General features: G+C 44.2%; 1 protein-coding gene across 1 annotated transcript; it reads right to left on the bottom strand.

Annotated features, from left to right (window-relative positions):
- Positions 1 to 24,315: 24,315 nt before the first annotated feature.
- On the bottom strand, positions 24,316 to 33,320 carry olfcs1 (olfactory receptor C family, s1; the record flags this gene model as incomplete). Its single annotated transcript, XM_079621394.1, has 6 exons — positions 24,316 to 25,211; positions 30,158 to 30,281; positions 31,171 to 31,401; positions 31,523 to 32,341; positions 32,476 to 32,767; positions 33,148 to 33,320. The coding sequence occupies 6 exons, from the start codon at positions 33,318 to 33,320 to the stop codon at positions 24,316 to 24,318; spliced, it is 2,535 nt and encodes an 844-aa protein (XP_079477520.1).
- Positions 33,321 to 72,089: the final 38,769 nt, after the last annotated feature.

Here is a 72,089-nt window from a genome sequence, read left to right as displayed (position 1 = left end):
GTTGTCGCAGTAATGTGGTTTTGGCAAACAGTCCTTGCACCTTATCACTGCTGCCTTTGTAACAGGTTGATTGATTGTAGCGGTGTCAATCACGCTCTCTGGACCAATCAGGACAGAACTGCATGCTATATGGGCAGAGGGTGGGCCCTCGTGACACTCTATGTTGTTAGCGTCAGAGGCACACTTCCGCTGTGGGTCCTCTCGCGTTCGTGTGCAGTCGCGGTTATCGGACAGTGTTTTTCCTGCCGTGTTCTCCTGCCGTCATAAATCCGATCGTCCCTGTAACGGAACCGGGTTGCGTTGTGCTGCTGGTAGGTTGACTGTTTCCTCTTTAGTTTGGCGTGGCTGAGTGTAAAGTAATGGGTCATTTTATTGTAGGCTTCATGTAGCTGTATTCACGACACGATGGGTTTATAGATGATAGATGTGCAGCTCTCTGACGGGTATGTAAGTATGCCAGTTGGCATTGCGTGTATGTTTTAATCTTGCATTGTTGTTGAATATGATTTTATTTATGTACGTCAGGACTGTGAAGCACTTGCTGGCGCCGTTATCTGCACGAGACTCGCCCTTCCCGCCATGCTGCTGTTTTGTTTCTATTTGTCTCTACTGATTTCTGTTTAACGACAGACTGGTAACTGGGGAAAGCTAGGAGCTCACTCTGGGTTCTGGACGCCTTTACGCACTTTACAGCGCGGGATTCGTCGCGCAATTGGGAGTTTGACCAGGCTGTATCTCAGTGATTGGGACATAGACGATAACTTTGCCTTTCTGTGGCCTGTCTGTTTATGTGTGTGTGTGTGTGTGGTTTTGGTTGTTTGATTATGATTAAGTGACTTTTGATTCATCCACAGGTGCTACAGAGAGCTGTTTGGCCAGTATGGGTTGGCCTTGTTCAACTTACCCTCGGTATCTGGGGCTCCTGAGCCTGTGGTGAAGGCATTGCAGCGGTGTCACCAGGCTAGCGAGCAGCCTCCCCGGGATGTTCCAGGTAGGGTGAAGGTTCGAGGTAGTAAGTCCTGCCGCATCCCTGGTGGCACGATGAAGATCATCGCTGCAACCTGTTCAGAGCAGTACTCTGGTCGTCCGGTACTGTTCGAGCCCCTGGACCTTGGTTTACCGGCTGGACTGTTGGCCTCCCCAGCCCTGGTTTACGTGGCTGGAGGTACTGCCTACATCCCTATTGTGAATGTTGGGGCCATCGATGTGATGCTGTACCCACGTACTGTGGTGGGTACCCTGGATAAGGTTCGTGTGGTCAGCTTGCCTACAGGGGTCACCGAGGTGCCATCTGTGTTTGCCACGGTGAGGTCCCAAGCTGTTTCTTCCGGGGTGCAAGACCAGATCGAGATCATGGACTTGTCCTCATTACCTGCGGAAGAGGCCACACCTTTTGCGACGGATTTTTGATATCTCGAACGGTTTGGCCGTGGCGAGGAAACGAAATTATGGTGAGAAAAGAGAAACACGATGTGTTATAACGTCTTCATACATTAATTGATCTTGATGAAACTTCAGTAGCGTGTTTGTTGTAAGAGGACGATCACATGGATATAACTAATGTGAGTCAAAGTTATAGCGCCACCAACTGGCAGCAGGAAGTGTGTTACTTTTGACAAAAGTGGGGGGTTGGTTTTACCTACAGTCACAAAACTTGGTATGTATATTGTGCACATCAAGCCGGACAACTTTCTAATTTACAGTCATTAGCTCCGACCAACAGGAAGTCAGATATTTTGGTTTGAATGTGGTTTTGTCTCTCTCTGCCAGAGTTCCTCCTGCCATTCTGTGTGTGTGTGTGTGTCTCTGTGTGGGGAGGGGAGGCAGGGCACACACACAGACAGCTCCCCCTGTCTGTGTGTGTGGGGAGGAGGGCATAAAGAATCTATTAAAAATAGGTATATTGTGCCATCTAGTGTTTTATACTATGTATACATGTGTTTTTTTCTTTTAAACAAGTGTTTTAAAGTACAGTAATTTCAATGAATATATATACCACACGTCATAGGAATTTTCGGTGTTGTGTACTTACAATGGCTGCTGATTTCATGTGTCCGTTAAGTCCATGAGACTGTAGGTTTCAGAAGGGTGCTCACGCATACTTTGTGGTTGATATATGCCCTCGATGCGCACTTTTGCAGAACCCACACTGATGCAAGCTCTAAAGCAGACTTCTTCTCGACAGTCAAAGCGGAGTTACGTTATTGCTCGTCGTGCACAGGAACCCTAAAGGCACCGGGGTGGCGGTTTATATATATATATAAATAAATATAGCTGCAAGCAGCGATGGAAACGGGCGTGGTAAGGGGCTCAGTAGCGCCACCTTTAGTCAAAAATGGGGTATTAGTTTTACCTACAGTAACAAAAATCAGTTTCTACCAGAAAGACTCGGGAGATAAATTGATATAACAGCGTATATTTATTAACAGCCCAGCAAGCATGAATTTATAAAGTTCTTTGGCGTAGGCCCCGTCCTTAGAGAGCAATGCGAGGGTAGCGGAATCTGCATATCCTGCCTAAACACGAAGGCAGGGGCGCAGCCAACCCCCCTGGAGGTTAAGGAAGGGACCATCCTGGTGGTGGTGGGGAGGATGAAGGTACTTGGCAGCGTCAGCATCTGCGAACTCAGACGAATGTAAGTACCGATCTTTTATACTGTGAGTGTTAGTACATGTTTGGTTAGAAGAGAAGTAATACGTGGCACGCTGATTGAGTCTTCCTGGCAGAACCTACGCTAAAGCTGTCATTTCTACCAGAAAGACTCGGGAGATAAATTGATATAACAGCGTATATTTATTAACAGCCCAGCAAGCATGAATTTATAAAGTTCTTTGGCGTAGGCCCCGTCCTTAGAGAGCAATGCGAGGGTAGCGGAATCTGCATATCCTGCCTGAAGACGAAGGCAGGGGCGCAGCCGACCCCCAAAGATAGGTGGAGGAATAATTCCACCGGGACGGAGCCCACCCCCAAAGAACTGAGAGTAAGTATACCCACCGGTTGAGCATCCTGCAGTTCCTGAAACGAGAAAGAAAAGTTAGAAAAATAACGTGATAAAAGCAATATAGTGGGTATATACGATATATATACATTTTATGCTTTATTATTTTATTTTTTTATTAATAATGCATGGTTATGATGCCTATAGACACGGCCGCGATGGACCATTAGACCGTGATGGCTGTACATGAACATGGTAAAACAGACAACATAGAGACGAGGTCCGATGGACCACACACAGAAGCCATAATAGCGCAAGGTCGAGATGACCACATAAAGACGAGGCCACGATGGACCACTTGACCACGATGGGCCGCACATAAAAGCCGATGAGGCGCCAGGATATGATAGACCACATAAACACAAGGTCATGCTTGACCACAGGCCATGATAGACCACATAAACACGAGGTCATGCTTGACCACAGGCCATGATAGACCACATAAACACAAGGTCATGCTTGACCACAGGCCGGCTTCGACCACACGTAGTAAGGCCGCGATGGACCAACATACCTCGAGGGCACACACAGACAAGCCGCAATGGCCACATATAAGCAGGGCCACGATGGCCACGAGACCACGATGGGCCACACACAGGACAGGCCACGATAGACCACACGGCCATTGGACCACATAAAACCAGGCCGCGATGGACCACAAGGCCATGATGGCCGCATATGGGACAAGGCCACGGTAGGCCACACGGCCATGGTAGACCACAGAGACGAGACCGCTTAGGAGCCACAACGGCCGCTAATGCCACATAAATACGAACCTATAAGACAAGGCTACTAAGCCAGGCCGCGATGGACCACAAGGCCATGATGGCCGCATATGGGACAAGGCCACGGTAGGCCACACAGCCATGGTAGACCACAGAGACGAGACCGCTTAGGAGCCACAACGGCCGCTAATGCCACATAAATACGAACCTATAAGACAAGGCTACTAAGCCACACGAAACAGCGGCCGCGATGGACCGCACATAGGACAAGGCCATTGAGGCCACACGTAGACGGCTAAACGGACACGACCATTAGGCCACATGAAACCAAGACCTCTATAGGTCACTAGACCACGATGGGCCTTGGAGGACAAGGCCACAGTAGGCCACACGGCCATGGGAGACCACAGACACGAGACCGCTTAGGAGCCACAACGGCCGCTAATGCCACACAGAGACAAAGCCTATAAGACGAGGCAACTAAGCCACATGAAACCGAGGCCACGATGGGCCACAGACCACGATGGGCCACACGTAGGACAAGGCCACAATAGGCCACACGGCCATGATAGACCACACGGAACAAAGGGCCGAATGGCCACGCACAGGACAGGGCAGCAATGAGCTACGAGCCGCTAAAGGCCACACATAGACGGGCTAAACATAGGCACGGCCATAAAGCCACATGAAACCACGACCTCTAGAGATCACTAGACCACAATGGCCTTACAGGACAAGGCCACAGTAGGCCACGCGGCCATGGGAGACCACATAGACGAGACCGCTTAGGAGCCACAATGGCCGCTAATGCCACACAAAAGACAAGTTTCACGAGACAAGGCCGCTAGGCCGCACGAACCAGGCCGCGATGGACCATGAGGACAAGGCCACGATAGGCCACACAGACCATGGCTATGGCCGCCTACTTGGGACGAGACCGAGCTCAGCCACTAGGCCGAGAAGGATCACACAAAGACGAGAGAACGGAGACACGGAACGGAGTTGCAACACATAGAAACAGACACGAAGTGGCTTATCAGATGATGTGAATTAGGCTGCTGCTCGGTAAGTGAGTGATATACAACCGAGACACCACCACCAGTATTTGCGTGAGGATTTACCTGGATTGTTACTGGAGAGCTTGCTGAGCTTCAAGGATAATTTTAGAATCGGTTCTTATATGGGATTTGAAAGCGGAGGAAGACCATCTTCCCATGATCTTAATGGCTGATGTAGAAACTCCTCGTTCAGCTGCTGTAGTGGCTGCCCCAATACTGGAGGAATGGCCAGTATAGAGAAGGGGATAGATGGCAGCTTTTGAGGATGGCAACTAAATGAGCCCTGAACCAGGCTTTAGATAGAGGTGCTTCATTAGGTTGGATAACAGGGGGAGTGATCTGAGAACTTGGGCAGATATAAGGAATTTAATCATAGATGAGAAGGAACAGAATTTATTGCTAATTTTGGAAATTGTTAATGTGATAACAGAACATGAATTCTAGAGTACATTTAGCAAAGTTACAACACTCAAGAGGTCAACCATGGAAGATTTTCATTTAACGAGATTGCTTTAAGGACTACGACAAACGCTGAACGGCATTCCTCCTGGGTTAGTGGCATCACAAACCCTTAAATTACGTAAATCCAGTCCCCAGAATGTGATTTATAGATATCAAAACAGAATGAGCAAATCAATGACTAGAAGATAACTACGCATAAGCTGCGTAATCATGAACTAACCATCCTGAAGTGAGGTCTACATGTTTACGCTTCTTGGGTCTCTCCATCTTTGACTGACTCGGATTTGAACAAACTAAAAGTTTTGAAATTTGTCTGTGAGGGGTAGGCGAAGCTGTAGTACGAGCTGTTGAAACTCCGCCCCCTGTGCTGGGAGCAGTAGCCTGACTGCATCCGAGGGATAGACAAACTGTGTGCTTCACTCACCCTCAGTGACAATTCCGGCATCAATACGAAAATATCTGTAGGGCTTTGTGAGCCAAAACCCCTCGCACGCACCCTGGGGACACCGGAGACCTACCACACATAGATTTTGTAATTGTAGACGAGGAAGGAACAACCGGCCATGATCAGGATGGGAAATAAGAGGAATCTGAAAAGATAAGTGAAACATTATAACAAATACTGCAGAGTCTGAGCTTTTAAGGTGTTGGGAGCCACGCCTTTAGTGAAATATGGTCTAGCTGGATTGACTTAAATACATGATCTCTGTTAGAGGAGGGCAGGGGGATGGATCCGGGTTGCTGAAGGGTGAAGCCATCTGAAGCCTGAAGACTAAAACTTGAAAGCACGTAGATATGGCATTGCAGTGGCCAGGAATGAGCGCGACCTTAATCATGAAATTAGAGACTACTGATTGCCAGATAAACATTCAGAAATAGAATGACCGCCTGACAAGAACTGCCTTAGTGACGCAACGGAGCTTCGTTAGCACATACAAGTTTTACCACCACTTCGACCCAAAAGGACGTTAGCAGCCGCTATAGGTTAATTCTGTGAAGCGTGGATGAACGAAGCCGGAGTAGGCTTGGCAATATGTCTGACCTTAGCTGTTCCAAATGCCCAAATCTGAGATTGGACATGCACCTTCGTCTAGCTGAATCGGGTCGCTTAATTCGCCACAGTGGCCAGCGTTAACAGACAAGATAGATGTCCTGCTTAGAATAGAGATACTCATAGTGAATTTTCGATGACCGAGCAGAAAGCATATACTAGTGGTGCCAACAATAATAGACTCGGTGATGCATCGCAATCTCTGTTTATTTTCTGGCCTTGGGTTGGATAATAAAGTTGTGAAGTTTCAATTACTTCCGGGGGCATAACAACAACAATCAAGATGGCTGAGGGAGATGACCGCGATAGACGGGTAATTAAAATCGCACCCAAAGCTTGGAAAGCGGACATCTGGGCATATTTAGATTCTACGGAGTTAATGGGAAACGAGACAAAACTTACGCAATGTTTAAAACCTGCCACACTAAAATCAAGCACGTTGGCAATACAACACCAACAAAAAAGTTGGCTGTTATTATTGCACTATTTAATTTCAAATGGTTCAGAAGCAGAGAGATGGGAAACATTTCTCGTTCAAAGCACTGAAAGCAGTGATTTAGGTTTTCTTTTTCAGGTTTGAAAATGCCTTATCCGATACCCTGTACCATTCAATTTTATTTTGTTTAATGACATTTATGTCAAAGATACAGAAGAGTGATAATACACACATAGCAGCCTATAAAATCTGTTGTTCAATATATGACTGCTTGTATTGCCTCATGACTGATGAAAAATTTGCCTTGTGTGCAGAATAATTTTGATGCATCGCAATGAGTCGTAGAATCGAATCGTTACCTGGTGAATCGTAATCGAATCGAATTGTGAGGGCAGTGCCAATTTATTTATTTTAATAGCACTAAATCTTAATCTTATTAATCTTAGTACGATACTTACCTGAAGTAAGGTAACGGTATACCGATAAGATACTACCTCGATACACTTGATATTGTGTTGTTGGCTTGAGCGTAGAATACATTTTCAGCTGCACAGCATATACCTGACACTACTCTTGAGTTGCTCTTGTAGGAATTAAGTTTTATCCACGGCCGGGAGATGCTGGCCATGACAACCAAGTGAGTCCCTTGGATAGGAAAAAATATATTAACATTTAAATCATGCAGATGAGTAAAACAATGTCACGTGAGTCTCTTGACTGTGATTTGTTTTGGTGACACATGCTATCAGTGGATTAAAGTAGTCACCAGGAAAACGTGTTACAACGATTGTACCATATCTGTTATTGTAGTTTTTTTTAACATATAAAACATATAAAACAGTATAAAACATTTGTTAGAGAATTTACAGCACTTGTAAATGTATAATATACTGTCTTTGTACTTACTACAGCATATGCATACATATAGTGACCAACTGTTCTCTTAAGCTAAGCTTTTTTTCCTTTATAGACGGTGGTCATATATTAACATGAAAAACTAAAAATAGCCGGACATCTCTGTAAATACCGAAGCTGATGAATTAAGAGAAGGCATAACGAGTTGAATTGGGTACTGCTCCTTTAAGTGGAACGCACTCTCTGGTGAGAGGGCAGCCGGTATGAGACGAGAGCGCGAGCTTTGAATATAGCATGTAAGCCGGTTAATATTTGTGTTACTCTTATGCTGGTTTATTTATATTCGGTTATCGTGAAGTATATGCGAACTGCCCATGTGTGCGTGGGATCGACGATGCTGAAAAGACATTAACACTGCGCTGCCTGTGGGATATCAGTTACGTGAATCCTGCTTACACATGCTACAACCATTCAGCGAGCTATCCAGCCATACTGTAAAGCGTTACAGTATGTTGCGTTGAATACTGCGATCTGTATCCGCAGTTAAGAAAACTGCCATGTCACCACGGTCACGAATGATCTCCACCGCTGGTGAAGGAAGCAGCGGAGTAGCCAAATAAATGAATATACTTACCTGAATGAAGTTTGATTGTGAGTAAATGTTAACGTGGCTGCTGGAAGCGCAAACGTGAGAACCGACTTGAAAGCGTTGAAAGTGAATTTGAACTTGAACTGAAAACCATGTTAGAAGATCGTCTCTCATGAGATGAGTTTCCTGCACGCGTGTCTCGCACTCGCGCGCCGTCAGAGTTGGTAAAACCGACGATATGATTTTGTGTTGGAATGATTGGAATTGAGACGCGGGTGAGTACTTGGCAGCGTCAGCATCTGCGAACTCAGACGAATGTAAGTACCGATCTTTTATACTGTGAGTGTTAGCACATGATTGGTTAGAAGAGAAGTAATACGTGGCATGCTGATTGAGTCTTCCTGGCAGAACCTACGCTAAAGCTGTCATATCTATATGTATCTCCCCGAGCCGGACAACTTTCTAATTTACAGTCATTAGCTCCGACCAACAGGAAGTCAGATATTTTGGTTTGATAAAATCTCAGAATTTTTCCAGTCTCTCTCAGTGTCTGTGTGTGTGAGAGAGAGGAGGGGGGCTTTATTTTAACCCTTTCTCTGCTGTGTGGGACTTCTCGGGCACTTTTGGGGCCCTTAACGTGCTCGAAAACTCTTGAAACTTTGCACACAGGTCAGAACCTGCGGCCATCAGGGCCGGGCTGAAGCTGGTACCCGGGCGTGGCAGGGGAGCTCAACAGCGCCCCCTTGAACGTGGTCCAAAAACTTGGTCCATATATCAAACACGCTTGCATGTAATAATATGAAACTCGGTACACATATAGATTTAATCGGGCCGAACAACTTTCATGCTCTAATTTTTACGCCAGTCCAACAGGAAGTCGGCTATTATGGGTTGTTTAAAAACGAATCCCCCTGGAATTTTATATACTCCTCCTAGACATTTTTTTCGATCGGCACCAAACTCAGTCAGCATGAAGTCAAGACATTGAGGATGCTAAATTGCGGACGGATTTTTGATATGTCGAACGGTTTGGCCGTGGCAAGGAAACAAATTTATGGCGAGAAAAGAGAAACACGATGTGTTATAACGTCTTCATACATTAACTGATCTTGATGAAACTTCAGCAGTGTGTTTTTTGTAAGAGGCCGATCACATGGATGTAACTAATGTGAGTCAAAGTTATAGCGCCACCAACTGTCAGCAGGAAGTGTGTTACTTTCAAGATGCTTTTGACTAAAGTGGGGGGGGTTATTTTTACCTACAGTCACAAAACTCGGTATGTATTTTGTGCACATCGAGCCGGACAACTTTCTCATTTACAGTCATTAGCTCCGACCAACAGGAAGTCAGATATTTTGGTTTGAATGTGGTTTTGTCTCTCTCTGACAGAGTTCCCCCTGCCATTCTGTGTGTGTGTGTGTGTGTGTGTGTGTGTGTGTGTGTGTGTGTGTGTGTGTGTGTGTGTGTGTGTCTGTCTGTCTGTCTGTCTGTCTGTCTGTCTGTGTGGGGAGGGGAGGGAGGGCACACACACAGACAGCCCCCCCCGTGTGTGTCTGTGTGGGGAGTGGAGGGAGGGCACAGTGGAGGGAGGGGGGATGTGTGTGTGTGTGTGTGTGTGTGTGTGTGTGTGTGTGTGTGATTTTGGTTGGGTGACAGTTGTAGGTTACAGTTTGACAAGAGTTTATAGTTTAACAAAAGCACGATGTTGTGTTTAATTGCGAGTGTACACAAATATAAGGAAACACTTTGCATTTTGAATGATGTTCTGTATGAACAAAATGACGGAGTATGTTTTTATGTCTCCATTGTTCGATCGAGCCTCACACACACACACACACACACACACACACACACACACACACACACACAGCATTCCAGCATTGCAATCTTGACATCGCAGCATGTTCATTATAGCCTTAATAAAATATAATAATAAAATAGTCAACCTTACATATAAAAATTACACTGCTCTGTTTAAATAGTCAGTTGTACAGTTTGTGCCGTTCATAGTAAGCACCGCTCCACTGTGATGTTTCCAAGCACATTTTTGCGCATTTGAAGAGGATTTTTCTATATTGGAACGTGACTGTACAAAGTACAAAGCCTATAAAGAACTATAAAGAATAGTTTAGCATCCAAAAATGTTAATAATATATATATTATTATTATATATATAATAATATATATGTTAAAAATAGGGGGGAAAAAGAATTTACATAATATATATATAATTAAAGCTGCAAGCAGCGATGGAGGGCCCAAGCCGGTGGCACCGCCACCCGGTGCCTTAAAGGCACCAGGGTGGCGGTGCCACCGGCTTGGGCCCGCAATCGCTGCTTGCAGCTTTAATATTGTTATTACAGTCTGACCTAAAATAAATATGAAAATAAATATGTCCAAGTGTGTGTGTGTTTTTTATATATAGTTTAATTTAATTTAATGCAATAAAAATTTAAAAGTGCTTGAAGTGTGTAATATAATTAAAACAAAGTTTTATTTTCTGAAATAAGGCATACTGGCATAGTAACCCAAGTTAGGTTATTTTTGACCCAACTCCTGGGTTAAAAAGGGACCAACTAATTTCTACAATGTTCTAGATAAAATTCTACAATTAACTACAATGTTAGGTTTTTTTAACCCAAAATTTGGGTCAGGTATTTAACCCAGAAGTTGGGTCAAAAAGAATAACCCAATTTTCTGGGTTGAAATAACCCAGAATTTATTTGGTCCCTTTTTAACCCAGGAGTTGGGTCAAAAATAACCCATTATGGGTTATTTTTGACCCAGGAGTTTTTAGAGTGTATATATTCGGCTTACAGTTAACTCATACTCGGTAGTGCAACACCAGAGACACTGTCATATACAAATTAATTGCTCGCCGGCCGTTCAATACTTTTTGCCAACAAGTTTTGTGCGGTTTGGTACGTAATTAACACGGTAATTTTCGCGCGATTGCCTGCCGTTTAATTCCAATAAAACACAGAAAACTAAAACATACAAATGCATTTTTTATAATTCATTGTTCCGTTTGCGAGGAAATACCCTACTATTTCGGTAAACACGTAGGCTACACTACTGTACCTCGGTGAAGTGCGATCCAGAATGAATTATGCTCATTGGACATCTATCCTCAGTCACGCATCCTTGGCACCTCAAAAGCGTTTAAATAATTAATTTATATTAAAACGAGTGTATACTGAGAAGTCTGACCATGATTTACTGATATTGTCGCTTTTATAACCTTTAATAAACACGCTTCTGGAACAGAGAAAAATGTATACCACTTAGTGCCTCTAGTGGACGTTTCACCCGAAAAGTGCAGGGAAACGTACCCAGAGCTACGTATTTCAGGTTTTGCAAAAACGTAGGCAGAGTAATGTATTTCCAATGAGACTGGGTTGTATATTATTGCACAATAAACAGAGCACTATTTAACTCTATGTAGATTAACATGTTGTTCGTTCTCAGTGAAAATGAACAATACATTAATCTATACTAAAATACTCCTCTCATCTAACGAGTAACGACTAAATCAGTGGTTGTAACGTAGGAGGAGAAGCTTTTCAAATCTTTTGTCTGACAGTCTGTTCCTCTTCGGAAAGAAGACAAGCTTGCCCAGAACAGTCTCTCAACAGGTGCACTAGATGAAGTAGCAGCATTTTTAACGTTGTGAAATTTACTTGATGAGAGAAAATCCACACAGAGAGTTGAAGTTTTGTGCTGAAGATCTAATATAGTCTGCCACCTGGTGTTCTGCTAAAGAGGTGTCTTCCTCATCCTCCTCAAAGGAAAATAAATCGTTCTCTTTGGCTGAATCTGAGTGAAGATATGCTGGTACCTGGCTATGGTTCTTCAAGGACAATTTTCTGGCACTCTGCCAGCAAACTTGCCTTAACCTTATCCTTTAACCCCTGTGACCGCAGCCAGCGAAGTTTAAATTTTTTTGAAGAGTTACGGCAGCAAGTACAGCCTCTTCATTTCCCAGGACATCAGCAAATCTGGTTTTGATAGCCTGAAATGATACAAATAATCACATTAAATGTATGTATCTACACAAATCGGTGTTATTAGTATAATTAGTAGTAGTAGTAGTAGTATTTACTATTATGAGTACTACAGCAATGTCCACTTAACAAATAATAAAATGTTCAATTCAAGTTCTTACTGTGACTATGGCATCAGGAAGGTCCCTCAGTATTTGCAGGCCACTTTTAAGGGATTCTGTCTTCAGCATTAATGTCTCCATCGTTGGTAGGAGTGTACCATGAAAACAGTTGTCTTCTCCCTGAAGTATATCTAAGGCAACTGTAAGGGGCTTCATTGCAGTACAGTACTCCTTTAAAAACTGGTGTTCCCTTTCTGTTATCGCTGTCAGTCCTAATTTGGAGGAGATGGTGTTAAGGTCTACCATGGATATTTCACAGATTCGAGCCAGGGCATCATAGAAGAAATTCTATCATGTTGTACAAGGTACAAGCAGCTTTTTTGACACCAACTCATCAACTGTTTCAGTAGCCAAAGCTGATCGACTAGTCTTGTTCCATAGGGCAGTACATTTGGCAGTAGCACTTCTGTAAACAGCCTTTGTTGCAGTTTTGACAGCAGCCACTTGTCAACATCTGTGCATGAAATCAGGTTTAGTGTGCGTGATGCACATCTCTTGTGATCACAACATCACCATCATTATTTTCAATTGCATGTAGAGTATCATTAATGTCTGTAAATGTCACGTCATCATCATCTTCAGAATCACTCTCCTCAAGTGGCTGGTACCTCTTAAATGCTTTAACAAAATTAGAGCCGTTTTCAGTCACTGTTGCAGTGATTTTGTGTGTTATCCCATATGTTGAGTGTATATTGTCAAGCTCAACTGCAATGGCATTATGAGTATGATGCCCCTTAAACCGTCTGCAGGCAAGAGCTGCTTTCTCTCTTTCCACGTTATTTGGATTGATCCAATGTGCTGTCACACCCATGTAACTTTTATTGTGGGCAGTCTAGATGTCTGCTGTAGTTGAAATGTACTCTAATTCCTCAAATTACTTTTTGAGGTCAATATAAATGTTTTCATATTCACTGTCTATGAATTTAGAAAAAGTGTTTCGACACGGGGCAGGCCCCCTTCCTCCTCCTCGTATTGGTATTTTAGCAAGGATAGCTCTGAATGACTCAAACTCCACAGTGGACAGGGGTAGCATGTTTTCAACAACATACCTTGCAATCAATGTGTTCAGCTCGGCCTTGGTCACCCGTTGCTGACGCGAAAAATCGAGCATTGCTTGAGTGGCTCCGTCTCCTTCGCTGAGCTCACGCTAGCTGCATTTGGGGTTGGGTTAGCAGCAGCAACAAGTGTCATGTTATTAGCATGTGTTGATGTGAGGTGCTTCATAAGATTTGAGTAGCTTGAGGCAGACGTGGATAAAGTATTTTTTCCTGGGCATAGCGTGCATGTTACATAAACATTCTTGCCTTTAATTTCAATGAGCGAGAAGTAGTGCCGGTACTTCCAGTTCGAGAATGCGACCTTTGAATTTCCCTGGATCATTTTCATTTTATTTTCATTTTATTGTCCACAATGTGGAAAATTGCCTTCGGTCTCATAAAAACAACAATCATGTCATGATCTGGGTGCTTTCTCTCACTCTATCACACACACACACACACACACACACACACACACACACACACATTCACACGCTGTCAATTAACGCCCATTCACATACTCACACTCAGACCCATTTACACACACACCTCTTCAATCTACTTTCATGTCTTTCAGCTGATGCTCTTTACCAATCTTAGCCTGTTACTCTCATCACCTGTCCCTCCTTTCTTACTGATTGCTTCCCTATATCCTGGCTCTTCTTTCTATCAGACCTCGCTTGAGTATTGCTTTTGCTAATGTGAACAGTATTGTGTCTGATTCTATTTTTGTCCTGTCTCAGTCTTGTCGCGTGGACCCGTGCATGTCGATTCCGAACTCTGTCCAGAGAATCGCTATCTGTCTCGTCTACCTCCCGGACGCTATCACTCCCGGAGAATTCAGCCACGCAGCTCCAGCCTAACAGACCTCTGTTCACCTGTTTTGCTATACGCACTTCCCTGAGTTTCTAACTACCTTGGGTAGTCTTTTGTTTCTTTTGAGGCTGCATCTGTGTGTCAAGACTTATCAACACTAATTAAAGTGACTGTTTCTCCAAACCTGCTGTGTTGTCCGCTTATCATCATGACAAATCAAACCAACAACAACAAAAACAACAAGCACAACAAGACTAGCACACAGACATCTTCAGGGCAAAATGCAGTACAGCAGTAGCAATTACGTTACAATACATCAACGGGCCGTGTTGTTCAACGTCCGAATTGCATTAGGAATAAAATAATTTTTAAAAATATTACGATTTGCCCTAGGTACTTTGTAACGTCTGGCAGAGGGAAGAAGTTCAAACTCCCTATTGAGTGGATGAGAGGGATCGTTTGCTATTTTAAAAGCTTTTTTCCTGAGAACTTCCTCGTACGTGGAACTTAATTGTTTCTGACTTGTCCCTATGATTTTTGAGGCAAGGTTTACTATTCTCTCCCTTTTACGTTTAAATTACCATTTCGTCGCCATTGTCACTGTCTTGTGTTTATAGTCAGAGCATGCAGTGCCAGTTGAACAGCGTGAGCAAGGCATCCGCCCACCCAGCCAATCATCATCGCATTTGCAACAGTGTTGTGTCATCATCCCCCACCCCTGCTCTCTCCAGGCAGCTGACACCTCGCACTTCATTCAATTAAATTGTAGTAACGTGCCACTTTACATTCTCAGTAACTATAACGGCCTTGCAACGATGGGAAAATTTATTAATTAGATTACTCCGTTACTGAAAAAATAACGGCGTTAGTAACGTTATACTTAAATGCCGTTACTCCCAACACTGACAACTGATAATAAAGAGCAATGATCAAATCAGAATCAAGAAGCATCAAAAGCAAGAGAAAACAAAAAGGTCTTTAAAGAAGATTTGAAGATGGAAACTGAAGGAGCCAGTCTGATATAAAGAGGCAGACTGTTCCAAAGTTTTGGGCCTGCAGTCGCAAAAGCACGGTCGCCTCGTTTTTTAAGTCTGGATCTAGGCACTTTGAGAAGACAGTGATCACTGGATCTCAAAGTATGAGAAGGAGTTTACAGACAGAGCAAATCGGTCAGGTACTCAGGAGCCAAATTGTTAAGAGCTTTATACACAAAGAGTAAAATTTTAAAATCAATTCTAAATTTGACAGGTAGCCAATATATGACAAATATGATTAAAAATACATTAATATTATGCAATTTGTATATGTGGTTTTTGCACCATATATGTCCCTTACAATATTATGTTGGAACATTTAAGAATCACAGGTGTTTTTAGCAAACCTTTTCCATATGGGCATTTGTTCCTGTGTAGTTATTCGTTAATGATGGAACAGTATTTTAAAGGTTTATTTTAAGGTCTCCTTGTTATAATGTAATTATACAGTACTGAGTGATATTAATTAACAACATATACTACTACTTTGGCTCCTGCCAAAGGGGTAGGGGTGTGTCCCATCCCTGTGCGTTGAGCCGACCAGATGAACCAGTTGTTTCCAGTGCTGATGGTCTTGTGCCAGCTGCTCTGAATCCTCCACAGCAACTCCATGTTGTTGGAGGTCGCCCGCAAGGACGTCAAGCATTCGGGTGCGGGGTTTACCTTGTGGTCGTCTCCAGCCTGCGGCCTTCGGATCAAACTTGAGAATAGCTCTCGTCGGATGGTCAGGAGGGAGACGGAGGACATGGCCGAACCAGCAGGTGTGACGTTGCGCAGCTAGGCAGGATGCTCTGAGCTGGCACATGCGGGCTCTAACCACTTGATTGGAAACCCGCTGGGGCCATCTGATCTTCTCGATGGTTCTGAGAGCCCTGCTATCAAAGCCATCTAATCTAGCAGCACGTGTCTTATTTAAGGGCCAAGTCTCCAAGCCCTAGAGCAGGATGGGGAGTACTGCTGAGTTGTAAATCCGGAGCTTCGTCTTGAGTGAGATGGTCTGGTGCCGCCAGAGTAGTTTCCAGAGAGACTGCAGGGCTGACGCAGCCAGGGCTCTTCTGCGAGTAATCTCTGGTTTTAGGTCCCCGTTGTTTGTCCCTATGGATCCCAGATACACAAAGTTATTGACAGGCTCTACAATGTCATTGCCAAGCAGCAGGGAAAGTGGATGCGGTCTGTCACCGACATACATGAACTAGGTTTTCGTCCAGCTCACCTGGAGGCCAAGCTTCTCAGCCTCTTCACTGTATATGCCCAAAGCGTCTCTCAGCTGGCTGTAGGATGTGCTGAGCAAGATGGTGTCGTCGGCATACTCCAGGTCAGTCAGGTGGTAACTGCCGAAGGACACTCTGGGGACCCGCTCACAAACCCTGGACATCAGATGGTCAATGGTGCAGTTGAAGAGGTCAGGAGCAGCCGTGCAGCCCTGGCGAACGCCACTGGAGATGGGAAACCAGTCTGAGTCTCTTCCGTTGATGCGGACACAGCCCTGAGCGTTGCTATAAAGAAACTTAAAGTCGGCATGAAATCAAAATTGACCCTATTTACTTTGTTAGCGGATATTACTAGTCTTGTGGTGAACAATTCATCCGTGCAAGTTAATACACGGAAAAAAATTGTTTGCCGAAGTTATCTTTAATCAAAGTCTGAAAAGTTACTTCCGGGTCTGGAATAGTTCTTTTTCTGATGACATAGGCTTGACGGAGGAAAGAAGGGTAATACCTCTGTGGTTGCCGCAGACTAGCCTGTCACCCTTACGTTTCCAGAAGGGCAAGATGACTCCTCTGGTCCAGTCGCTGGGAAGCCTCTCTGTCTCCCACACATTATTGAATATGTGGGTAAGCCACTCGACGATGCTTTCACTGCCTGATTTGAGCATCTCAGCGGTTATTGCACATATGCCGGGGGCTTTCCTGTTGTTAATTTTTTCCAGAGCGGCTCTGACTTCCTCGGGTGTGACTGGGTCAGTACTGCAGACAGCACTAGGGGCTGCAGCGTTAGCGGCCGATGAGATGGCGGGATCAGCCACGGAGGTACCTTGCTGCAGAAGGAGGCTGAAGTGCTCTTTCCAGCGTTCAAGGCAGTTTGCTTCAGTTGCTATGCAGTTGCCATCAGAATCTTTCACCAGGGCTGTCTTGATGCGTGGGCCATTATGGGCTTGGGGCAGCAGACTAAAGACACGGCTCATATTGTTGTTATTGGCCGCGGACTCTAGATGTTTAGCTTCTGCTTGCCAGAACTTCTCCCTATCCTCGGCTATAGCCACATTCCGCTGGCGGTTCAGTCTTCTTCGATATCCAAGGCTTTTTTGGGGAAGGTCGAAAGCATCCGAAGACATTGTGAGCTGACTGGATGACACTTTCAGTCACTTGTCTGCCAGTCGTCCACCTTGTCGGTAGCCAGGTTATCAAAGGTGCGGCGGATGGCACAACTGAAGTCTGTAGCGATGTTTGGATCACTGAGTAGGGAGGTGTCCAGGCGAGTCTGAGTCTTGGTGTTCTGGTTGGCTCGCAGCTTTAACATGAGCTTGGCCACCAGCAGGTGATGGTCTATGTTGCCAAGCTCTGCTCCTCGGTACACACGGCAGTTGGTGACAAACGACTTCCAGCGGCGAGAGATGAGGATATGGTCCAGCGCTTTCCTGGTTCCGCCATCTGGGCTGTACCATGTCCAGTGATGGATAAGCTTCCGGGGAAACCAGGTATCAGCAACGCAGAGGTTGCTGTGGTGGCAGAGAAGGAGTAGGTGGTTACCGTTGTCGTTTGTGGACCTGTCAGCAAAGGTTGTGCCGACAGGTGAGCCTGTGGACCGATCACTGCTAGACAGAGTGGCGTTGGCATCAGTGAGGATGATGGTGATGTCGTGTGGTGAGGCTTGGCCAACAGCCTGATGGAGTTGGTCAAAGAAGGCATCCTTCGCATCCTCATCAGCGAGTGGCAAGTGCCACGCCATAAAGGCCAATGGTCGCCTGCTGTTGTTTCGCCATTGCCATGCCATCGAACTTCACAGAGCCCTACCAAGGAGATGTTATAGCGGCAGAGCTCTCGGGACAGCAAGGTGGCAGCTCCGGGGTGAAGGAGTGTCTGGACATTCCATGTGGCGACTCGGGTCCTGTGATGAAGGTTGATCCGTACTCGTTGGTCGGGGGCGGGCTGGGGTCCGTTACCGTGTTGGGCAGTCCAGCTACAATTTTTCTGATCGGTTTCGTAACAAAAGGGTTTCTCCTGGTTGGGTTGTTAGCCCTCTGCAGGATAGTCGGTTGGTGGGGCTGCCACCTCACAGCGTACCGACATGCTGGGGTCTTTGTTTGTCTGGAACCTACCCTGGCACTTCCACATCCTGCTCAGCTACTGTTCGGACGCTCTTGCTTACTGCTCCGCGCTTTGCTCTATCGCTTTTATATTTTTATATTTTATCTTCTTTTATCAACTAATTTTAACCTCAGCAAATCAGCACAGTGCTCAAACGCTTGGATTACTACAAAAAAGCTGAATTATTTTATTCGACCAGCCTCCCACTGAAAGCTTACATTCCGGGGAAGAGAAAACACAACTGCATAAGGATAAGAGAAAATGCCTCTTCTGGAATCTACTTGATGCAGTAACTGCCACAGACTTTTACAAAGGATTGCAGTTCTTGAAACATAGTTATTTGCGGGACTACCAAACCAGACGGAACACACAACAGAGCTCCGTCATGGACGCCCTCAGCATACAGCAGGTGAGCCCCATGAATCTACTGCTCCTCCACAGGCCATACTTAGTGTAGAGAAACAAGCCGATCGACTTACAAATCGATGGCACACACAGGGAGCAAGACCCAAAGGCACTCGAGACATCAGATTGTCACGAGTATCACATATTGCCGCAATAACATCCTCTACCCCAGATACGGCTCTAACAAGGATTGCAAACACTGGTCTCCTACCAGCGCCTATACATCTTGAGAACAGATTTGAAGTATTAATGAATGTAAATGAGGAATCTCCAAACGTGATGAATGTGATCGAACACAGACTGGATAAGCCAGTAGCTAACACTGATGCTAACTGGTCGAGCAGACAGCGGCACAGAGCTCAGAGCGCAGCCGAGCCCAGGACTCTGATAGTAGGTGACTCCATTATGAAATACATTAGTAGCAGGGATACAGCAACATACTGCCTTCCACAAGCAACAACTTCTGATGTAAACAGGGAACTTGAGAACATTCTGATGAAACATAAGACTGCAAATCGACTCATCATTCATGTGGGGAAAAATGATATTCATAAAGAGCAGTCAGAACTCCTTAAGAAGGATTTCAATGAACTTTTTGAAACACTTAAAAGACTGAAAGTACAAACATTCATCAGTGGACCACTACCAGCAAGAGGAACAAAGAGGTTTTCACGTTGCTTGGGCTTAATACATGGCTCCAAAAAACCTGCAATATAAAAGGAGTGAACTTCATTGACAACTTACAATCTTTTCTGGAGTCAGAGGCAACTGTTCCAACAGGACAGACACCACCCAAACAAACTTGGTTCAAGAGTGCTAAAGGTCAATATCTACTTCTCCCTCAATCATCCTTCTGATATGTGTGCCAATCCATTCAACCTGAATGGCACACACACACCTGGACACAGTATGAATGACCACAGGACTTCACTCCAGCACCTGAATGGACATGCGGTTGACACGTCACACAAGGACAATGATAACACCACTCAGCCACAACAACTTCTGCTCACGGACACAATCTCAGCTGAGCCCTGCCCACAGAGCTCACCACAGACAGACTGTGACATACTAGAACTGCTCCAAGATTCAGCACCCAAGGACGACTTCCTGGAAAACAGCCAGGGAAACCAGGACAGCATATTACAGTCTCCGATAACACCAGAGACCCTCTCACCAGACACGCCATCTCTATCTCCAGCATCTCCACTTCTGTGCTTCTCAGAGAGAATGGAAAAACTGGTGTACGCTGGAACCAAACTATCCCACTCTTTTGCAAGCCCCCAGATATCAACCAAAAAACGGCAGGCCCCACATCCACCAAAGCCTGCTGGCCCCGCTCGCCCTCCCCCTCCTCCTGCAAGAGTTCTTCGGGCTCTGCCACAATGACAGGGCTCACACCCTCCTCCTCCGGCTCGAGGTGAACTAAAAACAACTGATACCAGCTCTCAGTGATATGTGTCGGGTCCCCGCTATGATAACAGTAACTTTCTCAAATGTTTACAGAACAAGCGGGAACCCAGTGTGCCTGTATCTTTCTCTATTGCTGTTCGATTACATGATATAAAGTCTAAGGCCTTCAAATGCCGTACAGCAAACCCATCTAATCTGGTGCCTATTACATGCCAAACTAAAACTGCTGTGGGGACAAAAAGTAAGACTGTGAAGTTAGCACTCTTAAACATCTGCTCACTTAAAAATAAATCACTTCTAGTCAATGACTTAATAACCACATGCAACCTGGATTTTATGTTTCTAAATGAAACTTGGCTAGAAGACAACTGCAGTGCAACTGTCCTCAATGAAACATCCCCTCCTAACTTTACTTTTATGAGTGTCTGCAGAGCGGGTAGGAGAGGTGGGGGAGTAGCTGCTCTTTTTAAAGATGTCTATCAATGTAAGCAAATATCATTTGGTAATTACCCGTCTTTCGAATATCTGGGTATTGTGTTAAAAGGTGCTCGACGCATTTTACTAATCATTGTTTACAGGCCTCCAAAATACTCATCAGCCTTTGCTGAGGAGTTTACAGAACTGCTATCAACGATTTACTCAGAGTTTGACTGTTTTGCTATTGCCGGAGATTTCAACATTCACATAGATAATGCAGAAAACAATATGGCAAAAGAAATCAAAACTGTTTTAAAAACTTTTGATCTGACTCAGCATGTACATGGACCGACACACAATCGTGGACACACTCTAGATTTACTTATCAGTAAGGGTCTAAACATTTCATCGATTGTTATTAAGGATGTAGCACTGTCTGATCATTTCTGTATTTTCTTTGATATATTGATCTCTCCTGCCATTGAAGCTAGATCTATGTCTGTCAAGAAGAGATGCTTAAATGAGAACACTAGTGTACTATTTATGAAGGCTATATCTTTAACACCAAGCATATCTGCTGACTCTGTTGATTTTCTCCTTGATTCTTTTAACTCAAAAGTTAAAAGTGTAATTGATGATATTGCTCCTGTGAAAGTCAGGAAGAGTGGTAGACAAAAAGCACCCTGGAGAAACTCAACAGCAGTGCAAAATATGAAAAGACAATGCAGAAAAGCAGAGCGCATGTGGCGGAAGACAAAACTTGTAGTCCATTATAACATCTACAAAGACACCATCCATGCTTTCAATATGGAATTAGGCAAAGCTAGACAGACTTTCTTCTCAAATATTATTAACAGCAACTTAAACAACACACGCACTCTTTTTGCTACTGTAGAGAGACTGACAAACCCCCGAGCCAGATTCCCAGTGAAATGCTCTCAGACAGCAAGTGCAGTGAGTTTGCTTCTTTCTTCTCTGAGAAAATCAATAATATCAGAAAGGTGATCAGCACATCCTTGAGTTTCACTGGGATCAGACAGATCAGACCACAACCTGAGAAAGTAGTTACTATGTCTGATTTCAAAGAAATTGATGGCAACATTTTGGAAGAAACCGTACAGCACCTTAAAACATCAACCTGCGCCCTTGACGCTCTTCCCACATCTTTCTTCAAAAGTGTGTTAAACAGCTTAGAAGCAGATCTCCTAGAAGTGGTAAATGCCTCACTTCTCTCTGGGAGTTTTCCAAACTCCCTGAAAACTGCAGTTGTCAAACCCCTCCTGAAAAAGAGCAATCTGGATAAGACTATATTAAGCAATTATAGACCGATCTCAAATCTTCCTTTCATTGGCAAGATCATTGAAAAAGTTGTTTTCAATCAGCTGAACAAATTCTTAAGCTCAAACGGATACTTTGACAATTTTCAATCTGGTTTCCGATCGCATCACAGCGACAGCGCTCATAAAGATAATTAACGATATTCGCTTAAATACTGATACAGGCAAATTATCAGTGCTGGTACTACTCGACCTCAGTGCTGCTTTTGACACTGTCGATCACAACATACTTCTTGACAGGCTGGAAAACTGGGTGGGGCTTTCTGGGATAGTCCTAAAATGGTTTAGGTCATACTTAGAAGCGAGAGGTTATTATGTGAGTATAGGAGACCATAAGTCTGAGTGGACATCCATGACATGCGGAGTTCCTCAAGGCTCAATTCTTGCGCCACTCCTATTCAACCTGTACATGCTCCCAATGAGCCAAATAATGAGAAAGAACCAAATTGCTTACCACAGCTATGCAGACTACACACAGATCTACTTAGCCCTATCGCCTAACGATTACAGCCCCATTGACTCCCTGTTCCAATGCATTGATGAAGTAAACAGTTGGATGTGCCAAAACTTTCTTCAGTTAAACAAAGACAAAACTGAAGTCATTGCGTTTGGAAACAAAGATGAAGTTCTCAAGGTGAACGCATACCTTCACTCTAGAGGTCAAACAACTAAAAATCAAGTCAGGAATCTTGGTGTGTCTCTAGAGTTAGACCTTAGCTTCAGTAGTCATGTCAAATCAATAACTAAATCGGCATACTATCATCTGAAAAATAATGCAAGAATTAGAGGCTTTGTTTCCAGTCAGGACTTAGAAAAACTTGTGCATGCTTTCATCACCAGCAGGGTGGATTACTGTAATGGACTCCTTACTGGCCTTCCCAAAAAGACCATAAGACAGTTGCAGCTCATACAGAACGCTGCTGCCAGGATCCTGAGCAGAACCAGAAAATATGAACATATCACACCAGTCCTCAGGTCTTTACACTGGCTCCCAGTTACATTTAGGATTGATTTTAAAGTATTATTAATGGTATATAAATCATTTAATGGCCTAGGTCCTCAATACATTGCAGATATGCTCACTGAATATAAACCCAACAGATCACTCAGATCATTAGGATCACATCAACTAGAAATACCAAGGGTTCACTCAAAGCAAGGAGAGTCCGCTTTTAGCTATTATGCCAGCCGCAGCTGGAACCAGCTTCCAGAAGAGATCAGGTGTGCTCCTACAGTAGCCACATTCAAATCCAGACTCAAAACACATCTGTTTAGCTTAGCATTTACTGAATGAGCACTGTGCCACTGTGCGTCCGACTGTTTGCACTGTATTTTATTTAATTTTTTATTCTAAACTGTTTTAATTATTCTCATTTATTTTGATTATTTTAATTTCTTCTATGTAAAGCACTTTGAATTACCATTGTGTATGAAATGTGCTATATAAATAAACTTGCCTTGCCTTGCCTTGCCTACCCTGGAGACCGGCCCGCCTAGGGTGACCCTACCAGGAGCGAGTTCCCGACGGTATCGCTCTCCAGGGTCACTGGAACACGCAAGCCCCCTCGCCACATCAAGGCCAGACCCGAGAGGGAGAACAACATATAACAACTCTTTAATTAACAACTTGTTATAAAGTTAGGATTATAGGCTTATGGTTTGCTGCTTGTAACTATTTACCGTTATTACTAGTACATGTAACATATGTAACAAGGACACTAAAATAAATTCTGTCATCATTAATCACCCTCATGGTTTCAAACATGTTTGAAAATTTCTTATTTTGCTTTCTACAGAAGAAAGGCACATACATGTTTGTAAGGACATGGGGGTGATTCAGTTATGACAGAAATTTTTATAAACTCTCCCTTTAACATTAGCACTTCACCTTGCTCTCTCGCACACATTGTCTGGGTTTTGGGTTTGGGTGAGTGTAGAGAAGGGAAACAGTTTATGAGCCCATGAAACCTTGTATCCTGCTATGTTTTTCTTAATTCTACATTGTGTTGGTGAAGCAAATGGAAAGTCTTTTTTTTCCTGTTTATTCAAATCATATTGTTTACTGAGACAATACATTGAAATACACATATACAAACCAAACACCTATAACATTTAGAGAATAATGCTTTATTAAACTAAATGCAGATTTTGTTATTGTTATTGTGATAATAAATGTTGCCTTCTCACAAAAGTCTCTAATTTGTAAAACTTATCTTGCCATCATATTCTTTTTTGTATTTTTCTCAGGTTTAAGCAGAATGATGTAACATTTTGGGGTGAATATACACAACAACAGGCCGTAACTGGAAGCCAAAATGGCAAAAATCTCCACAGCCACAGTGTACTTCCCCGGTGAGCTAACGTACGCCGGCACAAATGCAATCCACACAGCACAGAAGATCAGCATGCTGAAAGTAATGAATTTAGCCTCATTGAAATTGTCTGGAAGCTTTCGAGCAAAGAAGGCCAGCAGGAAGCAGACCACTGCTAACAGACCAATGTAGCCCAGGACCAGTACAAACCCCATAACAGATCCCACTGTGCACTGTAGGATCACTCGAGCGCCAAGCTCACCTGCACTCTCTGTGGGTAGAGGGGGAGCCAGCAGCAGCCACAGAAGACATATGACAACCTGAACCAGCGTGCAAAGGAAGATGCCTGCCCTCTGCTGGATGGGCCCAAAGTACTGCATCAGGTTAGGTCCAGGCAGAGTGGCTCGAAAAGCCACCAGCACCACCACAGTCTTACTAAGGACACAGGCAATGCAGATCACAAAGCTCACTCCAAACAGGGTGTGACGTAGCATACAGTTCCACGGCGCAGGCCGACCAATGAAAACTAGGGCGCACAGGAAGCAGAGGGTGAGCGACAACAATAGCAGGAAGCTCAGCTCAGAATTGTTGGCCCGCACAAGGGGTGTGTAACGATGACGGAAAAAGGCAGCCAGAACAGTTGTGGTCAGTGTCGCCCCAGTGACAGATAAGACTGTCAGGACAATTCCCATGGTATCTTGCAAGGACAGAAACTCCACAACCTTTGGGATGCACCTTGTTCTTTCAGTGTTTGACCAGAACTGCTCAGGGCATCTTGTACACTCTGTAGAGTCTATAGAACATTATTATACAGATGAAGACATGGCACATTACGTGGCCTTACATTTAATAAACCAGAATTTCTCAACTGGTGAATCATAACCCATAACGGCAATATTGCCATTATTTAGAAACTGAATGTTTTTACATACAGGTGAAACTCGAAAAATTTGAATATTGTGCAAAAGTTCATTTATTTCAGTAATTAAATTTAAAAGGTGAAACTAATATATTATATAGACTCATTAACCCTTTAGAACCTGAAGCTAAAATGGGTGTTTTTCACATATTTACATTTTTTGCCCAAATATTCATGTGCAAGGTGTCATCTTTTTCAGAAAAAGAGTAGCTTTCAACAAATGACAGTTTTTGACCATTATTGTGTGTGGTGAGTTTGTAAATAGAATTTAAATAGACAAAATTTAAAAATACATTTTCAGATTTTTCTTTAGAAAAAGAAAAATCACGAACGAAAGAAACTAACACTTTAAAGTTAAAAAATGAAGTATAATACAACTATACAAGTCTTTTTTGACATTAGGTTGCACAGTTTTCATTTAGGACACTTTTTTTTCATACACGCACACATACAGATGCGTCCATTCATATTAGGCACGCACACATACACAGGCATACACCACATGTAAAGATACGTGAAAAAGCAACGGCCATCCGCCTCCCAAGTTTCATTAAAACTTGTCACTTTTAATGTCACTTGCGTCACATACAGATAAGCACTAGCAGACAGAGAGCGCGCGGCCGGAGTAGCTCTCCTGCTCCAAGTCTAAGGCTGTGTGTCCACCAAAGCGTTTTTTCATGCGGGAGGCATGTTTTTTTCAATTGTTTTCAATGGGAGCACCGTGTTTTTAAAACGCCAGGAGCGTAACGCGCTCATCACTGTCACTTTTTACCCAACCGGGACTAATACCACACCGACCAACGGATATTCTGTGTCATAGCACTGAAGCGTCTCATCTGAAAAAAAAACTGCGCTGCGAAAACGCTCTCAAGAGGCACGCCGCTAGGCGTTTTCAGCAGAGCGCCTAGCGTTTTCAGCTGGCTAAAAACGCTTTGGTGGACACTAGGGCTGGGCGATATGGCGAAAAAAAAATATCACGATATTTTTTTTTATATCAGTCGATATCGATAATTATCGATAAATGTCAAATCTTTATTTATTTCAAGTTTAAAGACAGATTTGTACTCCTAAGTGAAAGCTGTAGAAACCAGAGCGTTGTGTTTTTAAACTACTCTTTATTGTCAGAACATATCATGACAAACACTTGCCAAACAGGTGAACATTTCACAAATCCGAGGTAGAACATTCAAATATTTGACATTTTTCCTTAACAAAATAAATATCTTTATTTCAGTAGTATTAGCTTGAGTTAGGATGCAGATTTACTTTATACAATTTATGTTCATTAACAAAAACAGTAACATCTGTTAAAAAAAAGTAACATTATTTTTATTTGGTAAAATGTAATATTCTTTAGTTTTATTAAAATTAACCATTGGTCATCCAGCATCATGCATTTAGATCATGATAACCACAGATACAATGTAACTTTATGGTTTCTATGGTATTTATGAAACCCAGTAGCCTAAATACATTATTAAAAACTGTAATTATATTCCATTAGTCCTTTAATACATTGTCTACATTAATTCAATTCAATATATATATATATCCCACATTTCATGGTGCAGTTAATATTAACTTACTAGGCTAACGTTACAGTAAGTCCGTGGTAAATGATGGGAATGTGTAGACGGAGAAGCTTCTGACTGTATCGTTGCGCACAGTGCTTCTCCTGTTCGTCAGCGCGGTCTCATCTGCCTTTAAACTGGTTTAAATCACGGAGACATTTGTGTACCTCGCTGAATTCAAGCGCTCTCACTGGATCTCTTGTCCGAGACCGATCAGAGTAAACGCGTCTGCTCGAGTGAGCTGAGGTCGCGCTGCCGTTTGGACTTTGAGCCGAGCGGATAAACGGTCCGTGTGGCGCGCGCGGTTCAAATGAGATTCGTTCCGCTTTTGGCGCAAAAACATTATCGAACATTTATCGAACTCTTGATATCGTTTTATCGAGAAAAATTATATCGCGATAATTATCGTTATCGTTTTATCGCCCAGCCCTAGTGGACACACGGCCTCCGTGCTGCGCATCCTGCCCCTGACAAGCATCAAAAGTCCAGTCATCACCGGATGACAGGTTTTGACCCAGCTTGGCTGTCAGAGGGGAAATACTCCCCTTGGCTGTACAAGACTGATCTTGGTAAGTAACTAAACACATACATAAATAAATGTGACCGATCACGGAAAGTAGGGACACAAGTCGGCAGCACAACTTTCGAGCAAAATGAGAAAGAAGCAGGTTTTTTTTCAAAATTGGTGATTTTCGCTTTTTTGCAGAATCTGTTAGTTGAGCAGTATTGGTATATTTAAAAGCATACATTTTGAGGTTGAAATCGGCTTGTTTTTCGGAGATTCTAGCATGCAATAGGGGCGTGTCATTGTCTGTGTGTATTTCCATACTGGATAAGCCGGCTTTTGTTTCTTTTGTTATTGCCCCCGCCCTCCAAGGGAACAGCGTGGTAGGGCTGGGCGATATATCGATATAAAAACTATATCAATATATATTTAAATGGGATATGGAATTAGACCATATCACATATATCGATATAGTTCAAATTTGCGCTGTGATCCTTGCTACAAGCAAGCTGCTGACTGCTTTTGAAGCAGTCTGCGTCTCAACAGCCAAACAACAGTACAACGCGACAAATACTCACATTAAATGTTTACGCAGAGGAACAGGACACTGCTGTTCTCAAAAGTTCATTATTTGCATGTGCTTTAAAGCCTTGCCGGTTAAACATGTCATTCGCTGCTGATGCGCTGTTCCAACATGCGCTTATCTGAGCGCAAACACCCGACGCGCAAATGAACACAAAAGAAGATATTTTGAAGAATGTGGGTAACCAGACAGTTGCTGGTCCCCATAGGAAATAAATATAGAAGTCACTGGGGTACATCAACATTCGTTTGGTTACCCACATTCTTCCAAATAACTTCAACAGAAGAAAAAAACTTATTCAGGTTTAAAATAACTTGAGAGAGTAAATGATAACAATTAAAAATTTGGGGAGAACTATCCATTTAATGTTAATAAAACAAAACACAGAAGAAATCACACACTGCTCTTGACTGAGAACTTTAATAGTAACTTTAATAAGAATCAATGTATAATTTATACAGTGAAGTCCATATTTGGCTTTGACTTTGACTGAACATTTGCTCTCACTTTGCGGAAAAAATATCGGGATATATATCGTATATCGATATTCAGCCTAAATATATCGGGATATGACTTTTGGTCCATATCGCCCAGCCCTACAGTGTGGCTACTTATTATGCAGCGCTCTAGCCGGCTCTATCTGATATCAAAAGAGTTGTCTATACAGTTTTATCGGTAGATGCTAAGATACATTTATTTATATATTACCTGTTTGCAAACTACTTTTTTTTTTTTTTTTTTGATGGCACATTTTCCTGACCTTTTTGCTCCCCCCTGTGCTTTACAGCTTTACAGCTTTACAGCTGTAAATGAGATGTAAATGAGCCCTATTGTCACTCCCAGCAGCAGAGAGAGGTGAGAACTGCACAATCTAGACCGTTTTCTCCACTTTGACCTTTTTTGAGTGCCTACATTCAAATGGCCACAACTTCTCCAAATATTATCAGATTTCCATGTGTTACACATAGTTGGACTTGTGTCCCTACTTTCCGTGATCGGTCACAAATGTGACAGCAGGGTTCTCGTCTAACACATGACGTACCAATTACTTACGGCCTAACTTATTCATAAAATACTGTGGTAATTACATGACGGGTAACTGAAACCTGTAATTTTATTACCGGTAACAATACAATTTGTATTAATTAATTACATGCCGCTTACTATTTACATATGTGTGTTTAAAATGTTTTTAGTCAGGACATTGTAAATCTGCTGATTAAATAAGACAAGAGATATTTAATACGCTATGCAGGCCGCTCTGTGTTGTATGTGAATGTCCTGTGCTTGGATGACGTTCAGAACAGCGCGTGTTCACAGCAGTGCTGCGTCTGACAGGATTATTCTCTCCAATAAAGGCATCATAGAAAAAAAAAACTTCTCACAAAAAAGCCCAATTAAAATGTGTTTATCATATAAATGTGAACAATGAATGAGCAATATATTTGTTAGTATTTATACATCTTTTTTTAGTTGTTAGTTAAAAAATAAAACTATTTAAGCTCTGGTCCATTCATATGAACAAATACTTCTATACATTTAACAAAGGTTATTTGCAAAAGTCAATTTTAAAAAGATTTAAATACGTTTATTTAACCAACCAAACTACCGAAGAAGATTGTGGCAGATCCCTCCCACCCTGGTTACTCCTTGTTCCAGCTACTTCCCTCTGGCAGAAGGCTGCGGGCTGTTAGGACCTCACGCCAGTAACTTTTAACCATGCCATATAAACTCTTAGCTCAATATTTGCACTTTTGCATATTTGCACCATTGCATTAAAAGGTATTCGATGAGTATTTTTCATGCTCTTATATCCTGTATCTTATATGTTGTATGGTATGTGTATGCACCTTCCTGCCAAAGTAAATTCCTTGTCTGTTCAAACGTTCATGGCGAATAAACCCCCCATTCTGATTCTGATCATTTTGGGCTTACAGCTTATGAAAACACCAAATTCAAAATTAGAATATTGTAAAAAGGTTTTCATAGCTGTAAGCCATAATCATCAAAATTATAACAAAAAAAGGCTTGAAATATTTCACTTTGCATGTAATGAGTCTATATAATATATTAGTTTCACCTTTCAAGTTGAATTACTGAAATAAATGAACTTTTGCACGATATTCAAATTTTTCGAGTTTCACCTGTATGTTAATAATACCTGTCTCATTGCTGATTTCCCCTGCTGCACAAGAGAGGCAGTCAAAACAGCAGATGGGTTTTCCTTTTTGTACAGCCTTTCTAGTGCCCGGAGGACAGCTCACACTGCACACTGACACAGGAACCTGAATGATAGAGGAAGAAACTTCATCAGACTCACAGCAGCCCTCTAACAATACTATATCTGTCACATTAGCACAACAAGCACATAAAGAACAGCAAAAATATTTTTTTCACACATATGCAATACACGTAATCATAGACTCATTCCCATAGCATATCTCTCCTTTCACACCAGAGGTCTGTCCATTAAAGGAATATGTCCCTTACATAAAGAATACTGGGTACATGCACAAAAACGAACACATTCATGAAATTACAGAATACAGTAATTAGGCTCATTGCTCATGATAATAAGCATATGCACCTCATACATAATACCAACACACAACACCACACACAGACTGTTTTCATTTGGGAGGAGATGTCTGCCATTGAAAATATGTTCTTTTGTTTATTAACTGCTGATTTGTTTACCCATTTTTCTCAACATTGCAAAAGAGTCATGCAAAACAAAACAATAATAACAAAGCAACAGTGGTCTTTCCTTCTAACATTTCACACACAAAAAATATCTAAAATATTAATAAACACACAGCCAACACACACTTTCTTTTCTCTATTTGTATTTGTATCTCCTAAGCCACAAACTTTATTTGCATAGATAACAGAATATCAAACCAAAATGCTAAACCTATGCTCAATTAATACATAAATAAATAATAATAAATAATTATTTGTCATAATTTTGAATATTTTGTCTATTGTTTCATATTTTACAATAACTGTCTTTTACTGCTTGACAATCTGATTGTGTAATAAAACAAATGTCACTTGACTTTTTTGTTATTCAATATACTATTTATACAGTATGGCTTAAGTGTCCAAATACTTTTTGGGGCCAGCCCACTGTATTTGAAGAAAAAGACAGAACCAAAGTCACAGGACTCTTACCTGGTCCGCCCAGCCCCCACCCCAAACCACTTTCTCCAGGTTTATGTTTAGCTCCTGGCCTGGTCCTTTGGCTGCATCAAACTGTCCAACCTGGACAAAATTCACTGCACCGCTTTCATCTACATACCAGTTCATAATGTCATAAGAGGCAGATGGCTCGCCGTTATCTTCAAAATAAACCAGCTCACCCACTGGTGTTGTGAAGTTTACTGCATTTAAGAAGTACAGAAGCTGTGAAAGGAAAATGTACAGTAATTTAAATTATTAATTAATTATTAAATATATAGCCTATATATAACAAATAATTTACAATTATTTAATGATGATTTAAATTTGTGTCTCTTGCCTGTACCTGTCTGGGCTTTATTTGAGTCACATCAGGACATTCTCCATCTTCAAACGGCCCTCTACCAGGCTGACATGCCATCATGTTGTGAATAGCATTGGCAATAGCATACACAGCTTTATACACATTGTATGTGACTCTCAGCTGTGAAACATCTGTGTAGATGTTACCACGTTTCTCTACATTCTCTGAGCCTGTGCACTTTGGTCTTTTAAATGAAGGTTGCCAGTCCTGTGCCAGCGAGCAACTAAATATTTCTTCCCATACATCTTTTACAAACGGTTCATTTGGCTGCTTCACAGGGCTCAGCTGGGCAAGATAAGCACCAAGACCCCAAATATCAGCTCGGCGCAGGGCAAAGCCAATGGTACCGGCTAGAAAAGGAATGCTTGCTGGGTCAGAGTACTGAATGGAGGTGCTCCAGGCCTCTGTGGCTATCCACTGCCTGTTTGTCACATTCTGCACCACCACTTCCTTGAACACAACTTCAAGGTCTGGGCCCATGGCAAATGTCACTACCACACGAGCCGTGGAACTCTGGATCCTCTCCACAGTCCGCCTGATCCTACTCTGGGAATGGGATTTAGGAATGACTTCCACATAGTCCACACACACGCCTGTACCTTCAAGCTCTTTCAAGAGCAGCTGCAAGCCACTTTTGCCATATTCATCATCCCCTGCGACCACCCCTACCCAGGTCCAGTCCAGCAGGCGTAGGAGACGGGCCATGGCCTTGGCCTGGAAGGCATCACTAGGAACAGTCCGCAGGAAAGAGTGAAATCTGTGACTGTCACTGAGACAAGCACAGGATGCAAAATAACTTACCTGAACAGAAAAAACACAGGACAAGAGTTGGGAGGAAAGGGAAGCATTTCACTGAATTTATGGCACAAAAATAATATAATAAGTAAAAAATTCTGCAAAATCTCAGCTGTAAAATGCAGCACATTTTATTATACCATGGGGATGTTAAACGCTCCCAGCGTGTCAGCCACCACTATTGAGGCAGAGGAACGAGCGTCACCGACAATGACAGGCACCATTGGATGTCCGTTGCACTCAGCGCTCGACACCGTCTCCTCCTGCCCTGTTACCAGAGCTAAAGCAGCACTCAGTGTTGTGCTCTCAGCTAGGCAGGTATCGGCTACCAGGTATCCCAAAGTAAAGTTTGGTAACAGAACAGGGTCCCGATTAATCTCCTCCACAGTGAAGATCATAGCTTTGAGCCAGCGGTATGAACGAAGGTCAACACTGAGGGGGGACATTTTTTTTTTAAAGTTTAATGTGATATTGCATTCAATGAGGATTTGTATAGATCTCACAGTTTGTTAATATATGATGAAATTAATATTCTTAACATTATGTTAAAATATACACTAAAAAGGTTTTGCCAAGCAACCAAATTTTTACCTCAAATTAACTGGTTTTCAAAATATAATTGAATCAACTGTACTGCATTAGATTGCACTAAAAATATACATGAATTCATTAAAAAAAAATAGTAATTGTTGCGTTGGAAATATTTTACTTTTAACAATGTATTACTGGCGAATTATAGTAAGCAAAAATGGTTAACAGTTGCTCTACAACTTTGCCTTTTAGTTAATTTTAAACACTCACATTATACTCACCCATGGCAGCGAGCACCATGCTGTATTTCAGTAAAAGCATGATCAGGCTCTGGTGATTCAACATGAACTGGAAACAGACCACCAATTATCACATCTCCCTCTCTATACAAGCTCTCTGAAACAAATTTGTCCTGCAGACTACATGACAGGCCTGCACCACAAACCCTGTCCATCTCAACTATGAATCTCACCAGCCACAACCACATAATCAATCCCATCACTTTACACAATCAACGATAGAGAGACTGCGTGCGTGCAGGTGAAGAGCAGGCTGACACGTTTTCTGCATAGGAATAAGGTTTGGATGATAACTCCCCTTTTGTAGACTTTAATTTGCCTGGGGAAAAAGACCATGCAACAGAAGAAGAAGAAAACAGGTGAGTGGGGGGTAATTGGTTGCAGAGAGTGATTTTGCTGGAGGATAAAAACTTCTAGAACTAATTTTAGAACTGATATTTTGAAGATGAGAGCATTAGAGCAAAGCAAGACATACACTTTAATATAAAAAAAGACAACAACAAAACATATGTTATGCTGATATAACATACAAACAACTATTATTTTGTGTTGTCATCCAACAGAATAATTTTGTTTGTGTGTATGTTCCACTGAGAATGCAGTTCAGCCTACAGGGAAAATTAAGGTAATTATAGCAAAATTAAGCAATCACTCATTATCATTCTGTTTTCTGGAGCTGTGTGAGAGTGATCTGCACACAAGTTTACTCAGAACGGTTGACATAATCTTTTATTTATTTTAAGATGCATTCACACATGCATGCATATTTCATGATTATTAATAGATCAGACATTTTAATAATTGCAGAAGTTGTCAAACATTTATTTATATAGCGCTTTTTTACAATACAGCTTTACAGAGATAACAGGAAAATAATGCAACAAAGTTTGTTTCCAAAAGGAAATAGTGTCACAGTCCTTGACCTAAGCGTACTTGTACTTACTATGAAACCGAAGAATGCTAGGATGAACATAGCTTCTAATGTATAGGCGGTGTTGATGGAGTGATGAGATGCATCTGGTGAATATATATCGATTGTGATTGGTTGTCTGGTATCTGGGCGCGTGGGGCGGGATCTTTGGATTGCCTTAAAGGTATAGCGGAGGATCTTTCCTAATTTTAGAAAAGACCCGCCCCCTCTCCAATTTTTTAAAAAATGCACGCGCAACACTCTATTTGCTCCCGAGAGGGAACGCTTACATTAACTTTTACTAGCAGTGATTTTAAATGGATTTCTCCAAATAGCATGCCAAACTTTACCTGTCGAGTAGAATCTTCGCAACTGCGGCATCAGTGGGAAGCCCAACCTGTGCTTCTAGCGCACGCCAGCGTGTGAAATATTCACCCAAAATCCCTCTGGTCTTGTTTCTATATTCTGCGGCCTTTCTCTTCTTATCATTATCACTGGGTTGGAGTGGGGTCTGCTTCTGGCGCCAGCATCCTGAATTTCTGTGAGGATTTGGGCTCTGATGTTGTTCGTCACTGGAGGAGGTTCTGTGGCTACTGCATTCGGAGGGGCTGGTTGAGGAGTGGCTGAGAAGAGAGAGAAAGGAGAACGCACTTCGAGAGGGTTAAAGGGAGGGAAAATCAGGGCTGTGGCCGTTTGCGGAGGCATCCTCGCGCGGAGATCGGCCCCCGGGTTAGTTGGAGGAGGAATAGGAAGAGCATAGTGTGGAAGGGGAAGGGGAAGGAAATGCGCCGGCGATTGACCGGCTAACGGAGGCATCCTCACGTTAGGGTAAGCACCTGACGCTTGGGAAGGAGGAAAACTGAAAGAAGTAGAAGGGAAGAAAAACGAGGTACCGCGATGGGAGGGGCTGAGGAGGGGAGTTGACCTGGAGCAGGTTGACGCCCTTCCGTGACTGGTTCTGGGGCGCGGCCCAGGCTAGCGGAAGGTCTGTGACGACGTGGCGCGGGGGCGGGGCCCGGCGCTGCAAGTGAGGAAGGAGATACTGCGGGACGAGCGATCGGGGCCCGGCGAGCCTTGCTCGTTCGAGCCGATGGGATTGGAGGCTGGAGGAGGAGGCTCAAAGTTGAGGATGGAGGCTCAAAGTTGTCGTTGGCTGCTGGAGAAGAAAGAGTCGCTGGATCTGTGTTTTGCGGTGGAGATGTCTCCGTGATGAAAGATTCATCGTCGGAGGGGAAGAGCTCTAACTCGGACATGACTGCACGAAGGCGGAGTCTAATGCTGAGAAATTAGTCATGAGACAGGAGGTAAGGGAAGGCTTTATTTATACTGGCTCCTTCTTGTGCTGATTGGATGATTACCTGAACATGCTCCTCCCGAACTTTGTTACATAAAACTTCATTTATCATACATCTACGTTTAAAAAGCTGAAGAAATAGCAGCACCCAATATACATTCATGTTAAAAGATCAAATTCTGTACACACCTTATTAATAGCAGATGAGCCCAGAATACGAACATTGCGTTTAATTGCACAATATAGGCTAAGCGTTTACCTCCCATAGAGAACCCTTATAATAAAGAAAAAGCTTGTCTTGGCTACTTCAGTGATAAAGATCTAATGCTGTACACACTTTATTAATAAACTATCCTACAGAAAAGCGACGAGCCCAGAATATGAACGCAATGCATTTAATTACACGTTAAGCGTTTAGAAACCCTTTATTATAAAGAAAATAAAGGTGGCTCTTAACGTGTCTTTCTATGGGAGGATTGCATTGTGGTGCAGCAAATCCTTTAAATGGTAGCCCATTGCAAAACAAAAACGAAAAATATAAGTAGCCAATAAAATAAACAAATTATTGTGGCATTAATTATCCCACAAACAATATTTATTTTAAAGCCTAAACGAATTCATTTAAAGAAAAACACCAGCGTTTATCTGTATAGGCAGTGTTTCAGCCGCCCTTTTCAAACTGGCGCAAAAAATCCAACAGAATTTGATTTTTTAAACATGAAGAGGATTTATCCGTCTGGCATGGCCGCTCGCTCTAACGTTAACCAAGTAAAATGTTTGCTATTATTAAGTGCATATCCGAGTGTTTGTGCGGAGTGTGGAGCGCGCACTGCATGACTTGGAGGCGCCGGTGCCATCACTCGCATTTTCCTATCAATAGTGGAAACAACTTAAAATACTCCATAATTTCTGGTCATACAGAAAAGAATAATACATCAGCCGTAACTACTTTTATTTGTGTAAACTCACAAGAACAAGAAAACGTTGTGCTTTTATAAAATAAAATAAAACTAACAGGGCCCGCTTTCATGATCTTTGTGAATTGGAGCACGTCTTAAAAATGAACTGAAAAACAGTGTATAGACAAGCCTCACAGACATGAGAAATATAGCTATCTATACTTAAAGCTTATAAAAAAATGTCCACCAACGAAAAAAATCCAATCGAAAGCAAATAGGCTATATGGTAGGCTACCATCTGATTATGTAATCCTGTCCGTATGAAAGGCGCATCTAGGCTAAATTACAGTGGAGATGTATGGATATATGTTTGCAGGCAGCCTACACTGATTTAGAAAAGACTAGTTCATTAATAAACAATTAAAATGCGTCGTTATTTTTTCAGACACATTTATTATCATTAGCCTACTTTTGCCGGTGCTTTGTGGCAAGTTTTATGCATGCGCTTGAGCGCGGAATATAGGCTATAGCCTACATGCACCCAGGATTGAATATAAACGTGCGATTAGTCCTAATTGCTTAAATTAATTACTACTCTAGAAAAATATTTTGTCTATCTATGGGAACTCTAATCAATAGCCTACATTTAATATTTTACATGATTTAAGTAGTCAGCTCTTTACATTAAATTAGTTGAGTAAGCATAATTAGTTAATGAACTAATAAAATAATAAAATAAAGTTTAAATTAAGATACTAACCATTATATATAGGATTGCTTATTCCATCACACAAAGGACTGTTTATAAGGTGACCGTTATTATAGCCTACATGTGAAGATTGTAGGCTGTATCTTGAAGATTATTGTATTTTATTGTATCTTCTGTTATAAAGACGAAGATTTACATTTCGTTAATTTAACAAAATAAGAACACAATGTTGTAGAAAATAAACAACTTAGGCTATGTTTTGTTAGATGTGTTTTGTTTAATTATATCTCTAGGTAATGAAGATATAGCCTATTAACAAAAATACATTTTATAATATATTATATAAAAAAACCTATAAGCCTATATAAAATATATTTTAAAAAAAAGGGCGTCATTGATTAATTTTGCCTGATTGGGGGCTGCTACTATTTGCTTTTAAAGCTTTTTGAACATAGAAGTATGATAAATGCATGATAGGCTATCAGTTTTATGTGGATAAAGGCATATTTTGTATGACTACACATGTCCTTATAAGGCCAAGAAAATATGTCGTTTTAACGACATAACATCTCGTTATTACGAGAAAAATATGTCGTTTTAACAACATAAGATCTCGTTATTACGACATAATTGAGGGGAAAAATCATATTTATGTGGCAGCAATGCGTCTCCCTAGCCTACTACACTCTAAAAAATGCTGGGTTGTTTTAACCCAAATTTGGGTCAAATATAAATTTATTAAAAAATTTAACCCAACAGCTGGATTTGTCCATATTTGACCCAATTTTGGGTTGAAACAACCCAGCATTTTTTAGAGTGTATGGTGACAAATAGGCGTCTGAATATTTTGTTATTTTTCCCAACTATACTACGTGACTGGTGATGTGTACGTGGATAGGTACGATATTAAATCACTGTAATAAACTACTGTTGCTAACATATTTCTTTCGGTCCAGGTTTATATAAGCTTATTTATTGATTGATTTTTATCTGCATATTATGACCGTTCTAAAAGCTTGGCTTTTATTTTGATAGGCTATTACTATTATTTTTGGGTCACGTGGCAAACCTATCTTTCTTTTAAGGTAGATCTTCAAACGGAGAAATGAAAAAAGGAATTTCCAAAAACCAAAATCGGACCGTTAACGGGAGAACGGCTCTTTTTTTTACCGTTTCTTTGTTTTTCGTTTGAAACGACAAACGAAAATAAGGTGGTTTCTTGTTATTTTGTTTTTTGGTTCAAACGAAAAAACAAAAACTATCAAAACGTACACGGACCGTTCACAATACTTTTGAGTAAAGGAAGTTGTTGCCTAGAGTTTTTCCTTCAAAATGATCTGAAAATCATTTGCATAATGAGCCTTTCATTCAGGTGTGTCACACAAGAAAGAATGTGAGGACAAAATAAATAAATATATATCTATATATAATCCAAATATAAATTAAAGTCAAATGCACATTTTTAGTACATAGTCATACCTGGAAACAAATCCTGTTCAAATAGGCTGTATGAGCCATTCTACAGAATTGGTTCAAAGTTAGATTTGGAAACTTTTCTTTTTTTTTCACAATTTTTTTTATACATGCAAATTGTATAATATCCAAGGTAAACATTTCTAGTACTGGTAATTGTGCAGTTAATTCTCATGCTGTATTTTCAGAAAGTTTTGGAATACATCCTCTGCCCAAAATGTGTCACTAATAAAAAACAATAATAAATTATTTAATGAGAAGGCTTATATTGACCTATAAAGATTATTTTACATCTACCTTGTAAATATACTTTTTGCTATTTTATTAAAAAGTGTTCACATGTAAATCAACAACAATTACAATTTTAACAATATTTCAAGTGTAATCTTTTTTTTAACTAATAGTGTAAATTAATGCGTTAATTACCACAATTGGTCAAAGCAATGTACTTCAACTTCCAGTTGTCTGCTTTAATTAATCATTAACTAATGATTTGCAAATGTATCATTATGTTATGACTTTACTTGTTGAGGCACATGACTAACTAATTGTTAAGTTATATGCCATTTATGGGTTTTGACAGTTGCACATGTAGTGAATGTAATGTCAGAGAATGTGTTTGAAGGATGAGTAAGTTGGGCTGCACACAAATATCAGCACACCAGAATCTGAACTCCTGACCGCTGTTACACTGTGTTTAAACTGGACGAGACCAGCTGTCTACACTGGACATGACAGATCATTGCAAGTTCATTTGTCCTTCATAACATGAAGTACGTCAGAAATAGAGTGTGGCATCAGTTTACTGTTGGGGTTTTGTCGTGGAGCGCCGTGCCGCATCCAGTGTAGTATCACTGATTATGATGGGTACTATTGTCTTTGTCCAGTCTAGACACAGTGTTATAAAATAGCAGTGCTCGGCTGCATGTTCTCAGTGTATCACGACCTCAAGCTTAACCTGACACACTCCTGTGCATGAACAAGATACTAGATGCGGCAGTTCATCAGACTCAGTGAAATCTTGGTTGTAGATGGTTGGAAATTGAAATCCATGGCTTAGTGTGGATGTCAAAACCAAAATGACATATTAAAGGCAAGGTAGGCAGGATTTGTCTAAAAATATTTTCCCCAAATTTGTTTAAAGGAGAACTCCGGTCAATTTTAACATTGAGCTCAATTTTTAGTAAATTTGGAGTGCTGTCAATACAGAGAACAACGACAAAAATCGGTGTTGCCTACACCGTGTTATCCTCTTTTTAAAATGTGCACCCTATTGACTTGAATGGGGTCTAATTTTAAACCTGCTTTTATTTCTCTTATCATCCTTGATGTGTCATACAAGTGCCCAGCCATGTTGAGTGATTCCTTCAGAGTGAACACGAGTGAATCTGACTGCAGTAGATGTGAAAGATATTAATAAAAATGATGTTATATCAGCCAGCGCACATACCTGTATTTAGTTCCTGTTTTCGGTCGAAGTCCAAAGTAGTCGATTGTCGAGTTCACACGCATAGGTTTAGTTACCAATGATCACGCGCATGAACTCGACAATCGACTACTTTATGAGGACAGCGGTAAACCTCGGGATAGACAGAGAGACTAATATTAGCGTAGACGCCATCCTTCTTATGATGTACCAAGTACATCAGGATTTATGTAAATATACATTTATGTAAATATTATGTAAATATTATGTAAATATACATTTAACACCGTATGTTATGAATCTTACACTAAATTCACCTTCATCACAGTGTAACTGATGGTAATAGGAAAACGTGTATCAATGCAACCTGTTTTTAGCTTTGCCTTATGTTACTAGCTCGTTACCGAATCAAACTCAATATATTTTAAACTTTACCAGTATCGATATGCTAGTTTGACAGCCATGTTAGTTGTTTATATTCATAATGATAAAGTTAGGTATTTTATTACATGTGATTCTGACATGATGTCACTATGCACTGCGCTCCTCTCCGCTCGGCGCTGGTAAACACGTCCTCTGTCGACATCTGACAGCTGTCGACATCGCGCGTTCATGTGTTTTGGGGGCGTGGCTTTGGAAGGAGCCCAGAAGGGAGGGGGAGGGAGTGAATGGAAATAAGTAGCTGTGTTTATTGCAGCCCTGAGAGGACTACAGACGTATTTTTATACTCTCTTTTTCAGAGTACTTAAATTTGAATTAGGTATTGGTATATAAAGACAGTTTAAACAAATTTGGTAAAAAGTCTTTTAGACAAATTCTGCCTACCCTGCCTTTAACATTTAGTTCATAGTCATGTGCCTCAACAAGTAAAGTCATAACATACAGTAGGTAGTCAACCAGAATGCCTATTACCGCCGCGCCCGCGGCCGAAGATCGCGTTGAAGCCAGAGGCCCCGAAATCATCCTAGCACTCCTAGGAAAACGACGGTGTTCAAGTCCCGTTGCGGCCGGACCTTCACCGAAGTTTTCCGCTCGTCCAGTCCCAAGAGAAGCGACTGGTCCAGTGAATATAGCAGCCATTGAGTCTCTTCAGTCTCATTGCCCGCTTGCCTGCACACAAAAGCCGTCTCCTGATATGGGCACGCAGCATCCTGCTCTCGCTGATAGCAGCGCACGTGCCGGGACTCCTGAATGTAGGACCAGACAGACTGTCCAGGAACCACGTTCCGACAGGAGAATGGTCTTTGCACCCACAGACAGTACGGCTGCTGTGGAACAAATTCGGCAGAGCGGATGTAGACCTGTTTGCGTCTCAGGAAAACGCTCACTGTCCAGAATTTTTCTCGAAAAGCAGGGACGCTCTGACCCACTCGTGGCCTCGTCGTCCTCTCTATGCTTTTCCCCCTGTCTCCTTCCTAGCCCAGGTGGTGGAACGGATCAGGGAAGAAGGATGCTCAGTGCTGCTGATAGCGCCACTCTGGACGAGCCAGCCTTGGTTCCCAGTTGTGATGCAGTTAGCAAGCACGGCCCCGTGGCCAGTGCCTCTGAGGAAGGATCTCCTTTCTCAAGTCAATGGTTCGATTTGGCATCCTCACCCAGAGCTATGGTCCCTTCACGTGTGGGCCATCAACGGGTATCCGCTGACCTCCCACAGTGAGTGTTAAACACGATCACGCAGGCCAGAGCTCCGTCTAAGCGTCTCTATGCCTCTAAATGGTCGGTATTTTCTGGTTGGTGCACAGCTTGTGGCGTGTCACCCCCGGATTGCGGAGTGACAGAGGTTATCTCCTTCCTACAAGAGCTGCTGGATAAGGGCAGGTCCCCTTCCACGCTCAAAGTATATGTGGCGGCCATAGCAGCTTTTTCTGAAACAGCGCTTGGCCAGTCTATTGGAAGGAACGATTTAGTCATCCAGTTCCTCAGAGGAGCTAGGAGACTGAATCCACAGTTCCCACATGGGACCTTTCCACGGTGCTGGAAGCCATGAAAGGTCATCCATTTGAGCCTTTACAGGAGATTGATCTCAAATACCTGTCGCTCAAGACGGTGTTTTTTCTGGCTCTCGCTTCGGTAAAGCGCATTGGGGACTTACATGCGCTCTCAGTGAGCGCTACGTGCTTGGAGTTTGGGCCTAATGACTCGAGGGTTATACTCAAACCTAAGCATGGTTACGTTCCTAAATCCCTAAACACACCATTTAGGGCACAGGTCCTTTCCCTGTCTGCCCTACCGGTCGCTGGGGAAAATGAGGACGAGAGTTTTCTCTGCCCAGTCAGGGCATTGAGAGCGTATGTGTCTCGCTCGTCTGTTTTCAGACAGACGGAGCAGCTTTTTGATTCGTTCAGTGGGCGTTCTAAGGGACTAGCCGCTTCGAAACAGAGCCTATCTAGATGGATAGTGGACGCAATAGCGCTAGCTTATGCAGCCAAGGGCATGCAATGACCTTTGGGTGTCAGAGCGCACTCCACGAGAAGCATGGCTTCATCGTGGGCCTGGTCAAGTGGGATTGCCTTGCAAGATATCTGTATGGCGGCAGGCTGGGCCTCCCCGTCTACATTTATAAGGTTTTATAACCTAGAGGTTCCCGCTCTTCAAACCAGGTTACTATCGGTCTGAATATGGCCAAAAGGGGATAGACTGAAATTCAGTCTTGTTATATATGGCTATTATAAATAGCAGGGCCGCTCTAGCCGCCTTTTTTCGGAAGATAGAGGCTGAATCCCTCTTCTTCCAGGATTCCCTGTGAGTCCCCTGGGTGATTATGCACTGTATGTACCCCGGCTGGTCGCCTTGGGTCTATGGTGTCGGATCCCAGCATGCACAGCGCTTTACATCAAGTTCCCCATAGCGTAGTATCCTACGCAGTACGAGAGTATCTCTCGTAAGAGAACGTACTCGGTTACTAACGTAACCTCGGTTCTCTCTAGAGAGAGGAACGAATACTGCGTATCCTGTCGTGCATGCACTCTGTTTTTGCTTCACTGTTAAAAATCACAGAGTTAAGCCTGCGAGCGCAATTCATAGCCCCAAGCCACGCCAGTTTCGACGGGACGTGACGTGGGAGGGCGCAAAGCGTCAATCATTGGTCAATCAGGGTCTCGCTCGATAGGCTTAAGCAGTTGCCCGCACAGCAGCCAATCTACGCCCGAGCTGTCTTGCCTAGGTATGTATGCTGCGGCAACGCGTTTTACATTTATACAAAATTAAGGATAATTTTTGGCTTCAGTATTCTCGTGGAAAATTATTTTCCCCATAGCGTAGTATACTACGCAGTACTCGTTTCTCTCTCTAGAGAGAACCGAGGTTACGTTAGTAACCGAGTACGTTTTATGTATTGTATTTGTAAGCGTGTTAGTAAGGTTTTTCACACACAATTTCAGTTGAAGTGTTCAATACATTTGTTTCAACTGGTTTTGTAGAGTTTTAAAACGTTTGAGCAGTGTGTTTTTTCAACAATCTGGCATTATCTAAACATGAACTATTGACGAAACACGTTCTTGCCAACTAAACAAATGCGAGTGAGCAGCAGATGCAGAGCTCTTTTATTCGCGATCCACCTCATTTTATTGTACGGTGAATTCAACCAGGCATTCTGTGTCTTTGAAGCAACAAAGGCTAAATTATTTGTTACAGTTTTCGTGATTTGTATGGATGACACACAGCGACATATAGCCTACAGTATTATTGTCACAGTCTTCGTCTGCACCTGTCTGTCTTAGTCTGCACTACACTTCCCAGAATCCCTTGTGTCTTCACACCTGAACTCACTCCCTCAATCATCCACCTGTTCATCGTCCTCATTATCTGTGTCACCTGTCTTCACCTTGTTAGTGTTCATTTGTGTCTGTATTTAGTTCCTTCTGTTCATTCTGTCTGTGTCGGCTGTTAATTGTATTTAGTTGTGTGTGGAGGCTATATCTGCCTGTTGATACCGTTTTGGATTATAGTTTGTAATTAAACTCTTGCATTGAAGCCTTCTGCTGTCCTCCTCTTCTTCAGCCTGCATACTCCGTGACAGAACAGCCGACCTTAAAAATATGGATCCAGCAGTAAGACTTCTGGGTCTCCGACAAGAAGACCGCAGTATAGAGGAATATGTTCTGGACTTTCTTGATCTGTCTCACTTGACAGGCATGGACGAGGTATGCCTCATGATCTTTTTTAGAGGGGGGCTATCTGAGCCACTCAGTTCAGTCATGCCATTGCACGATCCTAATTGGAGCCTTGGGTTTTACATCAAACTTGCATTGCAACTGAGTGGCTCTGCTTTTACTGTGGAAGAAGAACACGAGGGCCACGCTGTACCTACTCTTCCAGAGTCTCGTCCTGTCATGGCCTCTGCCGAGCCAATGCATCTTGTCAGTCCGCCAGAGCCCGCTGATCCTGCGCCGCCAGAGCCCGCTGATCCTGCGCCGCCAGAGCCCGCTGATCCTGCGCCGCCAGAGCCCGCTGATCCTGCGCCGCCAGAGCCCGCTGATCCTGCGCCGCCAGAGCCCGCTGATCCTGCGCCGCCGGTCCCGTCCAGCCCAGAGCTTCCTGCGCCGCCGGTCCCGTCCAGCCCAGAGCTTCCTGCGCCGCCGGTCCCGTCCAGCCCAGAGCTTCCTGCGCCGCCGGTCCCGTCCAGCCCAGAGCTTCCTGCGCCGCCGGTCCCGTCCAGCCCAGAGCTTCCTGCGCCGCCGGTCCCGTCCAGCCCAGAGCTTCCTGCGCCGCCGGTCCCGTCCAGCCCAGAGCTTCCTGCGCCGCTGGTCCCGTCCAGCCCAGAGCTTCCTGCGCCGCTGGTCCCGTCCAGCCCAGAGCTTCCTGCGCCGCTGGTCCCGTCCAGCCCAGAGCTTCCTGCGCCGCTGGTCCCGTCCAGCCCAGAGCTTCCTTCGCCGCTGGTCCCGTCCAGCCCAGAGCTTCCTGCACCGCTGGTCCCGTCCAGCACAGACACTGTTCACGCCAGGTATGCGCCGCCTGAGCCCTCAGTGACCGCGACACTGGCCATTATGGCCACAGCCATGTGGTGTGTGTGGGCTACGCACACACTGGAGCCGGTGTCTGTCCCTGAGCCGGTGACTGTCCCTGAGCCGGTGTCAAATCCTGTCACTCTCCCCAAGTATTTTTTTGGGGGGGGCTATAGGCCTCCGCCTGGACCGCCCGAAGGGTCCTCACCGCCGTGGCCGCCCGAAGGGTCCTCACCGCCGTGGCCGCCCGAAGTGACCTCACCGCCGTGGCCGCCCGAAGGGACCTCACCGCCGTGGCCGCCCGAAGGGTCCTCACCACCCTGGCCGCCTGCACGTCCTGCTCCGCTCTGGCCGCCTGCACGTCCTGCTCCGCCCTGGCCGCCTGCACGTCCTTCTCCGCCCTGGCCGCCTGCACGTCCTGCTCCACCCTGGAGGCTTCCTGCTCCAGATCCGCCAGCCCTTCATCAGCCTCCAGGGCGCCCACCCCTTTGATGTTCTACGGCGCCTTGTTGAAGGGGGGCGTTATGTCACAGTCTTTGTCTGCACTTGTCTGTCTTAGTCTGCACTACACTTCCCAGAATCCCTTGTGTCTTCACACCTGAACTCACTCCCTCAATCATCCACCTGTTCATCGTCCTCATCATCTGTGTCACCTGTCTTCACCTTGTTAGTGTTCATTTGTGTCTGTATTTAGTTCCTTCTGTTCATTCTGTCTGTGTCGGCTGTTAATTGTATTTAGTTGTATGTGGAGGCTATATCTGCCTGTTGATACCGTTTTGGATTATAGTTTGTAATTAAACTCTTGCATTGAAGCCCTCTGCTGTCCTCCTCTTCTTCAGCCTGTATACACTGTGACAATTATCAGCTGTATGATGTGTTTAATTTCGAGAGAGACCTGGCGTGCGCAGTGCAGGGAGACTAAATAAACTTAAATAAAAGAGATCCAGCGCGAGAAAGAAGCAAAGAAAAACGCATGATCTTAATTTATGTTGCTTCGAACTATTTTCGTTTTGTAGGCTACTGTTTTAATTGTTTATTTAGCTGCAATTTCTTTGGCAATACAAATGTAACCCTGGGTTAACTTCTACATGATTATTCATTATTATTATTTTTATTATTTTATTTATTTGTTTATTTTAAGTGGGTGTGCAGAAATGTGCTGCTTGGTAACGAGAGCTTATTATTGAATGAAAGTGTACCTGTTCAGAAATGTTCATGTCATAAAGTTGTGTTTTGGTTAATGTTATTGGCTAAAAAAACATCTTGATCCTGCCTCATATCAGTTTGGCAACTGTGATTGGCGAGGGCGAATGTCAGTCAAGAGGGGGTCAGAGGTAGCGGGAAAAAAGAGAAGAGGAAGAGGAAGGAAAATGTTGTCGGCTTGATAACAGAGCGCGCGCTAGATTTTTGTGGGAAAATATAGTCAGAGCTGCATTGTTTAAGTGTTAAGCTGAATAGTATTCTGTTGTGAGGCCAACACGACCACACCAGGAAGTCAACACGACGCGATTCAGAAGAACTGTTGTAGTTTAATGCTTGATCACGATTGCAGTGAATGATATATGTTACTGGTGAGAAACTTTTCTCAAGTTTACCAGTTACATCACGAATGTGAGTAACAAAGGTGATCTAAGCGATTGCCGTGAACTGTTAGTGCATTGATTGAGAGTGACAGAGCCGCTGAGGAGGAATCCAGATAGCGCTCCTAATCGCCGAGTGGTTAGGAGTTCCTCTGGCGTCGTGGGAGCTAACGCTAACTGTGCTAACTGATGACAGCTTCACGTGGAAGGATCTGACGGGTGACGGAAATCATTAACTCTTGCCACTTGCACTCAGGTACATTTTGTTTGTTTTATTTGTGCTCTTATAGAGCGAAGCGGCCATTTTACGTTTCACTCGGCCTCAACGCACACAAGCAACGTTTCAGGCCTGCAACGGGGTGTGTGGTGTGTGTGTGTGTGTGTGTGTGTGTGTGTGTGCGTGCGTGCACGTGTGAGGTGGGCCCACATTAAGTTGTTTCTCCAATTGGTGAATTATATAATGGTTTAATACTCTGTGATTCATTGAGTACAATATTACAGGAATACAGTTTGTTTGTTTTTGATTTGTTTACATTTATTTTTTCCACTTTTCATAGCATTACACTGAAATAGCTATTTGGTTTACACGAAGCGAATACAGATTTGTACTTTGTGTAACATAAGGAAGTGCTCCTTTAAAGAGTGATTCATTTGATGGAAGTTTAAAAGGTTAACCCTTTAAGTGCCTGTGTTGTTCACACAAGAGTCAATCCAACACTGTATTTGAAAATACCAGTTTATTCAGAAGTTGGTTGAACAGATTTTATTTATATTAAATTGTATTTGGTTTTAATTCTTTATTTTCTTTTGAATAAATCCATTGTATATTTCAGTTATATGGTGTGGTCACTTTATATCTACAGATAGGTTTAGTCTAAGTAGCTGTAATTAGTTAAAAGTGGTTTGGCAGATATCTGAGTTGCAATTTGTTCAAAGTAGTGTAGAACCAAGGGTCACAGATTGATTATAAGATCACGTCGAGAGACAAATAAATGAATCTGGGTTTAAGCGTCCAACATTCCAAAAGGGTAGATACACCTAGGACAGTAGGGGGCGCTACATAAAGTTAAAATGTCGCAAGAATAAGATATGCCGGACTGTGTGCTCATAGATTTCTTTTGAGGGCATTAATCAGCCGCTCAAATCCACTGACTAGTCTATGGACTATGCTTTGTTGACTGTTGGTTCATCGTTCACTGTGGGTGTCGCGGCGGAACACCACTCCGCACTCATTCAAGTAATGGCGAAAGTAATAACGCACTCACTACCAATTCTGAGTCAAGCCAAGTCACAGTTGATCGTCATGAGTCAAGCCAAGTCACAGTTGATCATCATGAGTCAAACCAAGTCACAGTTGAGTGCATGAGACAAGCCAATTTACAGTTGATTGTTATGAGTCAAGCCAAGTCACGGTTGATCGTCATGAGTCAAGCCAAGTCACAGTTGATCTTCACGAGTCAAGCCAAGTCATGGTTAATCTTCACAAGTCAAGTACACACACACACACAAACACACTGTCACGGTGTCTGGTTGTGTTTCCCCGGGTGTCCACTGGAGGTCCTCGTTCCCCACGGTGTCTGTCATTAACTACATTCCCCACAATCCTTGTCTGCGCTTATCTCTGTTCATTGTCTGAAACGCAAAGGAGGAGGTGTTGCTGTAATTTATAGTAATATTTTCAAAACCACTAAGAAATCTAGTTGTAAATATAATTCTTTTGAAGTGTTGGTGCTTAATGTAAAAATATATGGTGTAAACGATAAATCACGTTTGAAAATTCTGCTGGCTACTGTATACAGGCCACCAGGGCACCATACAGACTTCATCAAAGAATTTGCGGACTTTCTATCAGAATTAGTATTGGCTGCAGATAAAGTACTAATTGTTGGTGACTTTAATATACACATAGATAATGAAAAAGATGCATTGGGATTGGCATTTAAAGACATTATAAACTCAATTGGAGTTAGACAACACGTGTCAGGACCGACTCATTGTCGTAATCATACTCTAGATCTAATACTATCACATGGAATAGATGTTGATGCCGTTGAAATACTGCAACAGAGTGATGACATCTCAGATCACTATCTAGTCTCGTGTAAATTACATTTAGCCAAGGCTGCAAAGCCGACTCCGTGTTATAAATATGTTAGACCGATTACTTCTGCTACTAAAGATTGCTTTATCAATAATCTTCCTAATCAGTTTCATCATCTCAGCATCCCGGATAGCTTAGAAGAACTTGATATTGCAACAGAAACTTTTAACTCTCTCTTTTCCAGCACTTTAGACACAGTTGCTCCGCTGCGCTTAAAGAAGATTAAAGAACATAGTCCAACGCCGTGGCACAACGAGCACACTCAGGCCCTTAAGAGAGCAGCCAGAAAAATGGAGCGCAACTGGAAGAAAACAAAACTAGAGGTGTTTCGGATTTCATGGAAGGAGAGCTCGATTGCTTACAGAGAGGCTTTAAAAGCTGCTAGATCTGCTTATTTTTCAACCCTATTAGAAGAAAATAAACATAATCCTAGGTATTTATTTGAAACAGTGGCTAAACTAACGAAAAAGAAAGCTTCAAGCCCAGAAGCTTCCAAGAAACACAGCAGTAATGACTTTATGAACTTCTTCACTTATAAGATCGATAATATCAGGGACAAAATTATAACTATGCAACCGTCTAATACAGTATCGCATCAGGAAGTGCATTGTAGTCTCCCTGAGGGAAAATTTGATTCATTCATTGCTATAGGAGACGAAGAATTTTGCAAACTCGTCAAATCATCTAAATCCACAACGTGCATGTTAGACCCTATACCGACTAAGCTGCTGAAAGAGATGCTTCCAGATGTCATAGATCCTCTTCTTAATATCATTAATTCATCTTTGTCTCTAGGATACGTACCAAAAACCTTTAAGCTAGCTATGATTAAACCGCTTGTTAAAAAACAGCAACTTGATCCTACAAAACTAGTCAATTACAGGCCGATCTCTAATCTGCCATTTCTGTCAAAGATATTAGAAAAAGCAGTATCCTCACAACTGTGTTCCTTTCTTGAAAGAAATGATATCTGCGAGGATTTTCAGTCCGGATTTAGACCGTACCATAGTACTGAGACAGCTCTCGTTAGAGTCACAAATGATTTGCTCTTATCATCCGATCGTGGTTGTATCTCTCTATTAGTATTACTGGATCTTAGTGCTGCATTTGACACCATTGACCACAACATCCTTTTAAATAGACTCGAACATTATGTTGGCATTAGTGGAATTGCACTAGCATGGTTTAAATCATACTTATCTGACCGTTATCAGTTTGTAGCAGTAAATGAAGAGATGTCTTATCAATCACAAGTTCAGTATGGCGTACCACAAGGCTCAGTACTAGGACCGCTGCTGTTCACTCTGTATATGCTACCATTAGGAGATATCATTAGGAAACATGGAATTAGCTTTCACTGTTATGCCGACGATACTCAGCTGTATATTTCTTCAAAACCTAACGAAACCTACCAATTCACAAAATTAACGGAATGCATAGCTGATATAAAAAATTGGATGACTAGTAATTTCCTACTACTAAATTCAGAAAAAACAGAGATTCTAATTATTGGACAAAAAACTTCCACACGTAATAACCTAGAGTACTGTCTAACACTTGATGGCTGCTCTGTTAAGTCTTCGTCGTCGGTTAGGAACCTGGGTGTGCTCTTTGATACCAATCTTTCATTTGAAAGTCATGTGTCTAGTATCTGTAAAACCGCTTTCTTCCATCTTAAAAATATATCTAAATTACGTCATATGCTCTCAATGAATAATGCAGAACAATTAGTTCATGCGTTTATGACCTCAAGGCTAGATTATTGTAATGCTCTACTGGGTGGCTGCCCTGCACGCTTAATAAACAAACTACAGCTAGTTCAAAACGCAGCAGCTCGAGTTCTTACTAGAACCAGGAAGTATGACCATATTAGCCCCGTTCTGTCAACACTGCATTGGCTGCCTATTAAACATCGTATAAATTTTAAAATATTGCTGATCACTTACAAAGCACTAAATGGTTTAGCTCCGCAGTACTTGAGCGAGCTCTTAACTTATTATAGTCCTTCACGTCTACTGCGATCTCAAAATTCCGGCCAGTTAATAATACCTAGAATATCAAAATCGACTGCTGGCGGTAGATCCTTTTCCTACTTAGCACCAAAACTTTGGAACAGTCTTCCTACCATTGTCCGGGAAGCAGACACACTCTGTCAGTTCAAATCTAGACTAAAAACACATCTCTTCGGCCTAGCATACACAACACATTATAGACTTATATAATTAGGCTGCATAGTTTAGAACAGCCGGGACCGGGAACACTTCCCGTAAATCCTGATGTACTTGGTACATCATAATAAGGATGGCGTCTACGCTAATATTAGTCTCTCTGTCTATCCCGAGGTTTACTGCTGTCCACCGGAACCAGGCCGTATCCAGATCTGATGAAGGACCAGCGCCAGGACACGACGACGACGCCGCTGACCTGAAGTGTCAACCAGTCTCTCCTCCTCTCCACTCCGACTTCAACCAACCGGAACTGGACAAATACTCTGATTCATTCTGAACTTCATACACTGTTCACTCATTGGCCAGAGGAGAACTGGCCCCCGACTGAGCCTGGGTTCTCCCAAGGTTTTTTTCTCCATTCTGCCACCTGATGGAGTTTTGGTTCCTTGCCGCTGTTGCCTTACCTTCTGGCTTGCTTAGTTGGGGACATTTAATATTCAACAATATTATAGATCTGCCTTAAAGGTGGATGATGATGAAATTGTTTTTTTTGTATTATTTTCATGTTATCACTGTGAAGCTGCTTTGATACAATCTGTATTGTAAAAAGCGCTATATAAATAAAGATGACTTGACTTGACTTGACATTGCACTCAGCTGTTCTCGTCATTGTTCCCGTCATTGTTCCCAGCTGTCTCTTGTTATCATTGTTAGTTCTGTGTGTTTATATGCCCTGGTTGTTTCTTTGTTTGTCACGGATTCCTTATTGTATATCACACCACTTCGGTTGCCTGTTTCTTGCCTGTATGTTGTTTTGGTCTTGTATTGGATTGCTATTTGGATTTTGACCCTTGCATGGACTGGATGACGATTTACGGATTACCCCATTAAAATACTGCATTATTGGATCTATCCCTGTTTCCCTCGTGTGTGGGTCGTGACACACACACAGTGGCTGCGTCCGAAACCGTATACGTCCCTACTATATAGTAGGGAAAAAACAGTAGGCGAGCGAATAAGTATGTCTGAATCCTTAGTATCCATAAAAGAGTAGGCGAGAATTACCTGGGTGACATAGGGGAGAGTGTCACAGGTCGAGGTGGGCCAAGCCAGACTGCACCCACCCCTAGACCAGGATCACCCTGAGGAGCGTGTCAAAGGAGGAGGCAGGAGACAGGAATAAAAAGAATGACAGGCTTTATTAAATATAAAAACAATTTGAAAATCCTAATCTAAAATTCCTCTTCCTTCCTCTTCCCAGGAATCCAAGGCAAGTGGGGGGTCAGGCTCACTTCCTTCTGGCGCTGGTGCCAACTCGCAGTGGTAGGTACTGAACAGGTGGGTGTCGCAGGTGAGTAAATGAGTCAGGCTTACTTCCTTCTGGCGCTGGTGCCGACTCACAGTGGTAGATACTGAACAGGTGGGTATCACAGGTGAGTGGGGGGGGGGTCAGACGTACTTCCTTCTGGCGCTGGTGCCAACTCACTGAACAGGTGAGTATCACAGGTGAGTATCGCAGGTGAGTAGGTGGGTAAGGGCTCACAGGAGTTGTAAAGGGCGGGCACTTCGCACCATACAGGTGGGTTTCAGGGCTACAGCAGACTCAAGTCGCAAGCGGAGCGGGGCTTTGGCTGGCCCAGACAGAATCAACGCTTCAAATAGAGGTGAATAGCTCTCACATGGGTGGCAGAAGACAGAGTCAATAGCTGAACAGGGCTTTCACTGGGACAGACAGCATTCCAACTTCACGCAGAGGTAAACAGTTCTCACGTGTGTTGCAGGGGACAAAGTCACAAGCTGAGCGGGCGTTCACTGGAACAGACGGAGTCAACACTTCAAATAGAGGTGAACAGCTCTCACGTGGGTGGCAGGAGACAGAGTCATAAGCTGAGCAGGGCTTTCACTGGGGCAGACAGCACACAAACTTCAAGCAGAGGTAAACAGTTCTCACGTGTGTTACAGGGGACAAAGTCACAAGCTGAGCGACATTCGCTGGAACAGACGGAATCAACACTTCAAATAGAGGTGAACAGCTCTCACATGGGTGGCAGGAGACAAAGTCATAAGCTGAGCAGGGTTCTCACTGGGACAGACAGCATAAACTTCAAGCAGAGGAAAACAGTTCTCACGTGTAGTGTGCGCACGGGGGCTTTTCCTTCTGACATCCAACAGGTGACTGCAATCGATCTTGCTAGACTCTTATGATGGACGGTAGACCAGCATAACACATGGGGAGTGCACGGCGATAAAAGGTAAATCTTCCACACACACACGACAGTCCAATTCCAAACATGCAACGTGATGGGAAACGTCAATTTCAGCACTACAAATCCACTCTTCAAGTGCAAAGTAAGGCCAACACTCACCCAGAGGTCTCGATCTGAAGAGCCGATGATAGTCAGAGTTGGGACAGATGCGGTGAATAATTTCCTCACCACTACAAGCGGCTTCACTTCGCTGGTTTCAATGGCCGGGGGGGAGGCTAGAGATCGACAAGGAATCAGTATATTTCACTCAGTGCGATGTATACAACGTGATCCAAGCACTTCAAACCAGTATCCAATTTAGTGTAGAAAACATGCGTTTATGAGATTCAATTTGTCAATCACTCATCTCACTCTTTCCCAGTCCAGACGACGAATTCCACTCTTCACAACTGCCCTCGGATCCCACAAGCAACACTCCTCTTCTTTCACGATGGTCCTTCAGCTGCAACACTCCACAAACATTTCCCAACGGGAGAGAACCACACCAGATCGCCGGGGGAAGACAAAGAAACAACCACACAACACGGAGGGAGAACACTCCAGATCAACGAAGGAGGAACAACAACACCAACCTTCTCTTCCCCTTGTGTTTTATCCTCTCAAAATGCTGGCGTGGCCTCAATCAGACACTCAAAGTGAAGTCCCCACACCTGTTGCCAATCTGCCGTTTAGTTGTCATGACAACAGACACACACACCGGCCCGGGGACAGTGTTACACTAAAAGTGTCCCGGCGGGAACACTTCTCTGGTGGAATCAGTTCCGGGGATTATTTGTCACCCCGTGACATACCCCCCTGCCAAACCGTTCTAGTCCCGAGAACGGTCTCCAGACACCCAGTCTCCATACCTGGCTGGAGGCTGACCCCGATTCTCTCGCTGAGAACGTCGTGGTGGGGAGATAGGTGCTTCAGGTCGTGGTGGGGAGATGGGTGCTTCAGGTCGTGGTCCTAGGCCTAGGCCCCTCGGGATCACTGCCCATCCTACCAGCGGGGGCGTCCAAGTCGTCTCGGCCGGTGGGTTCTCTACCACTGGCTTTGGGTAATTCGGGCAAGGGCGGAGCAGGTTACGGTGTAACACCCGTTCAGGGCCCGTCTTCCCTTCGGGCCGTAAGGCATACACAGGTTGGTCCGGATGGGGTTGTCGCTGAACGACGTATGGCTGGGCCTCCCATCGGTTGCTCAATTTTCCCTTCCCTTGTCGGCGGTTGTCCCGTAGCAGCACCCTCTCCCCGGGCAGTAGCGGGGCTTCTCGGGCCGTCCTATCGTACAGTCTCTTGTTCTTTAACGCCGCCTGATTAATCCGGCCAGCGACCTGTTCGTATGCGGACTGGAGGCGTCGATGGTGGTTCGCTACCCAGTCGGACAGACTACTTCCCTCTTCTCCCCCAGTGGTTCCCATAAGCATATCCATTGGGAGCCTCACATGTCGGCCGAACATCAGGTAGGTAGGGGCATAACCGGTGGTACTGTGTATACTATTATTGTACGCCTGCATCACTGCTGGGAGCCGATCAGCCCAGTGGCCCTGCTGCTCTTCCTCCAAGGTTCCCAACAAGCCCAGCAAGGTTTGATTGAATCTTTCACACCCCCCGTTCCCTTGAGGATGATAAGGGGTCGTATGGGTCTTCTTACATCCGTACAGTTGGCATAATTCATGGATCACCTTTGACTCGAAGTTGGCCCCTTGGTCTGAATGGAGGATTTCAGGGCATCCGAATGGCTGGATCACGTACTTCCAGAGGGCGTTAGCAGTGGTCAGGGCAGTTTGGTCCATAGTGGGGATGGCCCAAGCATGTTTAGTGAACAGATCGGTGACAACGAGAATATTCTGGATCTGGTCCACCGGCTGTCCCAGGGTGAGGAAGTCCATTGCCACCATGTGCAGAGGTGCCCTGGCCTGAATCGGGACCAACGGTGCCCGTTTCTCCCTCCTGGACTTGAACAAGGTGCAACGTGGGCATCTCTGAAGGTAAGTCCTGGTGGTACCCTCCATCCCAGGCCAGTAGAAATGTCGCCTCAACAACGCCAATGTCCTCTCTTGCCCCTGATGTCCCATCCTAGCATGATACGCCTCCAGCAAAGCCTGCCTCCGTCCTTCGGGGACCACGATCTGACAAACCTCCTCTCCTCGGCCGGGGTCCTGGAGCGTCCTACAGAGCACCCCATCCCTCAAGTAGAGCCTTTCCCTCTGTCCCAGCAGGCCTCGCACACTTCGGGTCTGAGTTCGACGTTCCGCCCCCTCGGGCCAGGTCTTCTGTTCCAACCATGTCCGTACCCGCAACACATCTCCATCTTCGCCCTGCCACAGTCTCCATCGTTGTGGGTCCCACCCCCAACACGGAGGGGGGTCCTCAGGCGTCTGCCCTGGGGCCTCTACAACTCCCACCATCAATCCCTCGTCGGACCCCAGTCCTGAGGCCGGTGTATGGCCTGCCGATCCTTCACCCGGTAACCTGGATAGCACGTCAGCGTTGGTGTGCTCCCTCCCTGGCCGGTACTGGATCTGATAGTCAAAGTTGGCCAGTTGCGCCACCCAGCGTTGCTCCACTGCCCCTAGTTTGGCCGTTTGTAGATGCACCAGCGGGTTATTGTCCGTGACAACTCGTACCTTGGCTCCCCACAAGTAATCTTTAAATTTTTCACCCAGCGCCCACTTCATGGCCAGTAGCTCGAGTTTAAAGGAGCTGTAGTTCGAGTCATTCTTCTCTGCGGGGTGTAGGCTTCGGCTTGCATAGGCGATGACTTTCTCCTCTCCTTGTTGTTTCTGCGCCAACACGGCTCCCAACCCCAGTTGACTAGCATCGGTGTACAGGATGAATGGTTGAGTAAAGTCGGCATAGGCCAGTATCGGGGCCTGCAAGAGTTCCTGCTTGAGCTGCTGGAAAGCGGCTTCGCAGGCGGGGTCCCATTGAATGGAAGGGGACCCTCGACCCCGTGCTCGACCCGTGCCTCCCAACAGCTGGTTAATGGGTTTGGCAATTTTGGAGAAGCCCTTAATGAATCGCCTATAGTAGCCCACGAAGCCCAGGAATGACCGAACTTGGCGCACTGTCTGGGGAGCTGTCCACTCTTGCACCGCCCTCACTTTTTCTGGGTCGACGGAGATCCCCGCCGCACTGACCACGTGCCCCAGAAACTTAACCTCCTTTCGGAAGAGCTGACACTTGTCCGGCTGTAACTTCAGCCCATAGCGCTCTAGGGAGCTGAAGACTTGCCCAAGATGTTCCAGATGGGACTTGAAATCGGGAGAGTAAGTGATGATGTCATCCAGATAGACGAGGGTGGTATCCATCACTTGGCTGCCCAAACAACGCTGCATCAGCCGCTGGAATGTGGCTGGAGCGTTGCAGAGGCCGAACGGCATACGGTCCCACTCATAGAGACCGAAAGGGGTGGTAAAGGCCGTCTTCTCCCGGTCACGCTCGTCCATTTGTACCTGCCAATAACCGCTGGCCAAATCGAGGGTGGAGTACCAGGCAGCTTGAGTGAGGCTCGTAAGCGAATCTTCAACCCGCGGCAACGGGAAAGCATCCTTCTTGGTTACCTGGTTCAACCGGCGGTAATCTACACAAAACCTCCAGGAACCCGTCTTCTTACGGACCAACACTATTGGTGTGGCCCAAGGGCTGCTGCTCTCACGGATAATCCCTCTGTCAAGCATTCCTCGCAACAGGGTACGGACCTCCGTGTACAAGGTCGGGGGTACAGGTCGGTAGCGCTCTCGGCTCGGTGCAGCGTCCCCAGTGGGAATCTGGTGTTTTACCACATCCGTGCGGCCATAGTCCTCTTCGTGAGTAGAGAACAGGTGTTGCCATCCCCTCAAGAATTCTTGCAGTTGTCCCACTTGTTCTTCCTCCAGCCCGTCACCCCGTAAAGACTCTCCCTTCAAGTGAGCAGGCAATCCTCCTTCTATCCCCTCCACTCCTGGACCGGCCTGCGCTAAAGCCACTTCGACCACTGTAGGACTCACCCGCTTAGTTGACTTCGCCCTGCTCACGAACCTGCTGCGGTCTTACTGAGGTCACCCGGGCCAAACATTGGTGATGATACAGGTGGACAAGGAAGGGGTTCGTATTCCTCACCCTTACTGAGACTCGGCCTCCCTGAACAGTTGCCAGTCCTCGAGCTATCTCCACCTTGGGACCCTCTTCGTGGGGCTCCACCATCACCCACTCTTGCGGATGGTAACGTCGAGGGGGCAGCCTGGCCCAGACTACAGCCTCACTTCGAGCTGGGATAGACAGGGCGTAGCGGCAGGCCACTCTTCCCGTGCTCTCCCGGTCATGCTGTTTTCCAGCCAGACATATCCGGCGGCAATCGGCCCTGATACGGTCCCACTCCTGTCCGGCCGGGGTTACAGCTGTTCGCGCCGGTCTACCTCGGAATAGCTCCTCCCAGCAATCCGAGATGACATTCATTCCAATCAGGGCACGATGGGACCCTAGACACGGGTCTCGGACAACTACCACCCCCTTCTGAGGCACTACAACTCCATGGATCTCCAAATCGGTCACAAGGTATCCTACGTATGGTATGTCCAGTCCATTTGCCCCACGCAGCGTCAACCAGGGAGCATCCACAGGCGATCTACCGTTGGTGCCAAACAGCTCATGGGCCAAACTCTCAGAGAATAAGGTCACTTGGGAGCCTGTATCCAAGAGACAATGTATCTCCTGACCATTAACTTGGGCCACCACCACTGGGCAGCGGCCTATCAAGCGACCCTGAGGGGATGTGGAAGAAGAGGGGTCTAATACGGGGGTCCCGACCACTTGACCCACAGTGGCCGGAGACTCTAAAAAACCCCTTGTGATGCCCGTCGGGCAGAGCATTGGCGAAAGTAATGCCCCGACTCTCCACAGCCATTACAAATGGGCCGCCCATGTTCGTCCCACTGGAATCGGGAGCCCGCTGGCCGGGGAGGACGGCATTCGGAAGGGCGATTCCCGTTGGAGTAAGCCCGTTCCCGAGAGTGAAAAGGTGGCTGCAGGCGCTCCCGACGAAGCTCTTCCATGACAGACTTGGACAACTCGGACATTTGTTCCTGAACATCTCGCCTCAGTTCTTCCCGGAGGGCCTGCTTCCAGTCGGGTGCCGCAATGGCCAAGGGGGATTCGACGACATTGGTAGCCAAACAGCTGGGGGTTTCCACATGCTCCGCCTGGTCGCGCTCAAGAGCCAGGGCTTCTTGCCTCAGCTCTTCGAAAGTCATGTCTGGCCCTCTCCGAAGCTGCACCCGCAGGCTCTGTCGTACGGGACCCTCTCGCAGCCCCAACAGGAATTGATCTCGCAACAACACCTCTCCTTCCCCCAAGCCATGGTCCGGCCTTCCCGTGAGCCTGGAAAACTGCTCCCGCAGTTGCAAGGCGAATGCCCGAACGGATTGTCGGGGACCCTGGCGAGAATTGAAAAACTTTGTCCTCAGAGCAGCTACCGGAGTGGTATCTCCATACTGCCCCGTAAGAAACTCAAAGATAGCCTGGACCGTCGCACGGTTGGCTTCTGGTGCTGCCTGAACTTCTCTTCTCGCCTCCCCCTCCAGAGAGTTCAAAACGAACTGGACCTTCTGCAGAGCACTCAGACCTTGAAGCCCCGCCAGGTATTCCACCTGGGTCTTCCACAGGGACAGACTTACTTCGGACCCCGGGCCTCCGTACCTCGAGGCCCATGGGGCACCCATGAAAATCGGCATGACAGGTTGCCGAGCTCCAGGCTCTTCCTCCTCCGCCATCTCAACCTCTGATCGCTCAACTCAAGGTGAATCCTGCCGACTACGCCAAAATATGTCACAGGTCGAGGTGGGCCAAGCCAGACTGCACCCACCCCTAGACCAGGATCACCCTGAGGAGCGTGTCAAAGGAGGAGGCAGGAGACAGGAATAAAAAGAATGACAGGCTTTATTAAATATAAAAACAATTTGAAAATCCTAATCTAAAATTCCTCTTCCTTCCTCTTCCCAGGAATCCAAGGCAAGTGGGGGGTCAGGCTCACTTCCTTCTGGCGCTGGTGCCAACTCGCAGTGGTAGGTACTGAACAGGTGGGTGTCGCAGGTGAGTAAATGAGTCAGGCTTACTTCCTTCTGGCGCTGGTGCCGACTCACAGTGGTAGATACTGAACAGGTGGGTATCACAGGTGAGTGGGGGGGGGGGGTCAGACTTACTTCCTTCTGGCGCTGGTGCCAACTCACTGAACAGGTGAGTATCACAGGTGAGTATCGCAGGTGAGTAGGTGGGTAAGGGCTCACAGGAGTTGTAAAGGGCGGGCACTTCGCACCATACAGGTGGGTTTCAGGGCTACAGCAGACTCAAGTCGCAAGCGGAGCGGGGCTTTGGCTGGCCCAGACAGAATCAACGCTTCAAATAGAGGTGAATAGCTCTCACATGGGTGGCAGAAGACAGAGTCAATAGCTGAACAGGGCTTTCACTGGGACAGACAGCATTCCAACTTCACGCAGAGGTAAACAGTTCTCACGTGTGTTGCAGGGGACAAAGTCACAAGCTGAGCGGGCGTTCACTGGAACAGACGGAGTCAACACTTCAAATAGAGGTGAACAGCTCTCACGTGGGTGGCAGGAGACAGAGTCATAAGCTGAGCAGGGCTTTCACTGGGGCAGACAGCACACAAACTTCAAGCAGAGGTAAACAGTTCTCACGTGTGTTACAGGGGACAAAGTCACAAGCTGAGCGACATTCGCTGGAACAGACGGAATCAACACTTCAAATAGAGGTGAACAGCTCTCACATGGGTGGCAGGAGACAAAGTCATAAGCTGAGCAGGGTTCTCACTGGGACAGACAGCATAAACTTCAAGCAGAGGAAAACAGTTCTCACGTGTAGTGTGCGCACGGGGGCTTTTCCTTCTGACATCCAACAGGTGACTGCAATCGATCTTGCTAGACTCTTATGATGGACGGTAGACCAGCATAACACATGGGGAGTGCACGGCGATAAAAGGTAAATCTTCCACACACACACGACAGTCCAATTCCAAACATGCAACGTGATGGGAAACGTCAATTTCAGCACTACAAATCCACTCTTCAAGTGCAAAGTAAGGCCAACACTCACCCAGAGGTCTCGATCTGAAGAGCCGATGATAGTCAGAGTTGGGACAGATGCGGTGAATAATTTCCTCACCACTACAAGCGGCTTCACTTCGCTGGTTTCAATGGCCGGGGGGGAGGCTAGAGATCGACAAGGAATCAGTATATTTCACTCAGTGCGATGTATACAACGTGATCCAAGCACTTCAAACCAGTATCCAATTTAGTGTAGAAAACATGCGTTTATGAGATTCAATTTGTCAATCACTCATCTCACTCTTTCCCAGTCCAGACGACGAATTCCACTCTTCACAACTGCCCTCGGATCCCACAAGCAACACTCCTCTTCTTTCACGATGGTCCTTCAGCTGCAACACTCCACAAACATTTCCCAACGGGAGAGAACCACACCAGATCGCCGGGGGAAGACAAAGAAACAACCACACAACACGGAGGGAGAACACTCCAGATCAACGAAGGAGGAACAACAACACCAACCTTCTCTTCCCCTTGTGTTTTATCCTCTCAAAATGCTGGCGTGGCCTCAATCAGACACTCAAAGTGAAGTCCCCACACCTGTTGCCAATCTGCCGTTTAGTTGTCATGACAACAGACACACACACCGGCCCGGGGACAGTGTTACACTAAAAGTGTCCCGGCGGGAACACTTCTCTGGTGGAATCAGTTCCGGGGATTATTTGTCACCCCGTGACAAGAGCGGGGCACAACCTAACACATTTTGGTTTTGGCTCAATTATTTAAAAAATAATTAGGTTAGATTAATTTTTCTTTTACACAAGAAACATACACATCTCTGCTACAAATGAACACTTAAAGTTTTTTTCTAGGACCTTCCATTTTCGTACAGTTGCACTGAAAGTGACAGAAGTGCAAATGTTACAACTTACCCCATATGCGGGGTTAGTTGTAACAGACAGAGGGGTTAGTTGTAACACTTATGTGTAACACACATAATTCAGTACTATTTTATCTGTATAGTTTGATATTGTTTTGTTACGTACCCTGAGATTATTAAAGGGGTATAGGGAATAACATTAAATGTCGTAGTTCTACTTCGTACCAATGTAAATGTCAGCAAAGAATACCACAGCTCCAAAGACAATCAACCCATATTTATTTACAAAAAATGGAATAGGACGAATCCATAAACAAACCATCTTACAATAATATGTACAGAAAAGTAAAAAAAAAAAAGACACCCAGACAGGGGAAAAGAAGAAGGGAATTGGGCGGCAATCAAATAAATGAAATAATCAAAACATAACCCTCTAACTCATTAATAATCAGTACTAAACTAACTAAAACAAAGAAAAAGACAAGAACATCTTCAGTATCCAAAGATACCCTAATTTAAACTATACTAACTAAATCAAAACAAAAATACAAGAAGTGATGCACGCCTCTAACCTAGTGTTTCTCACAATAGTTCACTAACAAGTGGTGCTCAATGTATATCACGTGATATGTTTACCTTTCCTCTCCTTCCTTCCCCATTGTAAACATAGCCATTCAAACAAATGGTGGTGAAGAGTTGTTTAGGTAGCACACGAACATACTACGAATCGGAACCACAATACACAAAATGAGCGCATCTCTCAATCACGAACTCTCTCAGAGCAACAACAGACAAAAACAAAGCCTATCCTCTCTCAGCGTCAGCGTCTCCGTTTATATGTTTCCCGGTGTCCGCCGATTGGAGGAAAGCAGCGCAGCGTCATCGGCTCCAACGATGAGTGACAGGAGGCACAGCCAATGGCGCGGAACTAAGAAAGTGAAAGAAAAAACAAACAGAAAGGGGGGGGAAACAAACGAACAACACACAAAACGGCACTAGCCGTAACACTCTCCCCCTTAGAAGTAAACGTATCACTGAACACCGAACACACACAATACGTTTACATTCCTAACGTTTCCTAAACACACGATAGTGCATCTGCCACCACGTTCTCCCGTCCTTTCTTATGCCGAATCTCTAAGTCATAATTCTGTAACACCAAAGACCACCGCATAAGCCGCTGGTTGTGATTATACATACGGGACAGAAAAGTGAGAGGATTATGGTCAGTGAAAACAACAACAGGCTGAGTAGTAGAACCAACATAAACCTCAAAATGCTGCAACGCAAAAAGAAGTGATAACGCTTCCTTCTCGATTGTGGAGTAGTTGAGTTGGTTTTTGTTAAACTTTCGAGAAAAATAGCAAACCGGATGATCGACTCCAGTACCATCCTCCTGTAACAGTACAGCTCCAGCTCCCACTGCACTAGCATCAACTTCCAGTTTGAAGGGGCGTAACAAATCAGGAGCGGCTAGAACAGGCACACTACATAAAAGCACTTTCACACTATCAAAAGCATGTTGGCATTCTTCAGACCAAACAAATGGGTTCGAAGGACTCAATAGATTGGTGAGGGAACAGGCAACCGTAGAGAAGTTACGGCAGAAGCCACGATAATATCCTGCCATTCCAAGGAATCGTCTGAGCTCACGACGAGTCCGTGGAGCAGGAAACTCATTAATGGCAGCAATCTTAGCTTCCACAGGTCGAACCTGTCCCTGCCCTACCTCCTTTCCTAGATAGGTAATGGTGGCTTGTCCGAACTCACATTTTGCCAGGTTGAGAGTTAAAGATGCATTCGCTAAACGCTCAAAGACAAGTTTTAACAAGGATACATGTTCTACCCAATCGGAGGAATATACAACTAAATCGTCAAGATAAGCATTGCATTTAGGTACACCCGCTAATACAATGTTCACCAGTCTCTGAAAAGTCGCGGGCGCGTTTCGCATTCCGAACGCCATAATAGAGTACTGAAGAAAGTTATCTTGAGTGACAAAGGCTGAAATTTCAGAGGCACGAGGGGTAAGTGGCACTTGCCAGTACCCTTTTAGCAGGTCTAATTTGCTAACAAACCTGGCCGATCCCAGACTGTCAATACAATCTTCCATCCTGGGTAAAGGATATGAATCAGGAATGGTAACACTGTTAACCTTTCGATAATCTGTACAGAACCGGTACGTTCCGTCAGATTTAGGTACCAGAAGACAAGGACTGCTCCATGGACTACAACTGGGCATAGCCAATCCATTTTCCATCAAATAATCAACCTCTGCGCGCATAACAGATCGCTTCATCATGTTAACACGATACGCATGCTGTTTAATAGGTCTCGCGTCCGAAACCTTAATATCATGTTTTAGAACATTCGTTTGAGTTGGCACATCGTTGAATAACTGAGGAAAATCTTTCACCAACTGAATAATGTCTCGTTTCTTTCCTGAAGACAAGTTAAATAAGTGCTTTGGTAAATCCTTTAGCATCACTGAATTTGTCAATCTCGCACTCTGCTGCACTGCATTTCGCAGCATCACCCCATCCTCGTCAACATCAGTGTCACCACAAGAGGGAGTAATCAGCTCACAAATAGCGCCAGGAACCAAATGAACCTCTTTCTGCTGTACATCCTCTGAAGATAATTTCCTAGAATGATAAGCCTTTAACATATTAATATGACACACTCGAGTCTGACGCTTTCGATCGGGGGTGTCAATAACATAGTCGGTGTCACTTATTTTCTTTACCACTTTATAAGGACCAGCAAAACGAGCAGCTAAAGCTGATCCGGGCACAGGCAGGAGAACAAGTACCTCATCACCAACTTGAAAGCAACGGGACACAGCTTTCAAATCATGATGTTTCTTCATCCTGCCCTGTGCTTTCGTGAGAGATTCACGTGCAAGCGAGCAAGCATCGTACAAGCGTTCCCGCATTTGACTCACAAAATCTAATACGTTCTGCTTTGGTTTCACTTCCGTATCGAGAATTGCATCTTTTAATACTTTCAGAGGACCCCTGACTGTATGACCAAAAACCAGCTCGGCTGGACTAAAACCCAGCGACTCTTGCACAGTTTCTCGAGCTGCAAATAAAACGAGTGGAATTCCTTCATCCCAGTCTCTTTCCCGTTCCATGCAATACTTCCTCAGCATCGACTTTAAGGTCTGATGAAACCGCTCAAGTGCTCCCTGGCTCTCAGGATGATAAGCGCTAGAGGGTGGATGAACTATAGATAGCGATTTCAACACCTGAGTGAACAACTTGGACAGAAAATTAGTTCCTTGATCTGTTTGAATGATTTTAGGAAGTCCAAATGTAGAGAAGAATTTAATAAGATGTTTAGCTATAACTGAAGCTGTTATTTTACGGAGAGGAATTGCCTCGGGAAACCGCGTAGCTACGCACATAATCGTCACTAAGAACTGGTTACCAACCTTCGTTTTTGGTAACGGCCCCACACAATCAACAAGTACGTGCTCAAAAGGTTCCCCAATTGCAGGAATAGGCACCAAAGGTGCAGGTGGAATAACTTGGTTTGGTTTACCAGTTTGTTGACACACCGCACACGTTCGACAATACTCGGACACATCTTTTTTTAAACCCGGCCAGAAGAAATGTCGCAATATGCGATCAAATGTCTTTGTTATCCCCAAATGGCCAGCTAACGGATGATCATGGGCTAATCGCAAAACTTGAGCATGATATACAACAGGAACCACGATCTGAAACACAGAACTCCAATCTCCGTCAGCATCGTTAGAACACCACTTACGCATAAGGAGACCATCACTAATAAAATAAGCTGTCTTTTCCCTCTTCGCTATCTCCTGACTTACTGCCGAAATGAAACATTTAGGAAGCAATGGGTCAGACTGTTGTGCAGCACTCATTTGCTTTCTGTTCACTACTATTGATGAATTTTCAGGAGTAAATGTGACAACCTTTTCATCATTAGAGGCTATAGATCGAGTCTGCACGGTATCAGATACTTTCGGTGGACTAAGAGATGACTCCTCGGTAAAAAGAGGAACAATAAAAGAATCAGACAAATCAATTTCATTTCCAAACTTACGTGTCCGAGCTCGCGTAACCGCGCATGCCGAAAATACTTCGGGGAATTTTTTCTTCAGTTCATCTGAGCCACAAGACACCTCGGGCACATCCAGTACCTCCAGTATAGGCATAACTTTTCCACCAGCAAGGTCATTCCCTAAAATAAAGTCAACCCCCTGAATAGGCAAGCTAGAGCGCCTCCCTACTTTCACATATCCACTAACTAAATCGCATTGTAAATGTACCCGATGCAGTGGAACTGGTATAACACCCATTTCAATGCCTTGCACTAATACGCTGGTTCCACAATATGACTGATCTCCTGAGCGCAACGCTTCAGAAACAATAAAGGACTGAGCAGTTCCTGTATCTCGTAATATTTTAATTTCCTTCTGATCTTCGGGTTTACCAGTAAGCGAAATTAAGCCTTTCATTAAGAAGGGCTTAAAACTGCAGTCAATCGTCTCCTTGGTCTGCAATGACCGACACTATCAACGCTTGCACCAACACACCCAGCACCTTTTGGTGTCGGATGCTGCTTTCGTTTTAATACCAAACAGTCAGCGATAACATGACCAATTTTATGGCAATAAAAACACTCGCGATCAAGTTTGGTTGGTGTCGTGTTACTCTTACCTCGTGAGAACGAAGGTTGAGATGGAGGCGACGACGGGAATGAGACTGACTCTGTGTATGGCGAAAACACGCTCTTATGCGTCAACACAAATTCATCAGCCAACACTGCGGCATGTGACAGAGACGTAACTTTTTGCTCATTCAAATAAACGACTACGCGTTCGGACAAACAGGATTTAAATTCCTCCAATAACATTAATTCCCTCAAAGAATTATAATCCACTGCTTGCGTGGCCACACACCATTTATCAAACAACATGCCCTTATCTCTGGCAAATTCCACAAATGTCTGTTGCTTACCTCTTTTATGATTCCTAAATATCTGCCTATAGGCTTCAGGCACCAACTCATATGCTCTAAGAATAGCGGTCTTAACACTTTCATATTTCATACCGTCTTCCAATGACAGTGTAGAGCAAATTTCCTGTGCTTTCCCCACCAGCCTACATTGAAGCAACAAGGACCACACCTCTTTTGGACATCGAAGAGATGTTGCGATCCGCTCAAATACACTAAAATAAGAATCAACTTCAGTCTCCCTAAAATGAGGCACTAGAGCGATATGCTTACTAATGTCAAAACTAACAGCAGATGTATCGGGTGGGGAAGATCCATCCCGGGGTTTACCAGGGTTTGGCTGCGCAGCTGAGCTGTCAGTCAACCTCTTGGCTTCCAGCTCAAGCTGTCGCAACTTAACCTGTTTATCCGCCTCAATCTCCAACCTGCGGATTTCCAACCGCAGATCCAATTCGCCCTGGCGTGCTTGCACTTTATCTTGCGCCTCTAGGTGTAAACGGGCCAACCGAACCTTAAGCCGTGCCCCTCCCGAAACCTCGGGAGAGATGGGGGTACGGGGATCAAACGGCGACAAGCCAGCCTTGGCTCCAGCCTCCGCCTCGGTACTAGCACCAGCCGCAATCCCCTTCTGTCCCCGCTCCGCTTGCTCATGAGGCGTTTGCATGTCAGCACCAAGAGAATCAATGTCTCTCCCACCCTCAACATTGGTTTCCAGAAGTACTTTCGTTTTTACCAAATAATCCAATACATCACTTTTAATTTCTTTTTTAAGTGCCTGCCTCCTAATAGGGATATCGAAGTGATTCGCTATTTCAATCAAATCATCCTTCCTACACTTTTCCAACTGAACACAACTAGGATGACAAAGAAACGCTTGCAGATCAAAAGAAGCCATGCTTACTAAAAATATCAAAAACACTAACGTTACGCACATCCCTCTCGTCAGCTGGATCAACTTATCCAATACTATGCCAGCTTACATTTTAAACATCAATACGGAGTCAAACCACGACATCTCGGGAAAGTTATAAAGATCCCGGACGAGCCCCCAATTAATGTTACGTACCCTGAGATTATTAAAGGGGTATAGGGAATAACATTAAATGTCGTAGTTCTACTTCGTACCAATGTAAATGTCAGCAAAGAATACCACAGCTCCAAAGACAATCAACCCATATTTATTTACAAAAAAATGGAATAGGACGAATCCATAAACAAACCATCTTACAATAATATGTACAGAAAAGTAAAGAACAAAAAGACACCCAGACAGGGGAAAAGAAGAAGGGAATTGGGCGGCAATCAAATAAATGAAATAATCAAAACATAACCCTCTAACTCATTAATAATCAGTACTAAACTAACTAAAACAAAGAAAAAGAAAAGAACATCTTCAGTATCCAAAGATACCCTAATTTAAACTATACTAACTAAATCAAAACAAAAATACAAGAAGTGATGCACGCCTCTAACCTAGTGTTTCTCACAATAGTTCACTAACAAGTGGTGCTCAATGTATATCACGTGATATGTTTACCTTTCCTCTCCTTCCTTCCCCATTGTAAACATAGCCATTCAAACAAATGGTGGTGAAGAGTTGTTTAGGTAGCACACGAACATACTACGAATCGGAACCACAATACACAAAATGAGCGCATCTCTCAATCACGAACTCTCTCAGAGCAACAACAGACAAAAACAAAGCCTATCCTCTCTCAGCGTCAGCGCCTCCGTTTATATGTTTCCCGGTGTCCGCCGATTGGAGGAAAGCAGCGCAGCGTCATCGGCTCCAACGATGAGTGACAGGAGGCACAGCCAATGGCGCGGAACTAAGAAAGTCAAAGAAAAAACAAACAGAAAGGGGGGGGAAAACAAACGAACAACACACAAAACGGCACTAGCCGTAACAGTTTGTACATCTGTATAGATAGATATCCATACATCCATCCCTCATCCAATCATCCTTCTATTATGGATCAATATCATGGATAGAGATATAGTAAAAGGGCTGAACAGTTTTGCATGCAAAATTATTATTATTATTAATAGTAACAGTAATAATAATAAAAACAAGCTTAAAATCACATTTTAAAGTGTTTATTACATGAAAACAGGCAATATTTTTAATAAATAAACAAGTGATCAATATAGTAAACAAATCCCATAGCCTACAATATTGTGAACACTTGGCGGCTTAGTTGTAACACTGTGTTACAACTAACCCCGCTGTGTAAAAAATATTTTAAACCTAGCTAACAGTTGCTAGGAGTTGCTGACATGTTTCAAAATGGTGCCATGTTTTAGCCAACAAGACCGTGATTAAGGCAATATAAAGTTAGATTTGGTGACGTACACACACAACTCAGAAACAGAAAAATATGTATGATGAAAAAAAATACTTAGATGGTGTCAAAACACTCTTTGTCCCGTATCTTCACAAAATATTACCAAAACTTTTCACAAATCCACGGGAGACCATCTTCTGGCAGCGAGAGAAAAAGAGCGTAAAAACAACCCGCGTGACCCTTCGTAACTACGTAAAAGGTCCGTGTTACATTTAGCCCCGCATTAGGTTGTGCCCCGCGCTCCCCTACTAATTATTGCGAGATTCGGACATGCGTACTGGAACTCGTGTTTTTATTTATCTCCAAACAAAACAAAAACGGTGCACAGCTGCACACAGCACATTCACCGTAGTCTACTACAACACACAGAAAAAGACAGCACACAGTACTACACCACACAGTCCAATAATGACTGCAGTCAATCCTCCCTTGGCAGCATGAGTTCCCAGTCCCCTCTCTCTCTCTTGCTTCCTCCTCTCTTGTGGTATTTATGCAGTCTCTCCTCACCAATTTCTGCAACAAGACACAGGTTTTTGTCATTTGTACTTGACCTACTTTCACACCACTCGTTTCTTACCTCTCTCTCCTATTGCAGACCTTGCTAAACATGCCCCACATACTAGAGCTTAGATCGTGCCCAAAAAAGCAAGCCCGACCCTACCCGAGCCCGTGCACATTCACGCGTGCATTGATTTAATTTATGATGAGATGTGCTTTAGTTCACGTGCAAAAATGCAAGTGACCTCGGCTCGCCTATATTTGTCTGCTATATTTGCTTCTTATTTATTAAATCCAGGCAATTGGTTGATGAAAAATGTATTAAAATTAAGAAACAATTTATACAAAACGAAATTCACTTTAAAGAAAGGGTTTCTACAAAACAAAACTTAAGCAAGTGGTCAAAATTATGTCTGAACCACTCATGCCTCCCGATATATTGCGCATCCTCCCATCTACTCATACTGTTCTCTTTTCATAATCAACATGGGAAAAAATCACATAATATTTTAACAAATATGAAACTAAATGCGCTTATTTAATGGCTACAACACATAGCCTACAGACTCTCAATTACATTGATTTTTGTAATTACCTATCTGAAAGATTAATCAAGTTCATGCATTTATTAATCAAGCATTTATTAATTATTGTCTTAATGAATAATGCAACAAGGACGAAGCATGTAAACTGCGTTTGTTTATTCAAAATGGAATGGATCGCAAATGGATCTGAATGAAAAAAAAAACTTAAAAAAGGTGAACAATGATGAACGAATGAACTTTGGATAGCCTAGGAGTAGGCCTACTACTCTAATATAATTAAACAATGTTTTAGAACATAGAATCATTTTTTTAACAAAATAAATATTTGCAAAGCCTATTATAAAACGTAGGCCTAGTGCAATAGCGCTGCTCCATTCTGGTAGCCTCCTGTCTGCCTGTGTATGAGCCTGTAGAAGAAGTGTGAGGAATTGATTAGGCCAAGGCTATATATGATGCCTGCTATACATAAATGTAACCATTATATAATAGCATATTAATCACAAAGCTATAGCCTACTTACATGGTTCTACATGATGTCATGCAAGAACAAGATTGTGTCCACATTTGCTGGTTTCAGAGCGGTCCTCCTCTGCTCTATCGTTCGGCCAGCTGCGCTGAACACCCGCTCGCTGCTGCTGCTGCTTGCTGGAATGCAGAGGACGGATCTTGCCAGCCTGGATAGTTTTGGGTACACCAATCCATTGACTTTCCACCATTTCAGTAGGTCCCTGTCGTCATCCATGGATGCCTCTGTGAATTGTACATGGCCACTTCATCCTCATCTGGTTCGTTATCATCGTCTTGGTTCTCCCACTCGGCAAAGTCGGAGTCGGAGTCTCTCCTGGGCCTGACTGGGTGGTGTGAAGCCAGTACTGCTCATTGCACTGACAGCCGCTGCAGCATCTTCCTCCACAGGCAAGAGTAGGGTGCGAATGTGGGCATGTACTTCAGATATCTCTTCAGGAGACATCATCCTCAATTTGTTGAATTTGGGCCAGAGGAAAAGAGCAACTTTGTGCAGGATGTTCACCTTGATTCTTTGCACTATGAAGTCGGCATGTCTCTGGCGCACAAAGGCTTGCTGCGGAGAGTCTGTGGGAGAGGGCTGGCAATGTCTCTTCAGTCTCTCAACCCAGAGGCAGACAAGGTTTATTGTTGCATATTTGTCGCCCTCCAGCTCTCTCTGGGCATTATATAATGGTTCCAAAAAGGTGACCAGAAAGCTCAATAGGTCAGGTGCAATATTTTTGATGCGCTCAAGCTCACCGCGGGTCTCCAGCTTCTCCCGTAGCTCTGGGTATATGTCCTGCACTGACTTGAGTGTGAGGTAAACTGTGCTAAATCGTGTCTCCCCCATCTGTAGCACTGTCTTCGATAATTGCGCAACCAGGCCAGATTGTTTCAGATATCTCACGAGTCCTTTAGCAGCAGATATGGTCTCTCCTATATCCGGCGCGTTGTCGGCCAGTGCGTCGGCATGCAGACCGTGGCGAAGGACAGTATTAATTAGGTGATCGAGACAAAAAAGCCTCCTATATGGTTCCAGGGCTTTGATTATGTTGCTGCCTTCATCTGTTACCCACACTATTCGACTGAGGGAGCTAGGGTCGAGGCCAAATTTGTTGACCAGCAGGCACACTATCGCGCGTCTGATATTTTTCCCCGTTTTAGCATCCTCCACGGGAAATATTGCTGTGGTGAGAGTTTTACCAACTAATTTACAGTCGTCGGTGATATAATGGCACATTATTGCGATGTAACTTAGCTTTTTGTAGTCATCAGTCCACATATCCGTGCTCATTCCTACGTCTCCATTCTTCAGAGCATCTTTGAGCATCTGTGCCAGAACTTCCCTCCTCTCATCGGCCTTTTCTAGGCAAGCCTTGGAAACGGTGCTATGGTGAGGCAGGAGGGACTGGGCCGATACACGACCATATGTAGCACCAACATTGATCAATTCTTGAGCAAGCCCGTGGAAGCCCTGGCCACTTAAAACATAAAATGGCCTTATGTCCCTGCAGCAAAACTCAACGCATTTCTCTGTGAGGGCTTGGCTCGCCCTCAGGGGTATGCTTGGAGAAGTAACAAAAGAGGACATTGAAGGCTGACTATCTATCATCCTTTCTGTCATGGCAAGCCTGCTTCATGTGTCTGTTCATCGTCGAAGTCCCCGTTTTTTTGCTGTCATAGGCGAGCAGCGTGCCGCACTTAAAGCATTTGACAAAGCCAACACATATGTTGTCACTGCCCACGACCAGTTTAAAATGTTTCCATACCTCCGACTTTCCTCCAAACTTGCTCAAAATGAATTCTCCTGGTTTAATTTTTTTTTTACTTCTTCAAGCTCCATGTTGCACTTAAGCTACACAATAGTACAGCACAGCAGGACCGGTGTGATGCGAGTGGAGGAGACGCTGCGCATGACACGTGACGTGCATGATCAAAGGCCCGACCCGGCCCCGCCGGAGGATATTGGCGGGAAATATTGGGTCGGGTCAAGTTCGGGCTGAGAATCTAAGCTCTACCACATACCCCCTCACCTGACACCGTCAAGAGCAAGAGACTGGTTCTTAGTGCTCACTTCTGGCCCGAGATCCTCCTGTCTGCTCACCACCGTCGCCAGCATCACTGACTCCGCCTCATTCCAAGGAGATTGAGATGGTAAATCTGATGTGCCCGCTCCTGTCTGTTTGTACCACCTCATAATTGAGACTTCCAACTCGCCATGTGACCTCGAATTTTGAAGAAGAGGTTGAGAGTAATACGAGCACTTTATCTCCCAGTGCGATAACTCGGATAATCTGGTTCCCCGGTTATATAGCCGCCTTTTTTTGTCCTAAGCCTGAAAGAAATTCTCCATGGAGAGCCGCCACAGAAGTG

Source organism: Phoxinus phoxinus (genome assembly GCF_949152265.1).
Source record: "Phoxinus phoxinus genome assembly, chromosome: 8".
Classification (NCBI taxonomy): domain Eukaryota; kingdom Metazoa; phylum Chordata; class Actinopteri; order Cypriniformes; family Leuciscidae; genus Phoxinus; species Phoxinus phoxinus.
Note: the sequence above shows the minus strand (reverse complement) of the source record. Positions and strands in the feature narration are given on the sequence as shown.